This window comes from Trichosurus vulpecula, chromosome 4 (genome assembly GCF_011100635.1).
Source record: "Trichosurus vulpecula isolate mTriVul1 chromosome 4, mTriVul1.pri, whole genome shotgun sequence".
Taxonomy (NCBI): Eukaryota; Metazoa; Chordata; class Mammalia; order Diprotodontia; family Phalangeridae; genus Trichosurus; species Trichosurus vulpecula.
Window position 1 is genome coordinate 364,088,543 of NC_050576.1, and position 72,089 is coordinate 364,160,631.

The window sequence follows — 72,089 nt, forward strand, 5'->3', positions numbered from 1 at the left end:
TTTATTTCTTTGGTCGGGACATATTCATTTAAGAGCCCTCTGTGTGGTGCTAAGTACACTACTAAGCACCCAGTAATATAGTTGTTTCACATCATCATTACACATTATGAACCATAATGCTTAATCATTGGTATAATAAATTGATAGATATTAATACTTAATCAGAATTCTATCACAGAAAATAGATCTTGTAAAAGAAAAACACACCAGACTTTTTTTTTTCTAAAAGATTTCTTTTTTTCCTATTGGATACCTATGAAACTAGAGCATCCAATATCTCCCAGATGGAGAACTTTTCCAATTGGTCACTGCCAATGCAAAGGACACCTCTAATAAATCATAAACAATGTTTCCACAAAAGTAGTACTTCAAAATCATGGGCCCCACAATGTAATGCATTGTATGTGGTATGTGCTACGTACTCCCTCTCTGGTCTTGCTCTCTCACCCCAAATTGACCTCTGCTGGCAGGTTTGTATTCCCAGAAGGACCATCAACCCACACTGGTCTGCTTTCATTTATACAAAACCTGCCACTCACAATGATTGCACCATTAGATCTTAAACATAACCATTTACAATGAGGTAAAATCAATAACAATGAATCAGAGATATTCAATATAAGTAAATGAAGGAATAGTCGATATATCATAGTTGAAATATACACCTAGAACATACTTTCCCATCAATACACTCAATATCTGAGAAAGAGAATAGACCCACATAAAGGTGGCAAAGAGGAATATGAGTGAAGAAATCTCATGAATTTGGCATAACTTACAAATCTGGACTACAGGCTTCTATATCATTGGTACTTTCGGTACCAATCAAAAAGTTACTACATCAATCAAAAAGTTACTTTTCAATAAGCTGCTTCCCTTTTGGTCCTCAATGTTCTCCTGCCAGGCAAATCAGCTTCTCTTATATTCTAAAAATGATGGAGCATTTACAAGCTCTTTAAACTAACAATCACCCTTAGAAAGGAGTATTGAATAGTTGCCTTTAAGGCTGAGAACCACAAAGCTCATCTGGCTGGCTTTCTAGGCAATGGAGACAAGCCCCAGATAGCAATTCACTAACCAAGGTTTTTGCATCACCCAATCAGCTGTCAGCCAGCCAATTCAGTGCAAATCTGCTGCAAAGTCTCTCTTTCCCCTTAGTTTTCCTCTCACACCAGACAGGCCAACAGAGAGCAAAGAATGCTCTGATAGGATGTACCATTTTCATTCTGAAGACTGCTCTAAAGGTCAATTCATGATATTTTCCGAAAAGAATTAGCCTTTCTCTAGCCAATAAGGCACTAAAAGGGGGCCATTGTCAGTCCTGACCAGTTTTGCCACTGGACCCCAGTGACTGTGGAAGACAGAGGCTGATGATTTTGCAGAGCTCTGCCTCACTTAAATCGAATTCACTTGCAAGTCAAGACAACTCCCTCTTATCATTGATCCTCCTAGAGAGATCGAAGGACCACCACCACTAACAACAACAACATGGCACTAGAAGCTAAGGCCTTCATATCAGCTGACTCTCCTGCTGCTGGTTTCTTCACAGAACTCCAATAGATTTGGTTTTCCACATCTACTAAATAATTCAAAGAAAAGCTTCACTCACGTCTCCTAAAAATCAGAAAGGAGGAGAGCATTTTTGGCTGATTAGAGATTGAATTGGAGGCAAGAAGGTGGCACAGTGGATAAAACCGTAACCCTGGAGTCAAGGAGACCTGAGTTCAAGTCTGACCTTAGATATTTATTGGCTGTTTAACCATGGGCAAGTCATTTAACCTATGTCTTCCTTAGTTTCCTCAGGGGTAAAGTAAGGATCAGAGAGGCACCTACCATAGGGCTGTGCTAAAGATAAAATGAGATAATATTTTTAAAGCACTTTACACAGTACTTGGCACATAGTAAGTATACTTAATAAATGTCTGTTCCCTTTCTTCACCTGTTTTTGGATGGTTCCAGCCAGTTTCCTCACCAGTATGCTAATCCGTACTGGTTGAAAAAAATGTTTATATTGCAAACTTCAAAGAAGGAGAGGTTGATGATTGCAAAGTGAGAGTCTAGAAGAGGATGTGACAAGCAAATAATATTCTTACTCTCATTCCAAAGAAAGGGTGAAATATGAGATCAGGAACAATTATTCCTGGAAAGGGGAGATAGTGTCATCTGGGAGAAATCAGGTCTCTATAAGAGCAAGCAGATGGAAAGTATATGAAGGAAGAGGTCCACAATAAAGGAAAGTTCATAATGAGATGGAAATTCTTAAGGACACAGTAGCAAGAGTTGGAAGGTGGCAAAGAAAAGTTTAAAGAGAATGGAGATAAAAGAATAGCAAATAGGGATTGGGAAGCATTTCCTTCTAGGCTAGAAATTAGCTAAAACAGGGACAGCACATAAAAGGTGGTAGGTCTTTCTTAGGCATAGGGATGACATACAGTGGAAATGAAGCCTAGTAGAATGGTTAGTTTTAGGGGTCTACACTGCATAGTCAATTATGTGATGATCCAAGTAAAGATGTGGTGCAATATGCAAGATCAGTAAAGAAATTCTGTTTTTCCCCCTTTTATTGCTGTCATCAGAGATGTATTCAGTACCTAAGAATGATCTTCTCACAAAACTTTTATGTAGATGGAAAAGCAGACACATAGGCAAGTAGATAGTACTGCTTCCTAGGTTGTTTTGGGGGGGTAGCAATAAGTAGATACATTTTTAAATCCATATTGTTGATATATTTTGTCTTTTTATATACCTTGATCATTGATCTTATGATTCCTTCCCAATTGTGTAATCTGAATAGTGGTAAACAAGAAATTAGCCAAAATGTAGTAGGAGGAAGCAGTGAAGCTCTGCTCTCTCATAGCTACTTCAACAAAGATCTTATGAGTGCCAGATTAAATAGCGATCAGAAACCTAAAGAGAAACCACAGTGGGTGAGCTATTTAGAACAGATCACAGATTTGATTCACAAGCAATGACCAGAAATGAGCCAGGATGATGGAGTCAGATGCCTGAAGCATTGAATAGAATATAGACATGGTGTTATCATCCTAAATCAGGAAACGGGAGCTCACAATGAGATCCTAGGGGCAACCTAGATATAGCATAGAATATGAAGCTATAGGTCAGAAATACAAGACCACTACAGACCCTCCAAAAATGAAAAGAGCTTAGCCCTAAGACAAAGTCCCAATATGGGAGGTAAGACTGGAAAAAATAATGAAACAAATACACATAAACATGCACGCACACATATGTATGTGTGTGTGTATGTACACAAAGAGAGAGAAGAGCTACTATTATGCTAAAAATGCCCCAGACACAAATACAGAGAACTAAAGAGGTTATTTAAGATAAAACAAAGTTAATGACCATAGAAAACAACAAGAAACAAAAACCAAAACCTAAAAGATTGAAAAAATAAAAGAAAATGTTAAGTAATTCATATAAAAAATAACTGAACAGATGAAGGAGAAATAGCTAAGAATCACTGGACTACCTAAAATTCATGAACAGAAAAAGAACCTAGATATCAAATTTCAAGAAATCATAAGCAAAAAAACTGGCCAGAATATTTGTACAAGAGGGCAAAGTGAAAATAAAAACAATTTACCAATCATCTTCTGAAAAAAGCAACTTCCAAAATGAAAACTCTCAGAAATATCATGGCCAAAATCTAAAGGTTTTACATCAAATAAAGAATATTGCAAGAAGACAGAAAAAGAGTTCAAGTATCAAGGAACCATAATCAGAATCAAACCAGCTTCTACTACCCTGAAGGACTGGAAAGTACAATTCCAAATTACCTGTATTCCAAAAGGTAAATAGATATAAGCCTACATACAACCAAGAATGATTTGCCTAGAAAAACTAAGAATAATCTTATAGAGGAAAATGGGTCTTCAACAAAATAGAAGAATAATTCCTTATGAAAATATTAGTTAGAAACTATGAAATACAAACGCTGGGAAGTCAAGAGGAAAAAATTTAAAAGGTAAATTCAATTGAACAGAGGGAAGAGGTTTTATAAGGATGAACTCTTCATGTTCTAATGAGGGGAGAAATGATGCTAGTGTGTCTTTGGAACCCTAATGTCATGAGAGATCACAGAAGGAGTCAAATAAAACAGAGGGCTCGTGAGGAGTTTCATTAAGTTCCAGTGATCTTAAAGGACGAAAAGAAATAGAAGAGGAAATGATAAATTGAGGAGAGAGAGAAACATGATGGGGAACTTATTATATTATATAACTAATATGTGAAAGTGGAAGTTCAGACAAAGGAGACAGGGATAGAGTAAGGGAGTATCACTTGAACCTTGCTTTCATTTAAATTGGTCAAAATAGGGAAGAACATAAACAGGTACCTTCAATAACCAGTTTGGTGCATTAATGCTTTCAATTCAACAGGGAAACAGGAAGGAATAGGAAGGAGAAGTGGAGAATAAAAGGAATTTTAGTAATGCATTAATAATAAGCAAAAGAAAACTAAGTTTGGAGAGGTCAAAGTGAAGAATATCTTAAAAAATGAAAGATAAGATAAGAACTTGTGATAAAGAATGATCAAAAAGCAAGGAAAAAAGTATAAGAAGACAGTATGGAGAGAAATATATAATTAGTGATAATAACAATGAAAATAAATGTAATGCTCATTCCCATGAAATGGAAGAACTATAGCAGAATATAAAAGAACATTTAATAATATATTATAGAATATATGTAAATAGAATAAAATAGCAGAATGTGTTAGAAATCAGAATCCAACAATATCTTGGAATTTATTGAAACATAAATATTCACAAAGAGTTAAAATAGGATCTTTGAGAAAACTATATCATCCCCAAGCTGAACCCAGAAAAGCAAGGAAAGCACATATAATACCAAACAAAGCAACAACAAACTTAGAGATAAATAGGGAAACCATATTTTCCTGAAAAGTGCCATAGACAATGAATTTATTTAATACTTAACACATATGCAAAAAGCTATTGTTTCTAAACACTTAAGGGAAAACTTAAGTGAATTACTGGGAGAAATGGACACTAAAATTATAATAGTAGTGAGCTTTAATGTACCCCTTTCAGAGTTAGACAAACAACTAAAAATAAGCAAAAAAGAAGTTATGGATTTAAATGGAATTAGTAGAAAGTAATATACATATTTCTTAGCTGTAGATGAAACACTTACCAGAACCAACTATTATTATGGTATAAAGCCTCAAAGACAAATGCATGAAAGTAGAAATGAAAACACAATTCCCACTTAATTTCTTATGCCAACCTGCAAGATGTGTGTGTGTGTGTGTGTGTGTGTCTGTGTGTGTGTATGTGTAATTTGGGGGAGTTTTGTGTAAGCCACAGGCGACATGCGAAAGCCAACAGATGACACAGAGGTTATGACAAAATACTTAACCCAAATTTTACAATAAGATACTGTAAACACTCCACAAAAGAAAAAGAAAATAATTCAGACTTCTCTGGAACAAAACAGGGTAAAAAAATTTACGGGGATTTTTTAGCTCACCCCACACTCACACCAACACCCCAATCTTCTGTGATGTGGAAGGGATAACAGTATATTTTTAACATTTCTATATATTTATAATAAAACCCAACAGAAAATACTGTATAATATATAAAATATATTGATCCAATATAATAAAAATTATAATACTATATAAATTAATTTACTATTCTCAGCCATATAAATCAAACTACCAAAATATCACTTCATGGAATTAAAAAATATAATAACAAAATTCATCTGAAGGACCAAAAGATCAAGAATGTCATGGGAAATACTGGAAAAAAATGTGAAGGAAGGTGGCCTAGCTGTTCCAGATATCAAACTATTACAACAAAAGCATTCTCATGAATAGAAAAAAAAATAGTACTAATTTTTTAAAAATAGGCTGATTAGCAAATCCATAAATTTCCTTTTCTTAAGGGCATTTCTTCTGTGAAGTTTGGATTCAGTCAAATGGCTGTACTTGAGCGCCTAGAGAATCACATGTGGCCTCGAGGCCACAGGTTCCTCACACCTAGAACAGACGAATGAATGAATTAAAAAATATATATTGAGCATTCAATATGTGCAAAAAACTGTACTAAGTGTTGGGAATACAATAAGAAAAGTCAATCAGTCTCTCAAGGAGCTTACGTTCTAATGGCAGAACAACATAGATACTTATAATACTTTATATTTTATATCATAAATAGGATATATTTGTGTATTATCAGATTTATAACAGTAAGAGCTAGTCACCAATTGATTAATGGTCAAGGGATATGAATGGGAAATTATCCAATGAAAAAAGCTCAATCTATCTATAGCCATATAAAAAAATTATCCCAATCACTAATAACTAGAGGAAGGAAAATTAAAGCAACTCTGAGGTTCTAGTTCACATTCATCACATGGGAAAAGTTGACATGCAAAAAAAGGAAAACAGCAAATATTGAAGGGGTTATGGGAATACAGAAATATAGATGCAATGTTGTGAAACTGTAAATTTGTACAACCTAAAGCACACCGTGAATACTCTTTGATTCAGTAAGACTACTTCTAGTCTTGTACCATCAAAGAAACCAAAGAGGGTAAAATCTTGTTTGTACAAACATCCTAATAGTAACTCTTTTTTTGTTATGGCAAAGAACTTTAGCCTAAGGTACCCATTAATTGGGGAATAGCTGAAGAAACTGTGGCATGTGAATGGAATATTATCTATTGTGTTGTAAGAAATGGTGAAAAGGATGATTAAGGAGAAATCTGGGAAAAACTTGTATGAACTGATGTAGTAAAATAAGCAAAATCAGGAGAACAGCTGATATTATGACAAGAGCATCATGCAAACATTTGCGATCTGTACAGTGATGATTGAGATGATCAGTCATGATCTCAGAAGACCAATGAGGAAGAATGCTTCTGACAGCTCATAGACTAATATGCATAATGAGATATGCCTATTCGAACATGACCAATCTGAGAATTAGTTTTGCTTGACAATGCTTATTTTGGACAAGGGTTTTGTTTTTCTCCCCGTCCCATCCCTGCTCCTGAATGGTGTGTGAGAGGTGAGAAGGAAGGAGAAAATCATCACCACCACCATCATCATCATCAATTTTTAAATTTTTTCATGCAAAATTAAAAAAAAACAAATTTTGTCATTGCAAGAATGTACCTCCTCTATGCATACTTCTTCAAATGCAGCTGCTTTTCTGACCATTGTTTTCTTCATTGGATATAAATGAAAGAAAAGAAATTGAATCATAGTGTTGGCAGAAAGGTCAAGGAAAGTTTTTATTTTTAAGATAGGGAAAACCCAACACACAGTAAATGCTTAACAATTGCTTGTTACTTGCCTGTTTGCTTGCTTGTGTGATGGTTTCTACTTCCTCGAACAGCAACTCAAGGAGCCTGATGATAGAGTTCAAATATGGTGGTGCCACTATAGTTGATAATGGAAAGAATTTGTTATCAAAAACAACTTTGTGCATATTTTTTCATATTTCATCTCTTTCTTTGTCCTCCTTCCAGTTTCACTCTCAAATGCCCTTCATATCTCTTTGTTTAAGTTGACTGTCTCCTCAAGCTTTATTTAAAAGTTTTTCTTCCACTGCCTCTCGTTGCTTTATGAGATCATTCTGCCAATAGTCTTCTACCATCATTATCCATAAGATTCTTTAAATGAGTTTATATCCTAAACCACTTTTGCCCCTTGTTGCCATGTCACTCTGATGGGGTATAGGGTGTAATCAAAGAAGATTAATCCCTCTGGTGCGAGGGCCACCAAGTCCTTTTCAGAGATGCTTTCCACCTTTGGTGTCCACCTGATTCTGACTTGTGGCTCCAAGAAGCTGTAGCACTAGCAGCAGCCACACCTGGGCAAACTGTTTTGACAGAGGGGCTAAGCCGGGTTGAGGGTAACTGAGGGGTCTCAAACCCTTCAGTGAGTTAGGGTGGTATCTACCCCAAGCATGTGAAGACTTCTCCAGCAGAATGGGAGGATGAGAACAATTTCTTCCAAATGCCCTAAAGGTGGCTGAAGCAAGCACTGCAGAGTGTTTGGTGCTTGGTTAGACATTGAAGAAACCAAGTCATCTGCTGTATCACAAGCCATCACCAGCTGTGTTGACTTTGTCTTGCTTTTCCTGGACTCCAATGACTCTGGAAGAGAGATTGAGGCTAACAACTTCACCTAACAACTTACTTAAATCCAATTTATGCATGAATCAGAAGATATTATCCATACCATTCTACCTTTTATTTTTTTACCTACTTCAAAGTCCTGTGGTGACAAGGAAGTGACAAAGCAGTAGATGTGGATACGGTGGGAGCTGTAGTCACAACCCTGCACAAAGGTGGCCCAGGCCATAGAGTCTCACTAGAAGCAGCAGTGGGATTCAGCCACCCCACTGAGTGTCTGAGCAGCCTTTTCAGGACTGCACTGCTCACTACCTGGTATGAGGAAGAGGCTAGAAAAGGTGCCCCCCAAAATTGTCTGCTTCACCCAACCCTGGCCTGCTTACCACAGCAGGCAGGGATCCCACTCTGTGGTTGAGCAAGGCAAAAAAAAATGCCCAAAACTATTGTGAAGATGATTCCATTAGCCATTGGTACATGGAATGTGTGCGCATTTATAGACAACACAAAATGCAGTAGACCTGAAAGATGAATAGCTGTCATTGTGAGAGAACTTCACAGGTATCATATCAACATAGCAGACCTGAGTGAAACAAGGCTGGCAAATGAAGACCAAGTCACCAACGTCAGAGTTGGATACATGTTTTTCTGAAGTGGCCACAGTGAACGAGGCTGGTTTAGGATTTGTGATCAAAATTAATCTAATTGACTTGATTGTATGCCTACCTGAAGAAGAGGCTTTTTAATGCAATTAGACTCCTCTCATGTGGCAAACTGTTTGATGTCCATTCTATTCCAGCTGAGATTTACTAGGCAGGAAGACGACTGCTCATACCAAAGCTGACTGAAATTTTCCAGGATATATGTCAAGAAGAGGTTGTCCCTGAGAAGTTAAGGGTGCCTTCATTGTCCATCTCTAAATAAAGGTAAAGGAAATAGATTGTCCTGTGTCAATTAGAGAGGGCTCAATCTCTCTCTCTCTCTCTCTCTGTCATTACTGAAAAGATTATTTCTAGAGTCCTCTTTAATAGCCTGATCCTTCACCTAAAAGATGGTTATCTACCTGAGAGATGGTGTGGCTTCAAAATGGGCCCAAGATGGTGTTTGCTGCCCAACAACTCCAGGAGAAATTCCAAGAACAGAACAGAAGTCTGTACACAATATTCATTGATCTGAGCAAGGTTTTTGATAATATCAGTCATGAGAGCTTGTGGAAAATCATGTCAAAATTTGGTTGCCCAGAGAAGTTCATCAGTATTGTACGACAACTTCATGACAGCATGCTTGCCCAGGTTCTGGATAATGAACAACACTCTCACACTTTCCCCATCACCAACGGAATGAAGAAGGGCTGTGTGCTTACTTCCATGCTTTTTTCAGCAATGTTGTCAGAAGCCTTCGTTGAGGATGAACACAGCATCAAGGTCAGCTACTGAACTGAGGTAAACTATTTAATTTGAAAGGACTATAAGCCAAGACTAGAGAGGAGGGAGAGTCGTTGCATGATTTTTGTGTTCACAGGTGACTGGGCACTCAGTGCAGACTCTGAAGCCGAGATGCAACAAAATATAGATCAGCTCTCTGCTGCTTATGCTCATTTTGACCTAACAATTAGCACCAAGGTAAAAACAGGTTCTCCATCTGCCAGCCGCACCATATCATCCATACATGGAATCATCTGTTACAACAAAGGGTGAAATTTTGAATACTATTGATGAATTCACTTGGCAGTATACTTTCTGGGAATATACACATAGATGAAAAGAGTGATGCACACATTGCCAGAGCTAACTCAGTGTTTGGGAGGCTCTAAAAGAAAGTGTGGGAGAGAAGAGGTATTAGAATGACTACCAAACTGAAGGCCCACAGAGCCATTGTGCTGACCTCATTGATATATGGCTGTGAAACCTGAATGGTCCAACAGTGCCATGCCAGGAAACTGAATCACTTCCATTTGAATTCCCTTGTGAAGATCACCTGGCAAGACAAGGTACTGGACCCTGAGGTCCTTTCCTGAGCCTAACTGCCAAGCATTCAAACTGTACTTCAGAGAGTACAACTCTAATAGGCTGGCCAAATTGTCCTATTCATTATTTTATGAAGAATTTATACAAAACAAGCACTCACATGGAGGTCAGAAGAAGCAATACAAGGATATTCTCAAGGTTTCTCTGAAGAACTTTCGGATTGATTGTGAGACACAGAAGACACTGGCAAATGACCACCTGACATGGCATGCCCTCATCAAAGAAGGTGCCATGTTCTATGAGCAAATTAGAATTGCAGTAACTCACAACAAATGTGAGATACAAAAATTTAGAGACATCTCCACTCCAAATATTCACATGGACTATTTGTACCCTACCTATGGTAAAGTCTTCTGAGCTCATATTGATCTCATCAGCCACAGCTGGACACACTGTACTTTGACTCCAACAAAGTGATATCATTTTGGTCCTCTTTGAGAATGAAGGAAAACAACCAACCAATCAACCAACTAATTCTGCTTGGAAAGAGACAAAATATCTCATAAGGCAGTTTCTAAGCTCTTTTGCTCTCTTTGTTATAAGAAAATTATTTTATATTAATTAAACTTCTTCAATGTCTTTTCCTCCCATTTATTCCCCATTTACAATATATTCTTTGCATAGGTTATATTGGAGTTGCTTTAATCGCATACCACATATTTTTTTCTTTTTTCAAATTTTGCCTTATTTTTTTATCTTTGCTCTCTCTATTAAAAGGATATGATTGTATGCCAAATTGTCAAACACATGGCCTGCTGAGTTGTGGTCCACAATATTTCCAAGTGTGATCCAAATGAGATTAAAATTTAACTGAGAAATGTCTAACACAATAAGTAAAAATATAATGGAAGATGGGTAATAGTATGGGGTTGTTTAAGTCAACATGCTGCCCATAGGGATCTTTTGGTATGGCTTAATGGCCCACATTTTTATTTGAATTTGATACCACTGTTATTCACATTCAACTGATTCAGGAATGATTCATACCTCAGGGAAATGTAATTTTCTGTCCAGTAAAATATAAGCATTTTAATTTCGGAGGCTTATATTCAGTGCTTATCCAAAATTAATTGCCTCAGGAGGTAGTGAGTGCCCCTCACTTGAAGTCTTCAAACAAAGGCTGGATGACCATTTGATCAGGTATGTTGTAGAAGGGATCCTTGTTCAAGTCTGCTACAGATTTGATTAATTCATCTCTGAGGCCTCTTTCTACTCTGAGATTCTGTAATTCTGCTAGTGACTACCCCATGTGAGGATGCTATAAAAAAGAGGCCAGAGATGGGAATACCCTTTCATTCAGCAAGTTGTCTCCATGGCTCTGGCTTCTCAGTTTCCACTTTCTTTCCTCACTTGTCTTCTTTATATTAGGTTTCCCAAATTCTTATCACCTGAGTTCATTCTGCTGTCTATTTTTGCCTTAATACTTGCATCTCACATTTTGAGCCTTTCCCTGGCTAACCAATTATCTGCCTTATTTCTCCAGTCCTACAGGGATTCCTGAGTAGGTCTTAATTAAAGATACCAATAATCCTGCCTTCCACCATGTTTTAGCTATATTTCAGTAATATGCAAAAATAAAGATCTGAAAGAGAAAAAAGGAACTACCCACAGACACAGAAATGGATTGGTCACAGAGGTCAGAGAAAAACCAATAGAGTTCAGTATACTAGAAGCCAAGAGAAACAAAGGGAATCCTTTATTAAAAAAAAGGGATCTAGCCAACTCTGTCATTTGAAGCAGAGCAGTTAAACAAGAATAGCATTGAGAAGAGGCCTTTGGATTCCACCAGACAGGTGTAACAACAATGCTACTTGCAGCTACTATGGTTGTGTAAGGCCAATAACACCAGCACACAGAAGGGCTGCTAGCACAGGTCATTTGATATGCTTTTCTAAGGAAAGCAACTTTAAGGGCTTGACAATCTCACTTTAATTAAACATACACATGCCATTCACTTCATTCAGGAGGAAAACCCAGCACCCTGAACTTCAGAGTGAGTACAAACAGAAATTACAAGCATACATTTAAAACAGATCAAGAGACAGATTTCTGTCTGACAAAATCACTATATATGTAGTTACCAGAGAAGCACCAACATCTGGGTTTTTCAATGCCAGGGGGCTCCTTCAATTGGCTATCCAGAGTCTTGTCACCAATACTCTTTCAATGAGTGTGCCCCCCAAAGGCAAAATGCTAACCTCGATCTTATATACAAGTCTCAGGGTCAAAAGGCAACAGTCCTGTGAACTAGGCCTTCCCTTGACATAAGCAGGTCATTAAAGACTCCCAATTCAATCAAAGATTCCTTAGTGCTGAGAAACACTCTAAAACAAAGACAACAAAAAGTTCACTTTGCTTGCCATTACATTTGAAAGGCAAGACTTATCAAAAGTACTTGATTACCTCAGTATTGCCAAGGAGAAAACAGTAAAAAAAAAAAAAAAACAAGTTCTACCTTAATTGCCATAACAATAGGGGAGAGGTCATGGTTACTTTATGGAATTATTTCAATTATCTGTTTGAATAAATGGTGAGAGAGAGGTTAAGAAGGGAAGGTGTTTTGAAAAATTGGAGGGAACAAGAGTAAACCACTCATTCAATGATTTTGATTGTGAAAGAAATAGAAGAAATAGAATAATAGCTTCAAGGGGCAGAAATGTCAAGTAAAGTTGTTAATTCTTTTTAAATGGGGAAAACCTCGGCATGCATTGAAACAAAATGAAAGAAGACAGTTTAAAAGTTGAAGAAGATAGAGAAGTAGAGAAACAGTGGTGGGATCAAACTCCCTTAAAATACAGAAAGAGATGGGATTCAAGGGACAGTGAAAGTTACTAACTTTACAAAACCAAAGGAGTATGTCTTTCTTCCTCAGACTGCAGAACATGTGAATTTAGGTGTAGAGAGAGAGATGTGTTGAGGCAAATATGTGAGATCTCTTCCAGTTAGTTTCAAATTTTTCTATAAGAATATTAGGTAAAAAATGAATTATTGATCTAGAGTAGAGCACATTGCAAGTTCCTCACATAGATGGTATTGTAGGTACAGACTTCCCATTCCCCCACACCACCAAAAATCCTACTAATACATTCATTGACAGGACAATAAAGTATAATGTAAGTAGAACTGGGGAAAGAGTCAAAAAACATGTGATTTGGTACCACCTTTAGTAAATTACTTCCTCTCTCTAAGTTTCCTATTCTTAAAATAATGTGATTGGCTCAGGTCACTTTGAGCTTCTATAATTCTAATATTATTTATCATATTTAAGACCAATAATGATGGTGATAATAAAGCATATTATCATATTATTTCTGATCTCATGCAATCAAAACGCAGGCCATTATAACTTCTCTCTTCAGAGTCAGCTTCAAGCTTAAGGACGGAAGGGAACTTTGAATGTCTTAACTGGTATCTTGTATAGAGATGAGTTTGGTAAGGAATCTATGATTCTTTAAAGAAGAGGATAAGTCCTTAGTAGCATTTCCTATGGGAACCAGGTCTGTTCTCTAGGATTAACTTTAAAGCAAATAATGTTTACCAAGATACTGTGAGGAATGAATAAAAACTGAAAGGAACGACAAAAACCATAGGAACTCAGCCTATTTATTAGGCCCATAAGGAATGTCATGGGTTGAGGGATAATTGAAAAAGAGGGGTCCCACTGGCATTTTTTAGAGAAGTCTTACCTCATGGCATCAAGAAACTTATTTCTGGCAAATATGAAAGCTATATTAAATTTGCTTGGGATAATTACATTATGAAACAATATCCCATCATGCTTATGATTTATATATCATTTCCATTTATTTACTTAAATGTCAGGCCAAATCTATTCCCATGAGAAATCTTAAGAAAAAAAATTAATTTCATTAGGAAGTAGAAACAGTAATATTTATTGCTTTTTTTGCACTGTGCTTATAGGAATTCTTTAAATATCCCCACTACCAGGAGTAGAAGTCTTACTCCAAGTGACTAAATGGGATAGGTCCAGAAGCCGACATATTAAGATGCACAAATTGAATAATGGGGAAATATAAAGATGTTCACAGATTGTCCAAAGTAAATTTATTTAATTTTAACTGAATTCCATTTTCTTAGTCTATTTAAGAGGTTTTAATTTGTTGAAAACAAGCACACTGCCAATAAAGTCACTTAGCACCTGTCTGCTAATATGACATCGCTTTTAAAGAGTAAATTTTAGACTTTGATTGCAAAGGCAAGATATCTTCTAAACATAGCACTTTAAAATGAAGGGGCTCAGTTTAGAATTGAACATAATGGAGAAAAAAGATTATAGTTTGTTCCTGAACATGCCTTTGTTTTCACAGAATATAATTTGTCAGCCAGGAAGTATTCTCCCTGCATCATTGCAAAGTAGATCAATGTGTCTTCCATGTTATTATTCTCTTATTTCTCAGCAGTCACTTTTTAATGACACTATGGATCAAATTAATTAATTACCATGTTGCCGATAGAAGGGCCTTGACTTTCTTTATGGTAAACTGGCAATGTGATATTATTATATGCCTAAAAATGCTAAGGCACATAAAGTTGTCATATATTAGTGCCTGGGGGTACCTGTTGTTTAGTAGAAATAGTAGATGTCCATACCATTTGCTTCATTCATTTACATTTCTGTAATACAGCCAGGGGTGTGCTGGTAAATATTTAACAACCAGCTTTTCAGGGGGTAAAGGATGTAGGGAATACTTTTAAATTTTATCTACATTATTAATATTTTCTTCATCATTTTTTAAGTCTAGGCAATCAACAGAACAGTAAATCAAGCCCTGCCTTGTAGTGTTTGCTGATTTCTGAGATGTAAATGCTCACACTGGAAATTTTTAAATCTGGTCTCTTCGGCCAGTATACACCTTTATAAAGGAAACAGAGGCTTTGAGGAAAAGTATTTTATCTGCACACTCTTTAACCCAATTCATCTCATCCTACAGATAAACAAGAAGAGACTGAGAGATATTAAGCCACCTATCCAAGGTCAAACAGGTAATAAGTAGGAAAACTGGGATTTGAATCAGGGGTTTGTTTTTTTGGTTATTTGTTTGTTTGTTTTGCAGCATACCACACCATTCTGCCTTGCCAATCAAAGAAGAAAATAAATAAATAAACAAATGTGTTTCTGCATGACAAACATATATATGAAGCCCTTAGAGATCTTCATATTTTAAAAACTAAATGACAGTGTTATTTTTTGTCATGCCCCTGGCATGTAATTTCATGCTGAATGGGGTAGAAATTTCTTCCTGGGTTTATTGATTTTATTTTTAAACGGTTGGTATAAAAAGAAAAAAAAATCTAAAAAGCATAAAAAAGATGTCAGTTGAAAAAAGGAAGCAATAGGAAGATATAAAAATATAATGTCATGAAAATGTCACATTCTTATAGGATGACAGAACATGGCATTTTATGAAGTCTAGAGTGTAGAATGTAACAGTTCTTTTTGATACTTTCTAAGCTTAAGCCTTCAGAATATGACTATTTCTTGAGTCTCTGGATGAGAATTATTTATTTTAAGTGACTGTCTATAAAAAAGTGAACATAAACTAAATGCATGAGCTGTTTGAATGTTATAATTTCTCAATTTTCTCAAGAGGTTAGTTAGGCATGCTAAAAAAAATCTTCATTAGGAAGAAGTTTCTTTAAATTATGAGTGATCCTAATTCTCTCATATCCAAGGCTGAAAACTGTTTTAAATAATTCTCCAGAGGTCCATCATCCATGAGTTCATGTGGGGGGCCAGGGAATGTCAATTTCCAGTGCAATGATGCAAGCGTGATATGAGATGTGTACTCCACATGTACACTCCTTAGAACCCCTTGTTCGGTTTCATGCCATTGTCCAAGGTGATATGAAGAGACAGTTTTCATACCATAGAACAGCAATATCTTTACCCCCAATCTAATATTTTTGCACCATTTTAAAGTAATATAAAAAGTCAGTGTGGCATGGTGGATGGTGAGCTTACATTAGAGACAGGAAAACCTGGATTCAAATCTAGTCTCTGATACATATTGCTTGAGTCCTTCTCCCTCCCAACTAGAGGAGTAGAAGGACACAGTACACATGCAGGAATGTAGGCAATACCATTTTCATTACCTTTGAAATGGGACTCACATTTACGGGGTAGATGTATGCCCGAATTCACGGTGATTCTGCACTTATGAGAATGATTATGAAATGACTTGTGCTTATGACCTCAGGTAAAGAGCAAAATTCAGGAACAACCAGTTAGGGTTGGATCTCCCAAGCCTGCACCAGGAAAGGTTGGCTTGTCTGTCTGTCTGTCTCTCTCTCGTTTGGTTCCTATTGCACCCTAATGCCACAAGCAAAGGGACACCTGTCAATATAAGGAGAGGGCTGTTCACAGGTGTTAATGAAAAATGATATAAAATCTTACAAATGTATTATTTTACAGAATAAATCTGAGAACAATACAAACGTAAGTAAGGCTGGGGTAGAGCAGGGCCTGCCCATAATTCCTCTCTCCTCACGCACATTTGTCTCAGTGCTTCTGCTGTAGGGAGAATAAGTGCTCACAATAAAACAAAACATGGTCAGTCATAAGCACCTCCCAGCTTGCCCATTCAGGAGGAGGATATCTCTCTTGGAGAGGTGGCAGGCACCAGCTGCTGCTCTGATCTCATGCTGCTGCCTTGGGATGGCTATCACCTTTCCTTTCTTCAGAACCTTGGGTAGGAAAAATAAAAGGGAAGGCCTTTGGGTTATACTTTCGCAGGGTGTCTTACCTTCTCTGTTGGGGTTTTTTGAGCTTCTCTGGAATTCCTTTGTTTATTGAGTCTGGAAGCCCAGGATATTCCTGCAAGGTATGGGGACACTGTTACATATGCTAACTAGTGTAACAGAAGCACGAATTAGACAACTTCTCAATGCATATGATCAGACTTTATTAATCAAAGTGTGCAAATGATTCCCTCTAAAAAGAGACCCCCACCACTTTGAGATGTTAGAGGTTCCAACATGTTTCTTCCTTATCTAATTCTACATGTTTCCCTCTCCGTCAGCCACAGGCCATGTGTCTCCCTGGGATGATCCCCTGGCCAGTCTCCATTAACCAATCAGGACTACCCTGGAGCCACAAGGACTTGTTTGAGTGTCAAGTGTGAGGGAACACTCTATTCACAATTTAGAAACAGGCATATGTGTATTTGGGGTCTCCAGCAGGGTTTTGTGCTTTTAGCTATTCACCACATAATTTCATTGGTAGTTTGCTTCAAAATTACTGATGAAGCTGTTTATAACATTTTTTTCATTGTTGCTCTGTCTTATCCAAGGGTCTACATATGTTTATCAGGTGTTTTTTTAAATAATACATACATGTTCCTTACTGTATGATGTGGTACATCATACCACACAGGTGCTTAACAGTTTATAGAAAACTTACTTAAAACAGCTTAATCACAAAATGGAGGCTTAAAACAAAACAGAATCAGCTGGTTTACTTTGACAAATTAGATTGTAAGGTAATATAACTTATTCTATCTATTTTAACATTGTGTAAGATACTAAATTTTGAAACTTATTGCAACTATCTTAATGAGTACTAAAATTTTTTCTCCTTACAATTCCTTAAAGCTCATGAACAGGAAATCATACTTCCCTTCCTGATCTATTAATAACTATATAAACCTCGGTAAAACATTTAAATTTTCTAGGTCTTAGTTTTTTCATTTCTAAAATGGGAAGATTAGATACTCTGATCATGGGCTTCAAAGATTTTTAAGACATATTCCTTTGAGCTCTAAAATATTATGATTTATTCAGGGAGCTCCAAGTGAAGAAAATGCCTCCCCTAGTCCTTACTGAAACAGGAAATTCACCTAGGGGACTAAGAAGTTAATAATTTGTCCATGGTCACACAATAAGCATGTGCCAGAGAGGGACCTTCTATTCACTATACCAAACTTACTCTCCAGACACTAGTTTCTTATGAGAGAAAACAATTAGCCAGACTTTTATCCCTGTTAGTCCCGGAATGGCTATATGTCTGCATTTTCTCCTAACTATCCAAGTTGTGTGACATCTGTCTACACATCACTGAATATCTGAAAAATGTCATCAGTACCTCCCATAAAATTATTTTTGGAATCAAGAGATATTCAAATTCCATGAAAACAATTTATCTAAAGTTCCTATTAGCTTCTACTAGACAGAAATTGAGCAAGTAAAGTAATTATTCAATCAGCAATAATCCATCTTCAGTTGAATTTCACAGGTTAAGAATTTCATAAAACAACAACAAAAAATTCCTCTTGAAAATATTTTATTCAGGAGAAAAATAAGGATTAAGGACTGCCTGACTTTTAGCTGATATCACACCAGTTTGCATTACATATCACAATTAGCACTCAGCAGAAAGTATTTCAGTCTCTATATTACTGTGGGTTTTTTTTCCAGTGTCTTTATTGGGAACTAGAAGAATCTGCAGAATTTGTGCTGTAATCTAGTCCATTATAAGACTTCTAGAGTAATTAGACTTAGTACCAAAACTGGACCTAGTCCAGGAGCCTGGGAAACAGACACTAGTCCCTTACTTATCTAAGTTTCCCAGAAACTCACTCTGGTGTTATTTGCAATATGAATTGCATTAGAAGAGCTTTCCAACACAGTTTTCCAGCGAACCCAGAAACTTGGAAACTACCAATTATTACAAGAACAGGGCAAGATTAGTTCAAACCTGTGAAATGTTTGCCTCACTTAAAACAAAAAGCTCTTGGCATAAGTTGTACTGCTTACAAATATGGTCTGGTCTTGATTCATCTGAAAGCAGTACTCTGTAGCTATAAAACGGGAGCACCTGCACATTCCTTTCTTATCTCTTTCCAATACAAGATCCTCATGATTTCTCAAACCATAAAGTTTTATCATCTTTGTTCTAAAAGGGTTTCTTTGAATTTTCATTTCAGAGCTCTCCTGCTGATTCTTAGTGGATCTTCTGAGCAGGATAGATGCACTTCTCATTAAGGGGGAATGTGGTTGTATTTGGAGTCCTTCAATTTCTCCAACTCTGGTTGTCAAACAGTTAGACAGAGAATTGTTTTGAAGGGGTTTTCCTTCCTTTTATCTAAGCTTGCTGCTTTCACATGCTCAAGATAAGGCAACACAATGAAATAGTTGGGGGAGGGGGAGCAATGGCTTTGGCATCTGAGTATCTGGATTTTAATCCTGGTTCTATCACTACTGTCAATGTGATTTTGGTCTATTCAGCAAAGTTTTGTGGACCTCAGTTTCTTTTATCTCTAAAGTGACGTGGTTGGACAAGATGATTTATGATGTCCCTACCACCTCTCCAAACTCTGAAACTCACTAACTCTTGAACCCTTGTTAGACCCCTAACTTCTCTAAGCCTCAGTTTTCTCCTTCTTTGTAAAAGTAGGAGATAATGAAGTCAGTATTCCAAACTGTTGTGATGATCAAATAAAAGAAGGTGTAAAAAGCAGTTTGCCAACCTAAGGTATTATATAAGTATGTGTTATTATTATTATTAATTATTATTATACAAACATACACGTCCTAAGCATGTCTTTTCCTTCCCCGTTTGCCTTCTGTCTCTGCTAGATTACAAGAAATCAAACCAGAAAGTGAAGGCAGGTAATGGATACAGCACTGGGCCTGGAGCCAGGAAGGCCTGAGTTCAAACTTATTAGCTGTGTGACCCTTGACAAGTCACTTAAGCTTTGTTTTCCTTAATCCACTGGGTAAGGAAATGGCAAGCCACTCCAGTATCTGACGGACAGTATGGTGCACAGGCTCATGAAAAATTGGACACAACTAAATGACTGAACAACAAAAACAAACCTAGAAAGCAGGAGATTTGCTTTATCCATTTTTCTATCACTCACAGTTCCCTACACAAAGGCATACATGAAATAGGTGCAAAGTCACTATTTCTAAAATAAGTGAGGGAACTTGTAAGAAAACAAAGATAACTAATCAAAGTCTCAGGACAAGTGAAAGTTGAATGAGGCAGGGTGCCATTGTAGGAATAAAAAAAAGAAAAAAAAATACCTATTGAATACTCTGTGTAAATATGAAGAGGTTGTTAATGATACCCAAATCAACAAAGACAATGTTCGTTTGGCTTTACCTCAATGAATCCTCTGGAGTATTTGATCTACTGCAATGGAATGTTAGCTCCTTGAGGTAATGTTCCATTTTGTCCTGTATACTAAGTACCTAGAACACAGTAGACAATAACTAGTAGGCTTAATAAAGACTTGTTGTATTGAATTAAAATCACGTCTGGTACCTATGATGACTCACTGCTTTGACTATGCTCCCCCTGCCGGGATCCTCTGATAATATACTTTTCAGTTTTTTCTCCTTCTCTGATTATTCTTCTACTTATCTTTTTGTTGACTTCTTTTTTCTTCAGCCCCTTAAATATGTCTGGTGCAAAATATTCCATTTTAGCTAGCGCTCTCTCTCTCTCTCTCTCTCTCTCTCTCTCTCTCTCTCCCTCTCTTGCTCCCTCTCCTCATATCTTGTATCCTATATAGATATGACTGAGAAAAAGAAACTTCAAGAATATATGTATATATACATATATAATAAAGAGAAAACTCAAGAATATATATAATAGAATAGAGAATGTTCAAGAACTATATATAATAGAAAGTTCAAGGATATACACACATGTGTGTGTGTGTATATATATTATGTATACATGTATGTATGTGTTCTCTCTTGGCACCATACAAGACTATAATCATACTCAAGTCTTTGTAAGCATTTGCCCATTTAGGGAGATTTAGGCCAAATGGAAGCCCTGAATGCAGTTACTTGTTATTGTTTGCCCTTTGTTTTCAAAGAAGAGTAATGACATCACAGGTTAATGTCTTGACTTGATGGTGAATTGGATTAAGTGAGGCACAGTCATCAGGCTCACTCTCTCTTCCAGAGTCATCAAAGTTCAGTGCAAAGACAAAAGTCAAGATGACTGACAATGGCTCAGGATGCAGGGGATGACTTGGCATCTTCGATGTATGACCAAGCTCTCAGTGCTCCATAGTGCCTGCTTCAGCTGCCTTCATGGGCATTAGAACGCTCTTCTCATCTCCCCACTCCTCTGGGGGAAGTCTTCACATGCTTGGGGTAAACATCCCCCCTAACTCACCAATGGGTTGGAGACCTATTGGTTACCCTAAACCTAGTTTAGCCTGTCTGCAGAGAAGGTTTTACCAGGGTATGGCCACTGTGCATATTACAGCCTCCTGGGCACACAGGTGAGAGTTGGGTGGCAGGTAGACACCAAAGATGGATGAACAGCCCTGCACGGGGCTTGGTAAACCCAGGAAAGGAGAAACTAAGAAATAATCTGAGCCTTTGGCTGCATCAGCTGTTGATCTAGCATTTCTAGGGCAGCAGGATTCATTCAGGCTACTGCCAGGGAAATTCTTGTTTCGTTTAATTACTAGAAAATTGAGGTAGAGAAAGAAAATGTGGAGAGATCTTCTGCTATCATCCAATATCCCTGCTTCATCTGTCAACAGATGGCCGAGTCCTTAACTGACTATTGTCCAATCAGCAACAATGTAATAATGCCTTAAGCCATCACTTTGCCCTCAGCAAATTGGCAAAGATGATGAAAGCAGGAAAGAGTCACTATTAAAAAGGCTATAAGAAGAAGGCTCAATTCTAGTGAAGCTGTAAATTAGTCCGACCATTCTCCAAAACCATTTGGAATTGTGCATGAAAAGTCATGAATCTATTCATACTCTAGGCATATAACCCAAGGATACAAAATAAATATAGAAGCAAAGGTTGTTTGTATTCCAAGGTATTCATAGCAATGCATTTTGTGGTAGCAGAAGGAAAAAGTAGAAACAAAATAGATGCCTATAAATTGGAGAACAGCTAAATAAATTTTTATGGTAGCTGAATGCAATGAAATACTATGGGGCCATAAGAAACGAAGAATATCAGGAATTCATAGAAACAAGGAAAGACTTATATGAACTGATGCAGAGTGAAGTAAGCAGAACCCAGAAACTATACACAATGACAGCAATAATATAATTGAAAGGAGCACTAACATGAAATTAACACCGTGTAACTATAATGAACAATACAGATCCTAGAGAGGAGATAAGCAAATGTACTTTCTTCTTTCCCATATAGTGTGACATTATGGATAAATAATGTCACCATGTGAAGTGCCTTTAATATTTTTTTCCTTTTTATATGGAAAGCTTAATTGAGTGGTGGTAGGATAAAGTATAATGGGGAATGTCTGTTCTGAAAAAAAAATAAACAAAGGGCATAAAAAAAATTCAGAACAATGGCAGGACCACATATGGGAGCTAACCAGAGACAGAATTTTGTTTTTTCTTTTACTTTAAAGAAAGACTTAGGAATTAGGGGGGGAAAATATGATAGTATAGAAATTCAGATGCTCAAGCATATGAGCATCTGTGATCTAATTAATTTGGAAATTTGCTTCAATGAAGCAGCTCATAATCCATCCATGACTGTCCATTCTGTATGACTCCTGTCCAGATCCTCACAAAGGTTGCCACAGAGTGATGACCCAATGTTACTGTGGTCTTAATTACTTTCTCCTGACAACACAAAGTACCAGCAAAACATTATGTCTGAGGAGCATTGTAATGATTGTCATCATAGGGTAATGCAATCTTAGGTTGCAGCTGATATTTATATTTTGGATCATGCATACACACACATATATACCATAAATACTTGTATGTAAGTATATGTGTGTGTGCACACTCATGCATGTGTGTATAAACTTCTCGAGAGTAGGGGCTCTTTTGCTTTTGTCAAGAGTAAGCCCAGTGATTATTATATGGAGCTAGAAAAAATAATAACAAAATTCATCTGGAAGAACAAAAGGTATAGAATGTCAAGGGAATTAATGGAAAGAAATGCTAGGGAAGGTGGTGTCACCATACCAGAACTCAAATTGTATTACAAAGCAGCAATCATCGAAAATACTTGGTACTAGCCAAGAAATAGAGGGGTAGATCAGTGGAATTGGTTTGGTACACAAGACACAGTAGTCAATGACTATAGTAAGCTACTTTTGATAAACCCAAAGACCCCATCTTCTGGGATGAGAACTCACTATTTCATAAAAACTGCTGGGAAAACTGGAAAACAATATGGCAGAAACTGGGCATAGACCAACTTCTAACACCTTATACCAAAACAAAGTCCAAATGGGTACACAATTTAGACATAAAGGTGGATACTATAAGCAAATTAGGGGAGCAAGGAATAGTTTATCTGTCAGATTTATGGAGAATGGAAGAATTTATGACCAAATGGATCATTTTGATTACATTAAATTGAAAAGTTTTTGTACAAAGAAAGACAATGCAACCAAGATTAGGAGGGAAGCAGAAAACTGGGAAAGAATTTTTACAAACTATATCTCTGATAAAGGCCTTATTTCTTAAATATATAGAAAACTGAGTCAAATATATAAGAATACAAGTCATTCCCCAATTGATAAATGGTCAAAGGACAGGAACAGGCAGTTTTCAGAGGAAGAAATTAATGCTGTCTACAGTCATATGAAAAAAATGATCAAAATGACTGTTGATTAGAGAAATGCAAATCAAAACAACTCTAAGGTACTATATAGCTTGGTTCACAGGACAAAAGAGGAAAATGATAAATGTTGCAGAAGATATGGAAATATTGGAACACTAATGCATTGCTGGTGGAGTTGCAAACTCATCCAACCATTCTGGAGAGCAATTTGGAACTATGCCCAGAGGACTATAAAATGTGCATACCCTTTGACCCAGTAATACCACTTCTTTGGCTGTATCCAAAAGAGATTATAAAAATGGGAAAAGGACCCACATGTACAAAAATATTAATAGCAGCTCTTTTTGTGGTGGCCAAGAACTAGAAATTGAGGGGATGCTCATCAATGTGGGAATGGCTGAACAAGTTGCAGCATATGAATGTAATGGAATACTATTGTACTATAAGAAATGAAGAACAGGCCGACTTCAGAAAAACCTGGAAGGACGTAAATGAACTGATGCTGAGTGAGGTGAGCAGAACCAGAAGAACATTGTACACAGTAACAGCCAAAGTGTGTAATGACTGATTTTGACAGACTTAGCCCTTCTCAGCAACGCAAGAACCTAAAACAATTCCAAAAGACTTATGATGGAAAATGCCATCTGCATCCAAAGAAAGAACTATGGAGTCTGAATGCATAGTGAAGTAGACTATTTTGTTGTTTTGTTTGTTGTGTTTTGTTTTTTTCTTTCCCATGGTTTCTCCCATTTATTCTAATTCTTCTATACAACATGACTAATGTGAAAATATGCTTAATAGGAATATACATGCAAAGCCTATATCAGATTGCATGCTGTCTTGGGGAGGAGAAAGGGGCAGGAGGGGGAGAAAATTTAAAACTTATGGAAGTGAATGTTGAAACCCAAAAATAAATAAACTTAAAAAAAGAGTAAGCCCAGTGATGGGCCACTGAACGAATGAATAAGCATTTATTAAGCACTTATTATAAACTATGCTACTAATAAGTATTACTTATGAGTACTGTTCTAAGCAGTGGAGATACAAATATAAACACACAAATTGAAAGAGTATTGGCCTTCTTGGAGTTTATATTCGAATAGAGGGAGACAACACATTTAGAGGAGTGAGAAGCAGGAAGAGGCATTTTTGGTTTGGAAAGTCACAGAAATGGTGAATGGAGTCATAGGGAAGAACACTGACACGTCCTTTTCCGAACAATGACAGTATTGATTTAATTATGCTTTCAGAATTGTAAAGCAAAGGGTGTAGTATAGTAGAGCATATGTGCTGACAGCAAAGTAGCCAGTGAGAAAATAACTGAGTTGAAGCAGGGCAGAAGGGCACAAAGGCGAGAGTTCCATAGCTGAACAGGATAAGACCTTCTGTACAAGGTCTTTGGTCATATGATGCAACAACAGGCCAGCTGGTGAGAAGGTGCAGACAGTGAGAGTATAAAATTAAACCAGACTGGGGCCAAATGAGGCATTTAACAAATGCTTAATGGTGGATTGTTATACAGAATAGGTGAATAGGATGGCGTCTGGCCTTGGGACTCTGCCACCATATAGTTGACCTTGCAATTCTAAAGCTATTAAGTGAAAGGTATTGGGGATGTTTAGCCTGGAGAAGAGACTTTCTGGGAAGATAATAGCTGTCTTTAAGTATTTACAAGGCTATTGCAAAAAGAAGGGTATTAGACTTGTTGTGCTTGGTCTCTGAGGGCCAGATGGTTTAGCAGCTTCTAAGAGGAAGGTTTTAGCTCCAGGTAAGGAAAAACTTCCTTATAATTAGAGCTATCCAAGACCAAAATGGACAGCCTTCTGCAGGTTAAGGGTGGCTCCTTAATTAGGGATTTTCAAGTAGAGACTAAAAGATCACTTAGGGATGCTGTAGAGAAGATCCCTGAATAATTTTGGACAATTTGGACTAGATTAGCCCTTCCAACAGAGATCTGTGATTCCATTTTAGTTCTTTCACTAGCTTCATGACTAGGTGACTTCCCCTCTCTGGACCTCAGTTTTCTAATATTTAAAAAAAATAAGGGAGTTGTATTTTAAAACCTCCAAGATCAATTCTATTTTGACATTTTCTGAAGGAAGCAAGCATGTTTAAGCTCTTACTATATGTAAGACACTTTGCTAAGAGTTTTATAAATGATATATCATTGGATCCTCACCACAACCCTTTTAGGTGGGAGCTATTATTACCTCTAATTTACAAATTAAGATATGGAGGAGACAGTAGTTAGGTGACTTACCCAGAGTTAAAAGCTAGTGGGAGTCTGAGGTAGGGTTTTAACTCCTTTCTTCCTTACTCCAGGTGTCACCTTCTATTCACCACCTAGCTGCCTTTATATAGCTATGATTTCTCTGCTCTACTACTGATATTGTATGCAATTTAGTTGTGTCCCTGTTTGTTATATGTCATTAATAAAGAGAAAAAGGAGAAACAAAATAAGACATTTCCTAAAATGAAAAAAACACAGAGCCACTACAATGTGAAGTTATTTTTCTGCTAAAAACTAAACTGCACATAATTATATTCAAGATTTCCCATGTAACACATTAAACTCTACCCGCTCCATCATTGGCAAGTGGGTCAAAGAACAAATCTTAGGAACAATCAGTGATTTTGTTAAAGAGAATGACAGTACTCAGGGAAAATTCACATCTCTATATGCATATATCAATAAAAGAGAGAAAGAGCAGATCAATGAATTGGGTATGCAACTAAAAAGAAACTAGAAAAAGAACAAATTAAAAATCCCCAATTAAACACCAAAATGGAAATCCTAAAAATCAAAGGAGAGATCAATAAAATTGAAAGTAAGAAAACAGTTGAACTAACAAACAAAACTAGGAGTTGCTTTTATTTTAAAAATCAAATAAACCATTGGTTAATTCAATTTAAAATAGGAATAAGACCAAATTCCAAGTGTCATAAATGAGGAGGGTGAATACACCACCAATGAAGATGAAATTTAAGTAATTACTAGGAGTTATTTTACCCAATTATATGCCAATATAGCTGGCAATCTAAGAGAGATGAATATTTATAAAAATATAAATGATTAGATTAACAGAAGAGGAAATATAATACTTAAAAAACCTTATCTTAGAAAAAAAAAAATTGTACAATCCCTCAATACGCTCCCTAAGAAAAAATCCCCAGGACCAGATGGATTTACAAGTCAATGCTACCAAAATTTTAAGGAACAATTAATCTCAATACTATATTAACTATTTCAAAAAATAGGTAATTTTACTTATGACACAAATATGGCTTTGATGCCTAAACCAAGGAGAGCAAAAACAGAGGAAAAAATAAGTCAATTTTCTCAAAAAATATCAAGGCAAATTTTTCACATTTATTTATTTTGAATTTATGGAATAAAACAAGCATTTCTATAACATAGCATAATAAGATAGGATGATTGCACATGAAACTGCAAATCTATTATGTACAACTTGCTATTCCTTTTAAATACATAATAAAGTTATTATGTAAATTTCTTTTTTTCTTTCTTCTTCCTTTTTTTTCTTCCCTCTCCCCCATCCTACCCTAGAGGTGGCTACCATTAGACACAAATAGGTATACATGTAAAATTATTCCATATTCTTTCTCTGGATGCAGGGAGCATCTTTTTCATATGTCCTTTATAGCTAATTTGAATATTTGTAATAGTCAAAATGACTTATATTCTCAAAGTTGTTCTTAAAATGCAAAAAATTAAATAAAATACTAGCAAGGAGATTACATCAAAGTATCTCAAAGATCATCTAGTATAAACAGATTTATACCAGGAATTAGAAGTTGGTTGAATATTTAGAAAACTATCAGCATGACTGACTACATCATGTAACCTTTCTTAAAATAAGTAGTATCCATCTAAAAACAAGAGCCAGCATTATCTTTAACACGAATAAATTGAAGCCTTGCCAATGAGATCAAGAATGAAGCAAGGGTATCTATTATCACCACTGTTATTAGTGTTGTGCAAGAAAAGCTAGCTATAGCAAGAAGAGAAGAAAAGTAAATTGTAGGAATGAAAATGGTCAATAAGGAAACAAAACTGTCATTCTTCACAGTTGATATGATGGTATACTTGAAAAATCCTAGAGAATCAACATAAAAAAATTGAAGCAATTAACGACTTTAGCTAAACTGTAGGTTATGCAATACACCCACGTAAATCATCAGCAATTCTATATACCACCAAAAAAAACAGCAGGAAGAGATGGAGAAATTCCATTTAAAATAACTTTAAGCAATATAAAATATTTGGCAGTCCACCTGCCAACAAAAACTCGGGGATTACATGAACACGATTGTAAAAGTCTCTTCACCCAAATAAAGACAGATCAAAACAATTGGAGAAATATTAATTGCTCATGCGTGGGGTAAGCCAATATAATAAAAATGACAATTTTAACTAAGGAAATTTACTTATTCAGTCCTATACCAAATTACTGAAAATTATTTTATAGAACTAGAAAAAATAGTAACAAAACTCCTCTGGAAGAACAAAAAGATTGAATGAAAAAAAATGTTAAGGAAGACAGTCTAGTAGTTCCAGATTCCCCCTCCCCCCAAAAAATATTACAAACCAGTAATCATCAAAAAAAATCTGACACTGGCTAAGAAATACAGTGGTAGACCAATGTAATAGATTAAGTATACTATACACAGTAGTAAATGACCAAAATAATCTAGTGCTTGATAAATCCAAAGATCCATGCCTTAGGGGTAAGAACTCACCATTTGACAAAAATTGCTGGGAAAAGTGGAAAGCAGTCTGGTAGAAAGCATGCACAGACAAACACTTCATACCACATAACAAGATAAGGTCAAAATGGGTAAATAATTTAGACACAAAGGGTGATATAGTAACTAAACTAGGAAAGCATGGAAAAATATAAATGTCGGATCTATGGATAAGGGACATTTATGACCAAACAAGAGATAGAGGAAATTATGATAAGTAAAACAGGTAATTTTGATTATGTGAAATTTAAAACCTTTTACACATAAAATACCAATGCGGCTAAAATTGGAAGGAAAACAGGAAACTGAGAAAAATTTTTACAACAAGTCTCTCTAACAAAGCCCTTATTTCTGAAATATATATGTATAGGAAGCTGACCCATTTTCATAAAAATAAAAGGGATTCCCAGGTTGATAAATGGTCGAAGGACATGAACAGACAGTTTCCAGAAGAAATCAAGTTATCGATAAAAAGCTAAATCACTGCTGATTAGAGAAATGCAAATTAAAAGAACTCTAGGAGACCATCTCACATCTATCAGTCTGGATAACTTGACAAAAATGACAAATACTGGAGGCATGTGAAAATTTGGGACATTAATGAGTGTTGGTGGAGTTGTAAAGTAGTCCAACCATTCTGGAGAAAAATTTAGAACTGTGCCCAAAGGGCTATAAAACGTGGCATACTCTTTGACCCAACAAAATCATTACTAGGTCTGTATCCCAAAGGGACAAAAGGAAAAGGAAAAGGAGCCATTTGTACTACATTATTTGTAGCAACTCTTTTTTGTGTTAGCAAAGAATTGGAAATTGAGGGGATGCCCATTAATTGGAGGGTGATTGAACAAGTTGTGGTATATAATAGTGATGGAATACTATTGTGCTTTAAGAAATGATGAATAGGATGGTTTCAGTCAAACCTGGGAAGATTTGTATGAGCTCATGAAAATTGAAATGAGCAGAACCAGGAGAACATTGTACGTAACAACTATCAATGAAGAACTGTGGAAGACTTAGCTACCCTGATCAAGACAATGATCTAAGACGATTCCAAAGGACCTATGATGAAAAATACTGTCCACTCCAGAGAAAGAATTAATGAACTTTGAATACAGATTGAAGCATACTTTTCCCATTTATCTGTTTTTTATCGCTTTCTTTTGTAATGAGGCTAATATGGAAATATGACTGGCATGACTTCACTTGCATAAGCAAAATCAAAATGCTTGCCTTCTTAAGAAGTGCCGTGCGACAGGAAGGGGACAGAGACAATTTGGAATTCAAAATTATTAAAAATGATTGTTAAAGATTTTTACATGTAATTGGGAAATATTTAATGAAATATATAAAAATATTTTTAAAAGGAAATCTATTTAGTCGTTTGGTGGAAGAGAATGTGCCAGAAAGGGAATGGCTCTCTTTATGCAGGTTCTATAAGATTTACATTACACAGGATTTTGACAAAATTATCCATATCTAAGTCACATACATTTCATCATCATCTAACAAAGAGTACACCACACATGAAATACACAGGAATTACATGAAGAGAACCCAAAACTTAAGCTTGGGCAGACTCTAAACAAGGCCTAGGGGTGGTAACCCAAAACAAGAATCCTGGCATTCTTATAGAGTTACTCAAGTCAGGTCACATTCTGGGTGCAGACAACCTCTAATCACATAAAGGTTGGACCTAAACAGTATAATAATTTTTCCTAACTATATGATAAATCATTTTCCCCACACCTTCATCTTTGCCTTAAAACATAGTTGCTGCCAATGAACATAGGAGACCCTTTCTTTATATGTGTTTATTTAAATGAATTCAATTACCAACTGGAAGAGACTTCAAGGACACAGCACTCCCAACCCTACTTATATGCCTTTAAATGCAAAAGAAAATCACTACTTTCAAACTTTCACCTAATGAAATGGAAATGACATATTGAAAGTATTATAATGAAGCCAGTTTGTAATATAAATTGTATTTTAAGTAAACCTCAGTATCACTGTCTCCCTTACTCTAAAAAGATAATTTTAGAAAATAAATAACATCATCCCTGATCCTTCAGTTCCAGAGAGTTTCCAACACCTAACAGATATTGCCAATGGGTTTGGAAGTAGACATCGGTATTTATTATAGAAAATCTCAACTTCCACATCCACAGTACTAAACCTAATAAAACAGCTATCTGACACTCAGTGTCAAATCTACTACACTACTTGCAAGGACATAGTGGGAAAATATGGAAAAAGTACAAAACCTAATAACATGCCAGAAATTCTGCATGAAAAATAAACATTCTAGTGTCAATCTGACTCTTAAAATTCAAGGTTGAAGGTACATCCTTACAATAATGTCATGTCATTCTTCTATAAAGTGTTTGGAACAGAGCAAAGTTAGCTTTAGTTTCCAAATGAAACAGAAATGAAAATGAACAGTTACCAAAGTTTAATAATATAGAATATGATGAGTTTTTTTTAAAAGCTGGAAGCCAATATTCCATTCAAAAAATATTTGGGAAGAAAAGTTTAAAAAATGTACCTGAAATTAACATAAAACTCAACTTTGGTCTTTAGATTTGATAAATGGGCACGTTCAAAGACAGTAAAATTACTCTAGGTATGAAGTACCATGTAGTGGAAAAGACTAGTTCTGTCACTTGCTAGCTGTATAGCTTTGGCCCGGTCAGTCTTTAGGTCTCAGTTTACTCAGCTATAAGATGGAATGCTGAGTATCTCTAGGGTCCTTTCTAGTTCCGATATTCTGCATGTACAGAATGTATAAGGGTATTGTTGAACTATTAAATAATTCAGAGAATTATGTATGTAGTTTCAGATTACACAATCCAAATTACTTGAATTATACCAGCAATGGCAAAATCAAATAAAAACAGGGGACACTAAATCATACATAAAGGTCTTTCCCGGCCATGTATTGACTTAGAAAACCATGTATCAATATCATCTATGTTTTATTGTATTTTTATTTTCTTAAATATATTTCCCAATTGCATTTTAATCTATTTTAGGCTGCACTTTGGAGTGTTGTGGGCTACATGTAGCCCACAGGTCATGAGCTTGACACCTCTGGTCAATATCATAGGTGTTTCTGTCCTTCAATAATTTATTGTCTCTCGAGCACTGAATTTGGAATTAAAAGGTCTGGGGTAAATTCCTGTGTCTGACTCTTAATATCTATTTGATCTTGGCCAAATGTTTTGTTTGTTGGCCTATCCTGAGTTGATATTTCATCCATGGAGAGAACTCCTGGTGTCAAACATTCACCTACTGATGAAACTCATCTGTGAAAAATTCCTGTGTACTCAGAAAGTTAGATAATTTGTCCCTGGTCTCACAGAAGGTATGTGTCAGAGGTAGAACTTAAACCCTGTGTATTCTGACTCCAAGGCTAGCCATCTCTCCATTCCACCACAATTATTTGTTTCAATCTTACAAATGATTTCTTTATGGTAATTCCATTATGTAGGTGATGCAGGCATTATATTTGCTTTCAGTTAATAGATTTAGAAATGCAAGGTCAACTCTATAGAGGCTATTCATTTTCTCCTAAGTGCTATGCCTGTCAACTTGGTAGCAGCCAACAAGTAGAACCTTATGGTCAGTAACAAAAGTACAATGGTGACGTTATTGGCTAGCTAATCTCAGATCCTTCAGAAGATGATACAGATAATTTTCATGTAGGATTTCTCAAAATTGCCATTTAAATATTACAGTAATCTTTAGTCACTGTTTGACTTATAAACTTAAATTAAGATAAAATAAAAGAGCACTTAAAATACTAAAATCTGTGTTCAAATGAAAATCTCTCCCATCATAAATGCTTTTAACTATTATCTTCAGTAAATCTTTATTAAATCACTACTATGTGCAATGCAACACACTAAGTGCAGGACATACAAAAATGTATTAAGGCACCATTTGGCCTTCAAGGACCTTAAAATACAGGAAGAGAGATTAGACATATACAATAGGGAATTTAAATGCATACAAAATTCCAAACAGGGTGGTAAGATGCCAAGAGAGAAAGATTACCTTTAGTTGGAGGGCCTGAAGTAGGTTTCATGGAGGAAGTAGCACCTAAGGATCTTGAAGTAAAGGCCAGATGTTTAACTTAATGGCCAGAGATGAACGATGGAAGGGTTTTTGTTAAGAAAAGATCTAAACTGCATTGCAGAAGGACAGAGCAAGATGACAACTACTGAGAACTAGAGATGAATTGAAAAACAATGAGAATACAGGGAATGGGACCTGGCTTCTTCCTTTCTACCTCTAAATACCTACTCGATATTCCTGATCCTCCAAAGAATAAAGGCTTTCTCTGAACTGCTTAAACCCTAAATCAGAGGTAGAGAACCTGCAGCCTCAAGGCCACCTGTGGTTCTCAAGTGCAGCCCTTCGACTGAATCCAAACTTCACAGAACAAATCCCTGAAGTTTGGATTCAGTCAATGGGCCACACTTGAGGACCTAGATGTTTAGATTCAGTCCAAGGGCCACACTTGAGGACCTACAGGGCCACATGTGGCCTTGAGGCCACAGGTTCCCCATCCCTGCACCTAAACTACCATGCTACTTCTTTTTCTCCCCTTTACCACCAAACTTCTAAGAAGCCTATTAAGAAAAGAGTTGGGAGGAGTTTTACTTTGCGCTATCTCTTCCTTTAAAATTTCTCAGGTGCTGCTTCCTTTGAGAAATCTTCAAACTGAGCAAGTGGTTGTTCTCAATGATAGTTATTATTCTCCTCTTTTTCAATTGACTCTGGGATCCCCTGCCCCCAATGAAATTTTCTCTCGCCTTGACTTTCATAATAATGATGGCTCCTCTTCTCACTTTTCCCTTAACTGTATGTATCATCCAAATTTTACCTCTTGTTCTCTGTTCTACAAATCCTGTAGTTTATCCGTTTCTGATACATTACTTTCAATAGACTTTCAGATTCGTAGAAAGATAGAATTGGAAGGGACCTTGTGTATCATCTAATCTAATTCAATCAGAACCCACACTTTGTGATTCTGGGATTTGAATCACCACAGTCTAGGTCCTCGTTACTTTAATTCATACATTGACCCCTGCAAGAATCTTCAGGCCTTCACCCTCTTTGTGTTCCATTCCATAGGTAGTTGCAAGAGAAGTTTAGATCAAACACTGTTTTCCTCAGGAAATGATGAAATCACCTGCAATAGTTTACTCATGCATTGACTGCCTACCATTAAAAGCTATCCATCAGCTGCTGCTCCTCACTTTATGGCTTAATCTCTTACTACTCCCTACCACAGCTGCCTTTACATCAATCTGATTATCGTTCCATCTCACTACCTTTGTTCATTCTATTCACCTCGACTGGAATTCTTTCCCTCCCTCTCCCCAATTATTTCCTGTGAGACCTAGCTAAAAATTAATCCCCACTAAAAAGCCTTTTTTCATTAACTTTTCTCCATTCTCCAAGCAGTTATTATTATACTTTCTTGCACTTATCAAGGGGTTGTTTTGCACTTGTTCCCTAGCGATTCATGAATTTGTATGTTATTTTGTCTCCCACACTTGATATTAAGATCGCTAGGGAAGGATTGTGTTTTGCAGTTCCAGTGTGTTCTCACCAAATTTAGTACACCAGAGACACTCTGCTAATCCCCAAAGCTGAATGAATAAATGAGGGAAAGAACAAAAAAGATGCTTTCTTAACCTATTTCATGATGTGTCCAATTGGCTTGGCATTCTTCAGCAATGTGATTTTAAAAGTTTGTGATGGCAGCTCCTTCCAAAATGAAATATCCCATCCCGTGCCCATCAAGAAGGGATCACAGTGGGAGGCTATTTTACAGGCAAAAGTATATTTTGAGAAGGTTAACCAATGAATGCAACAAGGCCTGAAAAAAAAACACACCAAGTCGTTGGGAACAAATCTCCCATCAAATTGCCTATCACCCACCTGGCCGGAAAAGAATAAGGCATAGAGAAAATTACTGGTGCCTATTTGCATGTGGCATAGTATTAGAGAAAATTTGAAAGATATCTGTGCCCTCTTGGATCTTGCTATCTAACAGAGCAATGATGCAGATAAATATGTAAGCTACATTTAAAGAAAATTGAAAATGTTTAATCTATGCACAAGCAGAAAGCATAAGTATTTATCTTATACACACATCTTGGGGCAAGTGGTTTAGAAATTTAGGCTCTGTTACAGATCAAATATAGCACAAAAAGATCTTCTGTGGTACTCCCTAAGCATTTCCATCATAAGTTTTTTTCATGACTATGCTAGACTTTGTGCCTTATGGTGTGATGTTTGTATTACAATGCAAAAAAAGTAATTTTCAAAATATTTCTACTTCAAAGGCTTGTGTAGCAATTATCCATAAAGTCATCAAAATATGCATATATAATGAAATACCTTGTCTAATATTGCTTCAAAAGATGTAGTATAGTTATATACTACAGGGAGATAATAGCAGAGACAGATAATTCTGACATGTAGCTCTCAGAAACAGAATGGTTTATTTGTAGTAAAGGTATTTGACAGAAAGCACTAGGGAAACTATGAGCCTAAAAAGGCCAATATAAAAGTGACCTAGCTGTTTTTAAAGTTAGTTGAGTCAATGGTATTTGAGTATTGTAGGTATAGCCAAGCAACACAGGGAGTTATTCCTTAGAGAATTGTCAAGCATCTTACAATCTAATAAAGGGATTAAACCAACAAAATCAAAAATGGGCAACAATATGGACAGATATTCGATTTATTTTATCATTTAAGATAAAGCCAAAGTCACAAATATGATCCCTAGATGAGCCAGTCATTTTATTTTACATTTGTGATTCTAGATAATCACCTCACAGATGTGTTCCTTTGATCATGAGGTAGAATGGACAATACCACGTGGACAGTCTGTCAGCACTACTGGATAAACAAACACTTTAAAGTAGATGCACAAGTGGAATCAAGTTTAGCATCTTCATGTCAGTGATCTGACTTATTGGCGCAATCAGTACCACCACCTGTGCCAATGAAGGTAAGTTAAGGATGTTTAGCGCGGTGCCTGACACACAGTAAGCACTTGACAAATGCTTTTTGCTTTGACTCAACTTAATGACATTATATAGATTAAGCTATATGAGGACTTTTGAGAGTGATGTATGATGTCTATTTGATGCTGGCCATGAAATAAATGTATGAAATAAGATCTCTGTTCTACTCATACTTCAATATTTTGATGGGATATGAAGCAGTATACTATTTATACAGACAGACTATCAAATGGAATACACTTTAACATATCCACATGACTGAGATTTGATTGTTTTCCCAAACCCTGGAATTAGCCAACAATTTCAAGCTCCTTTGTAACAAATCTTTTACCAGACTCACTAACAAATAATTATACATTTACAAGTTCAAACTTAATTTCTTGTTTTATCTACTACAGTGCTCTGCACATATCTTAAATGAATAACTGTCTCTACATTCCCACACCAACTGGAATTCAGGAAACAGATCACATGCCTGGCAAGCACAATGTTAGTTCACCCATCTGAGTATCTGCTAGAGTTTCTCTCTGTGTATCTCTCTGTGTCTGTCTCTCTGTCTCTCTAATCCTCCACTGTCCCACAATTTTTGTGTCATGTACTCCTTTAGTGGTATGGTCAAACTTATGCATCCCTTCTCAGAATAATGTTTTAAAATATAAAATATAAGATTACAGAAGAAATCAGTTATGTTGAAGTACAGGTATCAAAATATTTTAAAACAAGTTTGTGATTCCCTGGTTAAGAACCCTTGCAGTTAATAATTCTTAGCTTGTCTTAAAGATAATGTCATCTTTGCAAAGGTAGTAAAAGCAATAAAGGGAAGTGTCCTTATGGACCTAGTTCAAGCTGACACAATGATAGAATTTTTGGAGAGAAGTGACCACTGCATCAAAAATTTTGTTTTAAAAGGTTATTTAAATATTATAGCATTGGCTCAGTTGTGAGTCATTTCTTCTCATTTGTACTTTTTTCTTCTTGTGTTACATTGATTTTAGTTTTTAAATATTGCTCTAAGTCAAATGGTCTGAATGTACATTAATAGCTGATTTAAGAGTGACTTCCTCCTTGATAACAAGCCATTTTTCAGCATAACATAGTTTGTTTCATTTTTGTGATGTTCTTCCTGCCTTGCCATGTTATTCACTCAATCAACTAACATATACGAAAGTGATGGATACACCAATACAAAAGTAAAAAAGCCTAAACTCAAGTACTTTAAATCCAACTGGCAGGATACAATATGATCAAAGGTAAGAATATAGGAACCTTACAAAGTGTTTTGAGTGGGAAAGCACCTAAAATTAGAGAAATCAGATAAAACTTCTTCAAGGAGTTGATGCTGGAGTGAAGCCTGGAAAGGAACTAGGGTTTCAAATAGGTCTGGGGGATAGCCTGGGCAAAGCTATGTGATAGGGAATATAAAAAACAAGCAAGTAGGCCAGTTTGGTTGAAACATATAGTACATGAAAGAGAACAATATGTAATCATCCCAAGAAGAGAATCTGGAGCTAGATTATGATAGTTTTAAATACCAAACAGAAGAATTTATATATTTTTTCCCTAAAGGCAATAGAGAACCACTGAAACTTCTTCAGAGAAAGAGTTACAAGGTCAAATCTACATTTTAGGAACACAAATTTGTTAACTACATAGAGTATTTATAGAAGAGGGGATAACGTGGATATGGGAAGACCAGATTATTAAATAGTTTAAGTGAGAAGTCATATGCGTTTCACCAAGGGTGGTGGCCATATGATGGGATAATAGAGGATAGATGTGAAAGATATTGAAGAGGTAGAATCAACAGTATTTAAATTGAATATTAGTAGTATGAACAAGAAATCAGCAATGACTCCCAGGTTTGAAATCTGAAAGACTAGAAGAATTTTTGTATCCTTAACAGGAATGGAAAATTTAGGAGGAAAAGTAGGTTTGGGGCAAAAGACAATGGGTTCAGCCTTAGACATGTTGAGTTTGAGATGTCTATTGGCTGTCTATGTGGTGAGATTAATCAGGTAATTGGAGATGTAGGAATGTACCATGGGAGATAAGTGAATATTTTATATATAAATATGAAGTAAAAAAAAATAGAATCCATGGGAGCTTAACCAAGAGAGAAAGAGTAGAGAGAGAAAGAAGTAGAAAGGGCTCAAAGAAATAAAATATATAGGAGAGATAAGACACGGATGGTGATCCTGCCAGAGAAACTGAGAAGAATATATATGATAGGTACGAAAAGAACCATGACAGAGTATGTGGAAGGATGACATACTGCAAAGAAGACAAGAATGATAAGGAATGACATAATATTGTTGGATTTAGCAATAAAGAAATAATCATTGGTGAATTCGAGAGGATATTTTCAGTCAGTGGAGTGGAGGGGCATTTAAGGGAGATTGCAAGTGGTCAAGATATGATTTGGGAGGTGAGAATTGTGAGGCAACGAATGTAAAAAGCTTTTTCAAGAAATTTGTCCATGAAAGGAAGAAATATAGGATAATAGCTTGAGAGGATAACAGGGTTAATTGAAGGTTGATTAAGAAGATATAGATGTGGTTTTAGGCAGCAAGGAAGAAGCCAGTAGATAAGGAGAATTTAAAAATTAGAGAGAAGAAGATAATTGTAGGGGTGCAATTCTTGAGGAGATAAGAAGAGATATGATTAAGGGCACAAGTAGTGGAGGTCTTTACAAGAATCCTCCAAAATTGAAGCAAAGGACAGAATCTATAGGGATATAGAGATAATTTGAAGTATGGAATTGGGGATGAAATGGGGCTCAGAAAGAAGGACTTTTTTCCACTAAATTAGGATGTGGAGGTCCTCTAGTAAAAGAAAGTATGGAGATGGTGTAGATAGCTGATAGAAAGGATCTGTAACATTTACTGTAGAAAATGAAGTAGAAAGTTGATCAGAGAAAAAAAAAAGAAAGATTGGCACAAAGAACTAAGAAATCATTTGAGACTGGATAACATAAATTTGCCATGGACCCAATGACACACTTGTGTGACTTCTATAGTCTTAAAGCAGAAGATTGGTTGGTGGAGATAATCCTAGTCTAGGGTTTAAAAGACATAAGCGGAGATAATATAATAGGGTAAAAAAATTGAAGTGTCAAGTTTAGCACTTCATCTTTCTTCTTAAGAAAGTAGTTTTCAAAACGTGTGAAGGTACATGTACATACACATGTCATATATGTATATATACATATATATATGATATATAAAATGTGTATGTAGAGAGTGTTTTGCATAAGTCTACAAACCTTTTTACTTTTTACTCCTGAAAAAATTTTCCAAAATATCTTTACTGACCTGTCCTGGGCCCACTTTTACATTCTAGTCATTGAGTGTACTCAAATAATTTTCTCAGACATTGATTTTATCAATAGCAGAAACTCTTGATGAGTACTTCCCTCTACCATTATATATTAGTATCTTCTCTGCAACATCTAATCTTAGAGAGTTGCTGAGAGAAATGAAGTGACCTGCCTGAGGTCACGTAGCCAGTCGTGTCAGTAGCAAGATCTGAACCCAAGTCTTTCTGGCTCTGAAACCCAATCAAAACCCTTTATTCTATACTACTGCTCGACCTTATCTATAAAATCAATAAAGAAAACAATCAACAAACATCTATTTATTCAGTGTCTTCTCTTTGCCAGGCACTCTTCTATGTGCTTTGGTTACAAAGACAAAACAGCAGAAAGAGGCCACAGAGCACTAAGCACTATTTTGTTTTATGTTTTATTTTATTTACTTTCATGGGTTGCCATGGCAAAATAATTAACCACTTAGTGGTCAGTCTGCTGGTGATGAATCTCTTTGAATTTAACTAAGCTGGTCTTTGGAAACTTGACACAGTCTATTGCTATGGTTTGGAGGCTTTTCAGGATAGCACATCCTACCAGAGTTCAACCTTTGCTCTTTAGCACTGGAGAAATGATGGTCGACTCCATGCCATGATGAGTCTTTGGAGAAGAAGGCTTTATGGAAGTCTTTATCCCAAGAAGAAAATTCTCTCCATATAAATTGCACTCATTTTTTCTATTTTTACCCTCTGGAATTCCTTAAAAGAAATTGAATCAATTTTCTACTTAGCCTTTCAAATATTTGAAGATTTCTAACATGTTTTCTTCTCTAAACCAAACCGTTTTAGTTCTTTTAAATAGTTTTAATAGGAGATGATTTTCAGAGTTCCCACCATCCTATTTACCTTTCTCTGGTTGTATCGCATTTTGTTTATGGTCCTCATACATGCAGGTACCCATGTCTGAACCCAACATTCTAGATATGGTAGTCTGACCAATGCAGAGTACAGTAAAATTATCCTAGACTCACAACAGTTGATTTTTTTCTTAACTTGGTACAATTATTCCTATTAAATTTCATTCTGTTGCACTCCTCCTATTATTCCAATCTGTTAAAGATTCTTTTTGCATTCCAATGTTGTCACCCAGTCTTTTATTCCCAGTTTGATGTCATCTATATATAAATCTCACAGGTATGACATTGTGTCTTTACCTAAGTCGCTGTTAAAACATATTAAACAGAATAGAGCCCAAAAGTAAATATTAAAGTATGTCACTCACAACCTCTAGTCAGGTTAATTTGATCATTAATCAACTCTTTGGTTCTTAATAATAATGATAGCTAGCATTAATGTTGTGCCAACTATGTGACAGGCACTGTTCTAAGACCTTTACATTTATTGTCTCGTTTAAACTTGATAACAACCCAGGGAGTTGATATTGTTATTAACCCCATCTTACAATCCAGGAAAGTGAAGGAAACAGATTAAGCGACTTGCCCATGCTCACCCAACTAGTAAGTATCTGAGGTCAGATTTGGAATCAAGTCTTCCTGACCCCAGGTCCCATCTTCTATACATTGTGCCACCTAGATGCCTACAATATTGTAATTACAAATCTACCAACTTTCTTATCTGATTCAGACTACATTCTTTGTTTTGGCCACAATCATATCATGAAAGATGTGTCAATTTCCCCTATGAAATCCAAACTTATAATATCTTTATTATTCTGCAAACTCTCAATCTAGTAACTCTATGGAAACCTAATATGTAAAGGAGATTAGAAACACATAAAGCATTCTACAACTTTAAGGCGTTCCTACTATTCAAGGGAACCTACGTTATATTTCTTCACTTCTTTGACAGCATGGTTTTCATGTTCCTGGATAATTGGGCAGAATTTCATTGGGAGATGTTTTACAGTAAACTTTGTAACTTAACATGCTCTCATCCAAATTGAGAACATGGAATCAAAAGACAGATGCTATTACAATTTTAAATTACATTCTCATTATTCATCATTGTTTGTGAGCCAGAGGATTCACTGAAATGCCATTATTTTTATATTGTATATGCTTACAAATACTAGAAGCTGTGATATATATGTGTATATATATGCGTATATACACATATGTGTATATACATACATATGTTTGTGTATAATTTTGGAAACCCAAATTATAGATGGGGGGAAGGAGAAGGTAAGGTCATTGTCAAGCCAATGGTTATTTCTATACACTATGTTAAAAATTTTGGGGGAAAGAATATATTTGTTTTTTAAAAAAGTATTATAAGTCAATAAAAAAGTTGATTTTGGCCCACATACTCATCCTTCTGGGATTGCTCTAGCATGACAACATACATATTAGTAAAGGTAAATAGAGACTCTGTCTTCTGGAAAAATGTCTGTGTTTGTTTAAGATATGTCAACTTCATGCATTAATTGGCTTACCTATTATTCTAAAGGCAAAAGCTGAAATGATTATTTAGTTGAACTTTCATTTGCAAACTGTTGTGTCCTTTTGCATATTTTGATACAATTTGCATAAACAGTATAATTACAATTATCAGCTTTCCCCAAAAGATTAAGAGGGAAAACTACTAATTAATCTCATTTACATGTGGATAAGGTTAATTGCCAAGGCCTATTTTTATTTTTTCCCTTGCTTAGCTATAATAAATGCTGTCATGCTTATTAAGATACAACATGGATTTTATACTATGCATTAAATTAAATAATAATGATACTATTATGGAATGTCTTTCATTCATGGATTTTTCCTGATTAATTTCCTGCAGAAGAAAGTTTTGTGAAATATATTACCCAAAGACAGGGAAGTTTTCTCCTACCCACAAGGTCAAGTTCTGCCCTTTTTCCAGTTCCATGGTTTCCATGGTTTTCTAACTTAATGTTTAGTTTTTCCTGTTCATGTTCAGTTTTTCCTATCCTTTCTTACCTTACCACCAAATAAATAATCAAGCTACTGAAAATAATGCAAGCACTACGAAATGTTTTATAAAAGAAATGGAATATTCTTGCTGGCCTTCATAGAGTGCACCTTTTCACTCATTGATTCACTGAACAAGCATGTATTAAGGGATTGTTAAATCCACAATGTTAAACCCAGGTGTTGAGGCAGGATTTAAAAAAAAAGTATGCAATACAGTTCTTTTCTTCCAAGAGTATATATCCCTGGTTAAGAGATGAGATTTGTTTATGACTCTTAAGTAATAATGCAAGATAACATATGCATAAATGCCAAAAATAAGTAACAGGGACAATTTGTTACACAGCTTCAGAGAAATAGGGAGATCATTGCAGAAAAGTCTTTAGGGAAGATCTGAAGGAGAGTTAAAATTTGAACTAAGCCTTGAAGTGTGGGTAGGTCTTAAAGAGATGAAATATTTTAAAAAAGACACCTCACATGTGGAGAACAGTTTGGCATGTTCTTGGCACAGTGAATACATAGGGAGAGGAGCAAAGGGTGGAGTGGAGAAGGAAAAAGTGGCAAGGGAAGAAACTGGAAAAAACAAAGCAATTATTCATAAGTCTTCCATGGAGCTTGGGAACACAGACTTTGTTACGATATTAAAGAAGGAGTGGATATTAGAAGTTGAGGGTGTATATAATAGGGATGTGTGTGTGCTTGTATGTGTGTATACAGAGCTGAGTGGAACTTCCTCATTTCCTGTGGTGTCAAATTATCCTGTGTGAAACAAGTTTCTAGCTTCCTAATAAGGTACTAGATTTGAAAAAGCTATGAAGTACCAAATGATTAATTGATATAAGTAGTAGACAGGATACTAGATGCAGAGTCAATTAAGATGGGTTGAAATCCTTCCTCTGACATGTAATAACTGTGTGGCCATTGGCAGCCATTTAACTAGTATAAGCACGTAAGATGGAGATACTGAATTTTTATTTATCTGGAGGGGGGAAAAGTTGTGAGTAGTGAGCAAAATAATATCAGCAAAGTGCTTTGTAAACCTTAAAGATCCTTGGAGTGCTAGCTATTATTTATAATAGTCACTCTATAGCAAATGGGAAAAAAAAAGAAAAGAATTTACCATACATCATGAAGAATGGAAATACAATAAAAATGAGAATTTCCAAACATGGAGGGGGGGGGGTCACCACTGGACAATATTATCAGAATGGCCTAATGTATTACTTCCTGGAATAAATTTATGTCTATTTGAGGAGAATTAATATCACCAATCATGCACGTTATGATCAATATGCAAAATATAACAAATAGTGTCTAAGACTTTTCCTTAGGGATAGAGCTAGTAGTGTTTGTATCATCGGTATTCAAAGTAACTCCCTGAAGCACTTTTAGGGAAATTAAATTATTTATTTTTCAGAACCAAGCAACTCTATTGCCTAAATTTTTCAGAAGATTAAAAAATAGCTGCAGAGGAGTGTGCATTCTAAAATTTAATATATTGAGGTTTTTAACTTTGCAATTTTAAAAGTTCGCTACCAGAGAAAATTTATTCTGTTCAGTTTCCCTATCAATGAGAAATACTTCATAGAATTGAGAAAAGTCATCTGGCATTAGATAGAATTAAATCTTAGATTTTAAACTTCCTAGTCATCATCACTCAATGTCTTCATCACTCAGTGAAGGGTTTCACATATAATGAAAATAAAAACATCGAGCCCATAGAGCATCAATCTTATGGTACGAAAAAGAAAAACTGTGTGTGTGTGTGTGTGTGTGTGTGTGTGTGTGTGTGTGTGTGTGTGTGTGTTAAGCTCCTCCTACATATATGCCAGTCACTTCAGATACAAAAGGGGAATGGAGGGGGGTCAATAGACAGTCTCTGCTTTCAAGGAGCTTACAATCTAATGGGGAAGACAACATGCAAATGAATATATTCAAAACAAGCTATATATAGGATAAATAGAAAATAATTAACAAGGGCTAAATACTGCAATTAAGAGTATTTGAGAAAGACTTCCTGTAGTGGTGTGTGTGTACATATGTGTATGTGTATGTATATACACATGCATGTTGTATGTAAGTATATACATACCCCTATCTACCATATCTCTACCATATTTCTATACATATGTATTGTATATTTATATACACGTACATATATGTATGTATATGTATGTATGTGTATATCTAAGTATACACACATATATGTATATATATATATATGAAATAGGAGTCCTTGGCAGACCTGTTGTGTTCATAATATGAAAACATTAAAAGAAACACATTATTGTCCCCATTTATAATAAAAATGTTTTGAGCTTTAGATTATGTGAAATCAGAAAAAAAATACCTCCTGTTTGCCTCATAAGTAAAACTTTTTGATATTATTATATCTCTCTGACTGTCTCTCGTGTATATGTCTGTTATGTATCTGTAGCATTCACAAAAGTAAGAGTATAAGTAACCCCTCAGGGACAGTGTGTTAAGTCTACATCTATGAAAAGATGCTGATGCATAAGTTTTGGTCAAAATCCTTAACAGCAGCAATAACATTTGCAGAGATATCTTGAGGGCTCTTAAGCCCAACTACTTGTACTAAGTAATACGTTTGTATTGCCATCAATTTCCTTTATAAAGATCTAACTACCCTGGTGGAGTTTCCTGGGGTTTGCATTTACATTGGCATGTCCATCATTCAGTTCCTGCCACTGTGATAGCAGACTGGTTCAGCTGTCAATAGCACTGAATTCTCAGGTTTTATTAAAATATTTTCAGCCTCTAAACCACCAATGAGCTAAATTAGCATTTTTTTTACTTCTATAATGTTTGGGAGTTTTTTCAGAGAAAATATATTTGTGTCTAGTGAACCACTGGGCACCACTATTAAGTATAGGCCGTTAAGAAAGTTCTGAAATCATTTGTTTTCAGTAAAAACTTTCTTTGTAGTTCACTCACGATTTTTATCAATATGAAAAACTCTCGATATGTTCTTTCAGAATATACATTGAATACAAATAAACAGCTTCACTGCAAATTATAATGTTAGAGTTGCCTGGGGGATTACGCTGAGGTATTATGACTTGCCCAGGATATCACAATATTATATGTCAGGGGTGGTATTTGAACAGGCATCTCCCTGACTGTGAAGCCAAGTTTCTATCTCCTATGCAGGGGCTAGCTCTTACAATGTGTAATCCCTATCCCAAGGCTATTGGCATAGGACTCTCTCCTTACCTTCAGAGATGAATGCCCTGAAGGGCCAAAGATACTCTAAACTACTTTGTGGGCAATTTAGGATATTTCCAAGGGTGATTTTGAATACTTATATTTTCACCTTGTTCTTTGTTGTTGTTTATCTTTCCTTCTTGAAGAGGACCATGACATCAGGGAGGGGATGCTGTGACATGCTGGGTGAATTGGATTTAAGTGAGGAAGCACTGCGCAAAGTCACCAGCCTTACTAACTTCCCCAGAGCCATCTGGATCCAGTGTGATACAGATTAAGATGACTGGAGATGGCCCTGGATGCAGTAGGAGATCTTGGCCTTTTAAGATAAGGCCTTTAACAGGTCTCAGACTGAGGCCACACTCATTCAGTGATTAAGGCTAGGTAAGAAATGAGGCAGAGAATGGCCTCTTTACTTAGTTTACAAAAAATCAATCTAGGATGAAAAGCCCCTCAGGGTTTCTGGGCAAAAGAGAAACAATTGCTATTTATATTCACTCTGAGCACATTGATTGGCCAGACAGCCATTTTTTGGTCCCAGGCTAAGCCCCATTTTTACCTTATGTGTTGATATAAGATCCTAAAACACTCCCAACTCCCCACACTTAAAAGTAAAGTATCTCTCCACTATACAAAACAAAAGACAAATCTTACCCTAAATTCCCAGCCTTTAACAAAGCCAAACCATGTGAGTTAAAGAGGAGTTGATCAATTTGGCTATCCTCTCCAATAATGAATATAGCAACCCATCTATTTCTGCTCACCCTGCAAGGCTCATATTCATATGTTCCATAGACTCACCACAACTTGCCGGGGTCCTTCATCAGTTTCTCTTGGTTGGTTGGTTGTTTGTTTTTCTTCATTCTTGAAGAGGACCAAAATGACATCACTATGCTAGAGTCAAGTTTCAATGTGTCTGACTGTGGCAGATCAGACCAATACAAACTCAGAATGCTCTAGCACAGGTTGGGCACAAATAGTCCACGTAAACATTTGGGGTAGATTCTCTAAACTTGCACATCCTGCATTCCCTTTGAGCTGTTTCAATTCTGCTTTGCTCATTGAGCACAGCACCTTCTCTTATGTGGGCACACCATGCTGAGTGGTCCTGTGCCAGTGTCTCCCATGTCACACAATCAATTAGAAAGTTCTTCAAAGAGACCTTGAGAGTGTCCTTGTATCACTCGTGACCACCACTGAATGCTTGCCCTGTGTGAGTTCTCCATAAAACAGTCTTTCTGGCAAGTATATGTTTTGCATTCAAACAACACAGCCAGCGAATCAGAGTTGCACTCTCTGAAGTTTGAATGCTTGGCAGTTTATTCTGAGGATACCTATAGAGCAAATGGGATGTCAATAATATGTTTTTTTCTGATAATACAAATCTCTGATGTAACCCTTTACACTCAATATTTGAAGTTTTTGTCAGCTATGCTTTGCTTCCTGCTCACACTCACCATGTGCCTCTCCGTTAGCTTCAATTAAGGGATTCTCAATTTTAAAACTTCAGAGACTAGTGTTCCATAGCTAATAAGTACAATATTGATATTAAACAGATGATTTTTCAGAAAGAAATATTATAGTAAAAAATATTGGTAGAAAAGATACTTTAGAAAATACTCCTTTTCATTGCTCAAACAGATCTATGATGTCATTGATCTTAATGTTTCCTCTAGCTATGCAGACTTCAACTCACACATATCTGCGCATCCTTTTCAAATATTATCCATGTCCTCCCAAATATTTGTAAAAGAGAATGCACCTTATATGCTGGAGGCTTTGTTTGATTTCTCCTGACTTGATGAGGACACCAGTAGAGTACTAGGACTGTCTACCTGTCATACCTTGACCTTGACACATGACCAATCAATATTCTCTTCCTGTCCTACATGTCTTTTCTGACATCCTTTAGATATTGAAAAGTGTTTTAGAGATAGAACTAACAACTTAGCAATTAATGAGAAATCTAAGATAGCCAAATATGAGTTAAAGATCACTTCAAGTTTCCTTCTGAGTATCAAGAAGGGTAGTAGTATCCTCAATAGGTACAAGGAAGTTTAGAAGAATGGTGGATTTAGAGGGAAATTGACATGTATTATTAATCTCACATATATGTGTCAGTTCTTCAGAAATATTTTAAAAGAACTTTTGGGGTAATTTGGAGTAATTTTTATACTGTGGCTAGTGGCTTATCATTTTTCAAAACATTAGTTCAGGAACCATGACTGAGATACACAGAAAATGCATGGGGATTTTCAGTTCTTATCTACCTGAAAAATATGTTGTAGACAGCTGTTCCAATTGGTCATGCTTGCTACCAAGGACCAACACCAAATTTTTCCAAAACCCTAATCCTCTCCTCTCTGCCTCAGGTACTAGCTCAAAAATCTTAGAAAGTCCATTTTTAAAATTGTAAGTGTCCTTTTTCTACTATGTTGCCCACGCAACCCTTTCTTCAATGAAGGAACTCTTAAGATGTCTCAGAGTCAAAGCTCTGATCTGACTTCTCTCCCTAAACCAAATGTTAAGCTCTCTTTGGTTCTCACAGATGATACATAGTCCTCTTCCCACCTGCTGATATATGTCCTTTATTTCCTTCAGTGTAAAGAGCATAACTGAACTGTCTAGAAGCAAGGACAGCTTGGGGAAGTGAAGTGGTGTGACAGATAGACTGCCAGGCCTGAAGGCAGGAAGACTCATCTTTCTGAGTTCAAATCTGGCCTATGTGGCGGTGACAATGGGAAAGTCACTTAACCCTGTTTGCCTGAACTGAGGTTCCTTATTTGAACTGAGTTTCCTCATCTATAAAATAAAGGAAGGAGAAGGAAATGGCAAACCATGCTAGTATCTTTGCCAAGAAAATCCCAAATGGGACCACGAAAAGTAGGACATTACTGAAATTATTGAGCAACAAAGAGTCAAGGACCCTTCAAATATCTCAACTGAATTTCTCTGGGGATTGATGATTATGTAGGTCAGGAGACCTTAGATATATAAGGTGAGCAAATACGAGTTGAAGATCACTCCAAGCTTGCAAACCCAAGTAACTAGAATGATGGTAGTGTCCTCAACAGACATACAGAAGTTAGGTGTAGAACAGTGTATTCAGTAAAAGTAAGAGGAGCTTCTTGCTCACAGTTGCTTGTTTGTCTAATGATCTACTAATCCTATCAAAAAAGAAAAAAAAAAGATTCCCAGTGGAATTCTATTAAGGATTCAAATTAGATTTATTGGACAATAATATTAAGGTCAGTCTCTTGCCTTTTCCCTGCCCCCTTTCTCAGCAGGTCTGATCCTAAGGAAAGTTGTCAACTAGCTAAAATTTTCTTTAATGTTCCTCTTGAGCCTAGGAATTTTCTGCATTTGAAGCAAAATAAGCCATCCCCCAAACACTCAACTCCCTCATTCAAGGTTCTACTGTCCCTTCTTTTGGGTCCAAACATTTCATCCTAAATTTTAGTCCCTAGGACTGCCAGTCCTTCCCCTTTTCTTCTGTCTGGCAGTATCCATCATCTCTATGACTCTAATAATGTATATCTGTACAGTTTGACAGAAGCAATTAGCTCTGAAGCCAGAAAAGCTCAGTTCAGATCTCATCTCTGATACTACCTATGTAATCTTAGGTAAGTCACTTAACCTTTAGGGCCTTCAGTTTCCTCCAATGTAAACGAGGTGGGTTGGACTAGATGGTCCCTGATTTTTTTTCTGTCTCGAAATCTACGAACTCTATGCAATATAGAGCTTCCTACTACTCAGTTATCCTGGTCTATGTTAACAGTATTAGTCCATTGCTTAGATAATATTTGTAAAGCACTTAGCACTGTGCTTGGCATATAATAGGTGCTTAATAAATGTTAGTTATTATTATAATCATCATCTCTTCCAGGATGTTTCTGTGTTCCTTTCCTTCCATCAGCCCCTCCCCCACACTTAGCTTTAGAGACATTTGATATAATTTAGTGAAAAATGCAGCAATCTTTGATTCAGAAGCTTGAGTTCAAGTTTTCCCTGCTACAATTTACCAGCTGTGTGACTGTGAATAAGTCACTTAACCTCTCTACTCCATTCCCTCAGTTGTAAAATGAGGAAAATAATAACCACAGTAACAACTTTGCAAAGTTTTTGTGAGTAGCAAATCAGAACATGTAGACATTTTGTAAGCAATAAAGCATGAAATATTAGCTATTAGTAGAAGCTCTTATTATGTTATTATAAGTTACAGTCATATTAATTTATATTGTTATAACCCTGCTCCAATCCTTACTGCCTGAGGCCACTACCTCTTCTTGCTAACTTTCCTCTCTCCCTTTCAAGGCTAGTCTATCTCCTGAGTCTCAATACTGCTGCGTTTTGCCAGTGTTAATCTGAAAAGCTTTGTAGATACAGTACTGACTGATAACAAACCAACAAGATTACCAGGTGCCAGGCACTATGCTAAGCACAGGGAATTCAAAAACCAGCAGAAATACAGGCAATTCCTAACTTCAAGAAGCTTAGGTACTAATGTGGGAAGACAGCACACAAAAGGAAGCTTGAAAGAGAAGAAAAGAAATCTAGAGCACAACACGAGAGAAATAAAACTGATAAAATAGTACCTTAATTCACCACCTGTGATAGATCACATTTGCATTTTAGCAGCTAACTTGCCTTAACTCAGAGAAGCAGGCAATAGGTCAGGAATGTAAGAGGGCAATTGAAGGAAGCATTTTGGAAACAGGGTGAAATTTCTTATATTGCCTCAAATCACACCTTGAGGGAAGTGATTTATTCTAGTAACCAATGGAAATGTAAAAATGCATTTCTATCAAGTTTCAAGGATATATACACACATACATACATATATACATATATACATACACACACACACAAACACACATATATATGTATGTATGTGTGTGTGTATATATATATATATATATACACACACATACATACACAATCATACATCTTATCTATACTGAGCTCTGAGAGAAATGCATTATTTAATTTAGCGAAAAGTTGAGGGAAAGAGTTGAACTAGATATTTAGAAATATTTCTTCTCTTGACGCTTTTCAAAAGATTGTCCTTTTAGACAATGGACGTGTTTGGACATCTGTGTGTCTTCCTTCTCAGCATCACTTCTGAGTGATGTCTGAGTATCTTGACAGAAACAAGTCTTCAGCTTTTCACCTATTGGATATCTCATTGGGTGAGTAACACAAAATAGTAAACAGTGGCTTGTTTGTTTGTTTTTTCCAACATAAATTTAGTTTAAAATGCCTGTTTGTGCTTGAAAACTGCACTCTGTGGGAAGTGATTTGTCTTTAAAGAGTGCCCCATGAGTACACAGTAATTAGCAAGAAAAGAATCTAAACCAAGAAAACACGTCTAATGGTAGGGGAAAAATAATCCTTGGCTATATTTTCAAGCTACACTCTAAATCTGAACATCCGGGTTTGGTATTTTCAAGTTTTGTATAACTGTTTTGAAAATTGGCTTTGCTCCTTAAGCGACTGGGTGAAAAAAGTAGATTCCTAATATTAGTACCTTTAGCTTACTGTAGTTGATAGCAGAGTAACCAGTTATTTCAGAAAACAAGGAAACTGATTATTCCCTAAATGATAGGCTGATGGACTGAAATGTTCACTCTTCAACCATTTGTTCTGATATTGTGGCACAAACTGAATCTGTCCTTGAATTCTAAAAAAAAAAAATCAAAATGAGTATCTCCAAGGATATAATTGAAGAAAAAAAATTAGGCTTGGCAATAGAGCTGACTGGATTTGGGGGCGGGGAATATACATATGGGGGAAAATTTTTTTTTATCCCACATTCACTCACAACTCTCTTTTGGCAACTTAACCTTTTGGAGTCAGAACATTTTTGTTGTTGTTCAGTCATGTCAAACTCTTTGTGATCCCACTTGGGTTTTCTTGGCAAACATATTGGAGTGATTTGCCGTTTCCTTCTCCAGCTCATTTTACAGATGAGCGAACTGGGGCAAACAGAGTTAAGTGATTTGCCCAGGGTCACTCAGCTAGTAAGTGTCTGAGGCCAGATTTGAACTAAGGAAGATGGGTCTTCTTGACTCTAGGTTGGGTGCTCTATCTACTACACCTTGGAGTAAGGAAGGCCTGAGTTCAAATCCTATATCAGGCACTTACTGTCTATTTAACCCTGGCTAAGTCACTTAACCTTTCTTAACCTCAGTTTCTTCATTGTAAAATGCAGATATTAATAGCATCGATTTCACTGGGTTAGTGTGAGGACTAAATGACATGATATATGTAAAGTGGTTTACAAACCTTAAAATTCTAGATAAATAATGGCTTTGTTATTAATCTCTATCCTATTAGCCTTCCTGGATCTTATTTCCTCAGGGCTCTAATTTTTAGGGTAAAAATAAATAAAATTAGAAATATTAAACATTAATCTGATACATTAATCCCCACTGATATGCTAAATAAACAAATCCTCCCTCAAGAATCCTTAAGTACTAAGCCCCCTGTGTGGTGAAGAGTAGTAACAAATAGTTTTCCATGAATGTTAGTCAAAGAAGTACCAACATCAGTGACAAAGGACTAAGGGTATTGCTTCTAGCAATATGAAAGGAATTGTAAATTTTGCAGAGACTGCTGCATCTGTGTTTCTGCCAGGGGCAATAGAAAATGCATAGAAAGTACAGGCTGACCTTCCTGTCCGAGGGAAATTATTTTTCAGATCTTTAGGGAGAATGAAATGTTCCTCAAATAAATAGAAGTGAGACCAAAAAAAACAAAAAAGAAAAAAAGGAGGCTGAAGAGAATTCTCATTCTTGTCAGGAGGTTGGAGTTTGAAAGAATGTGCTAGAGAGAGTAAAATGGCTTGAAGTGCCACTGAATATTTGGAGAAATGTAATAAGTATGAAGATCTTGGAATATGAAAGAGCCTGCTTTTGTCCCATGCAGGCTGTGTGACCACAAACAAGTCAATTAACCTCTCAGTGCCTCAGGCAGCTCTCTAGGAACACTCTGTAAAGTGATGTGTTGGTGATCTACATTGCAAAGGTATTTCTACTTCAGGAGTTGCCTGTTTCTGGGTTTTTAGATTTAGATCAAAATAAGAAAATGTATGAGGGTGGATCTGGACCCTCTAAGGAGAAATCAGTCTTATGTGCTCCATGGAATAACTATGTAGGTCTGCAGCCACTGTCAGATCACAGGCAAAAAATGTAAGTCATGGTGGCTGGTGGCTCCTTTCTGGGAGATACTGAAGGAGACATATGAACCCTAACCAGACAGGGAAAGAATCACCTAATGACATTCAGTAAATATATATTTTCTTGAACTCCTGTGAATGTTATCAAGGATGGTTTAAAGTAAAAAGGGAGAGGAAGAATGTTTTCCACGTATATCTGACCAGCCAGATATCATAGAAAAAAGCTTTTGCAGCATAAGAAAACAAATATTGGTAGAGAGACTGCTAAACCATAGCACACACGATAGGTGAAAGCCAGTAAGAAAAGGCATGAAGAAAAAAAAATATACACATATATGCGAAATTTGGGTAATACACAAAGTGAAGCAGAGATATTAACACAATGGGGCAAACTTGACCCCAGGGAATCAGAGACTTTTGGTGGAATAAAGTACTAAATGGATAAAATAGATGAAAGGTTGAGGAGGTTAGATACACTTGGTGAGAAAATTCAGGTGCCAGATGTGGAGGGCATCTGAATGTAGATCAATGGAGAGAATATATCAGACTATTCAGACAGAAGGAAATATTAGATAAAGAGTATAATCACAAACTGGAACAGAGGCATACTAGAATAATAATGGATATGGGAGGAAAAGGGTTCTCAAAGTATCCAGACATCTATCTCCTGCATTTCTGTTTCTGCCATGAACAGAGATGCTAATAAATTATTGACTTACCTGAATGATAATTTTACAAATAATAAGAAGAGAATTGCTACCCTCTAACAAATTCTGAAAAGCTTTTTTTTTTGGTCTGATTGGCACTGGCACTCTCAGTGAGGAAATTCCCTCTGTCGTGCAGGTAGGGAAACGTTTTGAAACTTGGAGTTTTACAGAGTTGTATGGAAGCCCTTTAAGACTAAATGACCTGTCCAAACTCAGAAAGTCTATACAGGCATGAGTCTGAACTGGAGCCTAGATAATCCAGATTCCAAGGTTAAGGCTACTTCTCCATTTTTTTATGTCACACAGTCTTCCTACCAAATTCATATTGAAACAGAAAGAATGGAAGCTTGGAAGCTAGCCATGGTTCCATCTTAGAATTCATGAGATGAAGCAATTTGGATATCCTAAAGCATACATTCAAGATTTTTAGAGAATTTTTTTCAAAAGACCTAAAGAAAGTGGTAGAATTACAGGTCTTAAAATTCCACAGGAGAAATAGACTCTTGGGTATCAGAAGCTTTAAAGACTGATTAAACAATTCTGATGAGGAAAAAAAGAGCTGTCCAAAAAGGCTGATACAAATAAAAAAGGGAACTCATTGGACAAATTAGATTTTAAGCAGAAAGTGGAAGCAAGATGATAGATGACTATAAATGAGAGGTACAATTTTACAGAAATAGTGTCAGGAACATTAAAGCTCAGAATAACCTGAAGTTGATAATAAATGGGGTTTCATATATAATCTGGTCTATACATTTTCATATTTAAACTTAAATATGTTTCATATATAAGAATCTTAAAATGGGAAGAGAGCACTGTTAAAGATGAATTGTGCAATGAAAATAGAAAGAAAAAGTAGCAAATCTTATTATGTTTCTTTTTTCTCTAACAAGGAAAATGATCTCTGAGAAGGATTAAAAAATAGTTAATAGCAATTTAAAAGCTAAAATAAGCGAAAATATGGTAAAAGGCCACCTAGTTGTCCTCAACTAATCCAATCTTCCTCTTATTTTAAGATGAAGAAATTGAGGCCCAGAGGTGCAGTGTTTCCCTAGTACTTGTACAACATAGCACCTTAGCATCATATCCAACACTGTCTTCACCAAATAATTTTTAAAAGAATGAACAAGGCAGAGGTTTTATAGGGTTAGAAATGGATAAATGGTGTCTTATTTTTCAAAATGAAAAGAAGATAAAGCCTACTAGATATATCTGGGTCAGGGTGTTTAACGTCAATTCCAGTCAAAATGCTAGAGCATATTATTAAAGGGATGGTTTGTGTATAATTAAATATGGAAGCAGTAATCACTGAGTCATCATGTCTTCATTAAGAAGGTTCATATTGCACTCACCTCATTTCTTTTTTTTTTCAATTGTACTACCAAATTGATATAGAGGTTAACGTAGAATACTGGATAAAATGCTGGTTTTAGATTTGTGCGTCCCAGTTTCATATTCTACCTTTGACCTCACTGTGTCATTCTGGGAAAGTCCTTTAACTTCTGTGTATCTCAGGTAACTCTTTTGGACTTATACAATAAGTCAAAGATGACTTGTGATCTATATTGGTGGAGGGCGTTCCAACAATGGGAATTTCTAGGCTAAGAAAATCTAGTCTAAGATCTTTCACACGTTTGTATTTAGGACTAATGGATAAGGAAAATGCCATACACATAGTGTGCTTGGATTTCAGCAGCAAGGGAAGAATCAGAATAAGAGCAAGAGTAGCCTTTGGAAGAGAAAATCATACTGAGACCATATTTGGCATTTTATCACACTATGCTCATTAGAAGTGGTTTAAACTAGTTCATCAGCAGTCTTGCATAAACAGCTAATATAACAATGAGATTTAATTATTTACCTTCCAAATGACTGTATTAGTAGTGACAAGTTCCTGCATTCTGTAATGAAAATTATATGATTCTTTATTAATTAGCATCTCCCTTTCTATAGAGAAATAAACTACCTGTTCCATAAGTGATATATATTTGTACACTGGGTACATTATTTTAAATCCTTCTTGGATGGAGGGAGTACTTACTTCCCACATCCCCTAGGTATTGTTGTATTGTACAAACAGCTTGGGTTTAAGCTCATAAATATTTTTAATAAGTAGCAACTTTCTTCCAGTGCACCCAGGGTGTAGGTGAAGAGCCAATGAATGTGAGAATTGTAAAACCTAATGAGAAGTCAAGTGGCACCACAGCAACGAATCAGATTTTGATGATAGGTAAAGGACAGAAGAGACCAGTGAAGGTCACCAGCCCTCAGCCAAAAAGTGCCACTATGTATCTGGGTAAATTACTGTCCTAGCTTAGGGAGATACAAACAAACGAAAACAATCAAAGTCATCCTGATTGAGTTTAAATTCTTCTAGAGTCAGGTATGGAACAGATACAGAGAAAAGAAAATGTGAGATCATTTGAACAAAGAGAAAGTCCTAACACCTGGCAAAGGCCTCACCTAAGAAGATAAATTGACTGAGGAAGAGTGATAGAAGGAATCAGAATGTTTAGGTGGAAGAAGAGATGTTATTGATATTAGCTATCTTCAAATATCTTAAGTGCCATTTTAGAGGAGGAATAAATGTTGTTCTGCTTGGTACCAGAAGACAGAATGAAGAAGAAAAAATATAGTTAGCAGACAAGCAGATTTTCACTCACTATCAAAAAAAACTCCCTTATGGATAAAGCTGTCCCAATATGGGGTGGGACACTTTTGGTGCCCCTTCTGGAAGTCTTCCAGCAGAAAGTAGTTAAAGACATTTTAGGGCCACTGTAGAAGAGATTTTTGTTCAGGGACAGGTCATCGACTAAATGTCCTCTGAATTTTACCAATTGTCTTCCAACATCCTTGATTATGAGTTTCTTAGATTGTGATAGGTCAAAGTTACTCCAATCAAAAACCATTTTAGGTATTTCTTAGAAGTCTGCTGGTGGTTTTTATTATCATGTTGGAGGATGTTTATCAATACTCCTCAAATTGTCATCAAACCACTGCGCAACCCACCTGTTGGGTTTTTCTTTGTTGTTGTTCTTTTGCACTTTTTCCATGTATTATACAAAAAAAATTAGTCTTGCATCCAACTTAGCCAGGGATTTAAAGATAAAACAAAACAAATAATGTTATTAATTGAGTCAATTTTTCATTGTCAATAGTCATAGAATCATGGAATTTAGAACTGGTAGTGGCTTTATACGTCTATTTCTATTTGTTATCAGTCATTCAACAAGGATTTATTAAGCATTAAATATATTCCAGGTACTGTGTTAAGTATTAGAGTTGCAAAAACAAAACTGAAACCCAAGAAGTTTCTGTACTATGAAGGGAGACATCATGTCATATAAGTTCATAACTATGTATAATCATACATATATAACAAATATTTACATATACTTATATATATATACATATATATATATATATAATCATATTACGTATTAAGAATATATATGCGCTGCTCTTCTGCTGTGGCTCTGAGGTCAAAACAAAGTTCAATCCCTTTGTGATCTCTGACCAAAGCAAGAACCGCTAGAGGCATTTCAATGCCCCTTCCCACATATGGAGGAAAATCATGTCTTCTCCTCTTTCTAAGGAGCTGAGACAGAAGTACAATGTTCACTCCATGCCAAAAGATGTTGAAGTCCAGGTTGTTTGAGGACACTACAAAGGACAGCAAATTGGCAAGGTGGTCCAGGTTTACAGAAATAAATATGTGATCTACATTGGGTGTGTACAGCAGGAGGAGGCTAATGGTACAACTGACCATGTGGGCATTCATCCCAGCAAGGTGGTAATCACAAGGCTAAAACTGGACAAAGGTCGCAAAAAGATCCTTGAGTGAAAAACTAAATCTCACCAAGTAGGAAAGGAAAAGAGCAAATATAAGGAAGAGAAAATGCAAGAGTAAAAATTACGTGGCTGTAATTAAATTTCTAGAATAAAAAAAGAATATGCATACATAATATGCATGCTATATATGCATATAATTACATATTTATGCATAGAGACCATATATAAGTATATACACAATATATAACAAAATATAATGTAAATGGTGGGGATTGGGAGAAGCACTTATTTCTGACATGAAAAACTAAGGCTCAGAAAAATTGTAGCTTACAAAGGTCACAAAGCTAGTGAAGTTTGAGATCATAAACTAAATACGCATCTCCTCACTCAAGGATAGCAGTCTTTCAACTCTACTAGAATCTATAAAATAGCATTTCTTGAGGTCCTGCTATGTTCAGAATACTGTATTTACTTTACTAGGTTTTGATCTTATTTGATCTAGAAAGCTTTGCAAATATCTAAAAAAATCAGATATGTATCAAGATACTAAGGCTTAATATTTTTTGCAGATTCTGTATTATGCAAATAGCCCATTGATAACCTCAGTTTTTGAGTTATTGAATGTTGTTGTGAGGATGTAAATGAAATTCCATTTTAAGATATGCAATTTGCCAAGGGGTTTTAAGGGAAATTATTGAATTATATTACTGCACTGTTGTCCTACATATTTTGTTATCTTCTCTTTCCATTAGTGAAATCGACTTGAATGGCCAATGAATTATTTCAATAAGATAGCAGAATTTTAATATCAGCTAATTAAACTAATTTCTAAATTCACCTACTTGCTTTTACCAAGGTCATTTAACCAAACAGCATTTCTAAAAAATTAATATTCTGTCTCCTTTCTATTAAATCAACTTTGAGGGATTAGCAAGAGGAACCGTAGAGGAGCAATCTGGTTATATCTTTTAAATCCTCCTAGTCTACTTAACTGAATACACAGTATGCTGGTCTTATCAAAAAACTGACAAGCTGTGTAACCTATACAATTCAGTAAAGGAAAAGAGACTTATAAAATTGTTAGAGCAACTCTGTTGATATGGTGTTTATCTTTTCAGCAGCAATTTGCTTGAAATGACATTTTTTTTACCCCTGGTTTGCTCACATTTTATTTTGCATGAGAAGTTATTAATATTCAATCTGTATCACTTTCTGCATACTGCTATTTCTTTATCACCTACTACTTTGTTAATTACAGCTATGAAATACAATCTTGTATTAAAACTCTATCCTCTCCTCTGGGAACCACTATCCAAAGGTCCCAAAACACTTGAATCAAGATAGTTGACAAGATAACTGACTAGCTTATCTTTTTCTTTGTACTTTTTCAGATATTATTACTTAGTTTGGGATTTACAGCTGGGAAGACTTCCTTCTTAGCTCTTGTCTATATAGTCAGAAAATTAAACTATCATTTGTTAAGGCCTCCAGAGCCTTCTTTTACCTTTCCATTTAAAATACTGAATTTGCCTGGATAGTAAAAGATAAAACTAAGTCATTTTGAATCATGAGTTGTACGTATATTAATGTTGTTTTGAATTACATTTTGACTCTATTGAGCAAATTAACTTGTATTTGCATAAACAAAATTTCCTCACAGCCTCCTTGATTTCAACTAAGATGTTTCCTTAAGGAATTTTTATGAATTGTCTTAAAACTCAAAATAAAATGTAACCAACAATTCAATTAACCCCAACACACATTTATTGAGCTCCTACCATATGCAAGGTACTATGCTGTGGGCATAAGAAAAAATTAAATAGTTTCTTCCCTGAAGAACTTTACATTCTACTAAGACCATTAAGTATGTAAAAAGATAAGTAAATTTAGCTACAAAGAGAAATTTCAAGAGGGAGAAAGAGAAAAACCCCAAACCTGAGGATCAGGAAAGTTGCCTAGACTGTGCTTTGAAGGAAACTGATTGCTAAGAGATGGTGAAGAGGGCAGGCAGGCCAGATACCACTGTTACCAAAACTGAAAAGTGTGAAATGGTTGTGCAAATGGAGGCCATTTAATACAACTAATTGCTAAAAACAGAAGTGAATTTAGAGTCCAAGTATGGCTCACCTGGAATAGTAGATGGGAGCCAGATTGCGAAAGACTATAAATTCCAGCCTGAGGATTTTTGTTCTGAAGAACTTCTATGCAGAATACATGATTTCAACTCTGTGCATCCTCCCTTTACCAATTCAGACATCAACTATTCTATCAAACTATTGGTTTGCATGAAACACTGTAGCTGAAAAAATATATAAAAATTAATAGACAACTTCTTGAAATGAGGGTCTCCAAACTTTGCTAGTCTGAGCCTCAGATGACAGCTGACATTCTAAGTCGTCTACCACGTGAGGACCTGCTGGAACTTTCCTTTAACTGGATAATCTTCAATAACCCAGTGACATCTCGTGATACAATGGGATACGACAGATGGGATTTATAATATCAGAAGAATTTTCCACAAAGCAATATAAAAGAAAACCATTCATTGTGGTAGCCCTGATATACCTCTAAATGCTTATTCCTCATTACAATGAACTTGTTTTACTCTCAAAAGAGTATATAATGCCATTACTGAAGAGCTTAAATTCTATAGGAATGAAGCTGATATCAGTTTTATGATGTTTCTATGTATAATGTAATTATATATGTATATGCATACCTGTATATACAAATATATGTACATGTATGCATATGTAAATTTATTGATTAGGACTTGTAATTTAACTGACAAAGGGAACTTCTACTGTAGAAAACCCTCCTTTCTTCCTCACTCTCCATAAATTCAGATTGTCATTTTCCCTAAAACATGTAGCCTTTTGTAATGGTAATCAAGGAAGTAATCAAGGTAATCAAGTAAAGGTAATCTTCTCTTTTCAGGATGCTAAGGCTATCAAGTGCCTTTAATGAGTCTGGCCTTTGAACAGGGCAGGTAAAGTGAGATCTTTTTGTTTTGGAGTGTTTCTCAGCACTAAGGCAATCAGGAGTCACAGATTTGAAACAATATATATGATATGGTGCTAGGGACTGAAGAACTTTCCCACACCCTAAATACCAAGTTGGCCCCAGCCCTCAGGGTCCTGAACAGGGTATAAGAGCTCTGAGGTTGGCGGTTTGCCTTTGGGGGCACACTCATTGAAAGAGTTTTGGTGACAAGACTCTAGGCAAGCCATTGAAACAGCACCCCCGCCAGCTTTGAAAACCCAGATGTTGGTGCGTCTCTGGTCACTATGTATTGCTGTGGATAGATTGATTTGTTTAATTTGCTCTGTTTATATAATATATGCTTGTAATTTCTGTTTGTGTTTGCTGAAATTTGGGGGGCTAATCTTTTCCTCCTGCACTAAGCAAATGATATATGTATGTTTAATTAAACTGAGATTGTTAACCCCTTAAAGTTGCTTTCCTTAGAAAAGCAGATCAAAGAACTTGTGCTGGCAGCCCTTCTGTGTGCTCTTGTTGTTGGTCTGACATAGCCACAGTAGCTGCTAGCAACATTGTTGTTACACTTTTAAGAGGAGCCTGGGGCACTAGGAAGTCAAATGTCTTGTCGAGAGTCACACAGGAAATAGTTGTCAGAGGTGAGACTAGAATCCATGTATTCTTGGCTCTAAGGCCAATTCTCTTTCTACAATCTGTCCTGCCTCTCTTATATACATGTGTAGTTGGAAACATTTCCCAACAAACACCCAAAATAGATTTCCTGAAAACAATTAAGCAAAATCAACTAATAGCATAATTATGACTGATAGTATATATCCTTTTACATTTTTGTAGTTTACCCATTGGCAATGAAAAAGGAAGGATGTTTACTTTAGCTAATATATTTAACCTCAATTCTATTGACTTGTTGTTGTTCAGGAGTTTCTGTCATTTCTGAAACTCTGTGACCCCATTTGGGTTTTTCTGGGCAAAGATACTAGAGTGGTTTGTCATTTCCTTCTCCAGCTCATCTTATGTAAGAAATGGGAGGAGGAGTTTTGTTTCCACAGAGCTAAAGATGTACTTCCCCCCACTCCCGCACCCCAGCTTTAGCAGAAACCAGGCCTCAAGGTTGGTCAGGTGAGAGGTCAGAGGCTCGTCCACATTCGCATGCTTTTTAAGAAGGCAGTCAGGGGAATTAGAGAGGCCAAACCGCCTGAACCAGTTCAAGCTTATCTAGGGTCTGGTCTTGGTCAAGAATCCAGGCCGACTGATTTGCATAATTTGCATATGTTAAAGAGGGAAAGTAGGGGAAGTAAAAGAATGTAGTTTAATCCTAAACTAAGACAAGGAAAATCTAATTAACTTTACTTTTGTCTCTGTATCCTTATTATCCTACCTATACAAACTGTATAACCTAGGAAAACTATGTAAAAAAATAAAGATTGTAAACTAACCATAACTCTAGCAGGAGTAGAGGGAATGGTTATCCCTGCTCCTGCAGCTGTATCAGTGTGAGTGTTCCAGTGAACACTACACCCGCTGTCTCGAAGAGTGTAATAAAATGCCTTCCTCTGGTCCTGAGTTCTTTGGACGACAATGGGCAAATCACATGGATTTTTCTAAGGAAGAAAGGAAAGCATTGAGCAACGGAAGCTCATCTTGGGCTTACTTCCTGTTCCTGCCTTGGGGAGTCCTGTGATCCCCACTGCAGATTTCCATGGGGAACCCTGTGGTCTGCACAACCTTCTTAAGGGGACATCACTTGGGACTTCTGGCCCTGTCTCGGGAGCCTTGTGATCTTAGGGCCATTCTAAGGGGCCGTCACTTGGGTCCTCCTTAGGTTCTGACCCCTAGGAGGCCCTGTGATCCCCACAGATAAGGGGGGCTACCACTTGGTCTTCCTCTGGGAGTCCTGTGGTCTGCATAGCCTTCCTTAAGGGTCATCATGTGGCTCTTTCCCAGGATCCAACCCTAGGAGGTGCTATGATTCCCCACAACCGTTCTAAGGGGCCATCACTTGGGTCCTCCTTAAGGTCTGACCCCTAGGAGTACTGTGATCCCCACTGATTAAGGGGGCTACCACTTGGCCTTCCTCTGGGAGTCCTGTGGTCTGCACAACCTTCCTTAGGGATCATCACAGGGTTCTTCCTCAAGACTTTGGCCCTGCCTAGGAAGTCCAGTGATCCCCAAAACCGCTTTTTCTCACAATTTGGGGAAGTCCAGTGATCCCCAAAACCACCTTTCTCACATTTTGCAATTGAAGAAACCCAGGCAAATAGGGTTAAGTGACTTGCCCAGGGTGACACAGCTAATATCTAAGGTTGGATTTGAACTCTGGTCTTCTTGACTCCAGACCCAAGGCTATATCCACTGACTAAAAGAATGTAAATAAACATAATGACCAGAGTCAATAAGGTGTGGCTAGGACACAGGGATGGTGCAGTGATTAGAACCACAGGCCTGGGGTCAAGAAGAACTGAGTTCAAAAGCAGCCTCGGACAGTTGCTAGCTGTGTCACCCTAGACAAGTCACTTAACCTTTGTTTGTCTTAATGTACTGGAGAAAGAATTGGCATACCACTCAAATATCTTTGTCAAGAAAACCTAATGGACGGAATTGATGTGCTATGGAAGAAGAGGGTTGCAAAGAGTTTGATACGACTAAGTAACTGAACAACAGCAGCGAGTCATTATGTAAATTATTCTTCTGGCTCTGCTTTCCTCAGCGTATCATTTAGTACAAATCTTTCCATGTTTGTATATTCTGTATATTCTGTTCTGTATATTCATCATAACCTATGATGCAATAATATTCTATTATGTTCATACACAGTAGTTTATTCAGTTAGTCCCCCAATCATTTAACCCATACTTTGTTCTTGGCTCTTTATTAACATAAATAATTCTGTGATGAGTACTTTTCTAAGTAGGGGTATTTCCTTGCTGTTATTAGCCATCTTGGAGTGTAATAACAATCATGGGATTATTGCTCAAATTAGAAATATGTCTTAGATAATTCCAAAGTTTTTTTTTTGGCAGAATGGCTAAATCACATTTCAAACAGTAATGTATTAGCATGCCAATCTTCGCACAGCCTCCCAACATCAATGTTTTCCAGCTTTAATTATCTTTGCTAATTTAATAGCTGTGAAATTATGGTTTTTGTTTCTTTGTAAATTCAATATCTTTTGACTATTTGTGTATGGAGAAAGCATTCAAAATCTTATAGATTTGGATTAATCCCCTATACATTTTGCCTCAAATGTTTAAGATGCTTAATGCAATGATTTTCCAAGTCCATACCATTTCTTCTCATTTTAGATGCATTAATTTAATTTCCATAAAAAATGTTTAACATTTTATGTAATGGAGACAACTTATTTTATCAAATCGATATTCCTAAAACACAAAGCAGGCCAAGTTTTTCTATTGTTTAGAAATATCATTTGATCCTATTGTAAACAAGAAAAAATAATAAACATCTTAGCTTTACATATAATAGCCTCAAAAACCTGGCTCTAACCTGCTTTCCCAGTCTTTTTTCATATTACTCTTCTTCCTAGATGCTCTGTTCCAGCTAAGCTGACTTACTTTGCAGTTCCCTACACTCAGCATTTCATATTTCCCTCACCATGCGTCTGAAAAAATTATACCCCATACCTAAAATGCTCTGGCTTTTAAAATCCCTGTCTTCTTTTAAGTTTCAGATCACATACCACCTCACAAGAAAACCTGTCATGATCTTCTACTCCTGCTGAAATTGTTGGCAATCTCTCTTTCATCAAGTTATGTATACATGTGCATATACTATATCCCACTAGTAGACTATAGTCTAGCTTTTTAACTGCCTCTTTTCATAATCAAATCCTTAGCCCAATTGGAATTCACTGCTATGTATGGTATAAAGTTTAATTTGCCATACTACTCTCCAATTTTGTAAATGATATTTTTAAAAGAATGGTTCTTTCTGTCCTTCCCCCACCCAATGTTTCCTATCCTTAGGTATATCTCTATTCAGATCCATAGAGCTATTTTTCATACTTTTTGTCCAATACCAGCTACTTAAATTGATCTATGATTTAATATTTTGATCTCTAACAATGTATGAGACAACATCCATGCCCACTTGTCCTGTAAAACTCTTTCCTATGCCTTCTGAAAAATTTGCTATGAGGAATCCACTAAATGTCTTGAGGGCCTTTCTTCCAGAGTTGGAAGGTACCTCTGAGGTAATTTCATCTAATCCATACTTGAACAATAATTGCTTCTACAAGATATCCAACAAGTGGTCATCCAGCCTGTATTTGAAGACCTCTAGTGATAGGTCCCCATTACCTTGAGGGGCAGTCCATTGTACTTTTGTACAACTTTAACATTTAGGAAGGCTGACTTTATGTCAAGAAAGAATTTGGCCCTATGCAACTTGTACCCATTGTTTCCAATTCTTCCCTCTGAGACCACGGAAAGCAAACCTAATCCCTCTTCTACTCTATAGCCTTTCAAATATTTGAAGATAATTATCATACCTCTCCCACTAAATCTTCTTTCCTTAGGGCTGAACATCCTCAATTCCTCAAAAGCATCCTTAAATAATATAGCCTCATGTCCTCACCATCCTCAGTACTCTCCTCCCTTCCTTTGGATGTTCTCTATTTTGTGAATATCATTCACATAATATGATGCACAAAGAATAACATGATACTTCAGATATGTAGATGTGCTATAACTATGGCTAAATACAGAAGGATATCATCTTCCTCTTTCTGGATACTATGCCTCTAATAAGGTAGTCTAAGATTATTTTAGCATTTTAAAAATTACTTTGTTGGGGCAGTTAGGTGGCGCAGTGAATAGAGTACCAGCCCTGGAGTCAGGAGGACCTGAGTTCAAATCCGGCCTGAGACACTTAATACTTACTAGCTGTGTGACCTTGGGCAAGTCACTTAACCCTTGTCCTCCCCCTCTCCAAAAAATTAAACAAACAATAAAAATTACTTTGTTACCCTCTTGATTCATATTAAGCTTGCAGTCCATTAAAAACTTTAAATCTTTTCTACATGAAGTGTTCTTCTATATCCTATACTTGTATAGTTAATTTTTAAGTTCATATGGGGATTTAAAATTATACCTATTCAGTTAATCTTACTATATGTGGCACATTATTCTTGCTTATTAATATCCTTGCGTTTCCTGTCACTCAACATGGTAGCTACTCTCCTTAGCCCTGTATTATCTGAAATTGACGAAGATGCTTCGACCTCCTGATTCTTCCTATTAATATATCCTATAATGTATCCTTATATAGAATCCTAAAATTGAAGGAATGCTAAGGGAACACAAGAGCTGTCCATCTGGTACCTCTCATTCTTGCTACATAATTGTCTCATCTTTTTTGTTGTTGTTTTGGTTGAAATGAGATACAGGAGAAAGTTATTGTAGTTGAGGTTGATGAATTTTGTAGTCAGTTTTTTGGGTCATTAAGATGAATGTCCCTGCAGGTGTTAGTAAGGAATAGAATGGATAAAAATGCTAAATTCGTTGCAAAAAGTTAGAAGAATTACCTGGGGGTTGAATGAACCTCAATTCAACTCAACAAACATTTATTAAAAACTTACTATGCAACAGACTAGGCTAGTAAATGGACAAAAAAATTAACCAAAATAGTCCCTGCCTTCAAGCAGCTTTCTTTTAAAAAAAGTAACTAAGGGATAGGAGAGATAGGATAGTGAAGTGAATTGAGAGCTAGCCATAGAGGCAGGAAAAGTCCCACTTCTGACACCTAATGGATACATGACCCTAGACAAGTCAATATTTCAGGTAACTCTCGCATATGGACTGAAAAGTTTGAGGATATAAGAGAGTTGATCATGGAACAGGAATTCCAAATTACTTGGTAGAATTGGGCAGTTGATGAATGATTTTGGCTACAGTGGACTGGGGAAACAGAGGTCATTAGAAGAGAATTTAGAATACAGAAGAAAGTAGCATGGAAGAATAAAAAGTTCAGGCCAACTTATAGGAAACTTCAGTGCTTAAAGGAAACTATATTAAGGCAAGCAGTTAACTTAAATTCTAGGGCATCTCTGTCATATAGGGGACCAAATACAGCTAAGAATTTGTAATTTCTATATAAATTGTCATTCAAAAACATTGGCAAACTTAACCATAGGGTTCATCTCTGGCAATGTACTTAAGGTAGCAATTCAATTGTTTTAGGAAGATTCTGAAGATCACTTGGCAAGAGAAAGTACTGGATACTGAGATCCTTTGTTGAGCTGAACTGTCAAGCATTCAAAGCATTCAAACTCTACCTCACAGAGCACAACTCTAACAGGCTGGCCACATTGCTCTAATGTCACTATTGTACCGAGAACTCACACAAGGTGAGTACTCACACAGAGGTCAGAAGAAGTGATATAAGGACTTTTTTTTAATTTACATGATAACTTTATTATATATTTAAAAGAAATGGCAAGTTGTACATATAGATTTCCAGTTTCATGTGCAGTTTTTAAATTATGTTAGAGAAATGCTTGTTTTAATCTATAAATTAAAATAAATAAATAGATGTTAAAAGGAAAGGCAGAATAGATTGGAGATCGAGAGTAGACATAAAAAAAAAAACTTGCTAGCTGTTTGTTACAACAGGTTCCAAGAGGGAATGGATTGAAGAGATCCTGTAGGTTATATCAACAAACTCAGTGACTGATTGGATAGGAGATAATAGCTATTTACTACCTGTATGATCTGGACAATTTGTTTCATTCTTCTGGACCTCAGTTGTCTTGTCTATAAAGTGAGGATGTTGGACTAACTAACTTTTAAATTCTCTTCCAACTCTGAATCAACGCTCCAATGGTAGATAAAAACAAAGACAGTGGCACATAAAATAAGGTTTTCCTAATGCTCATTGTCTATGATCTCTCTTTGACAATTGACAGTGCTACTTCCTCAAAATTCTCTTTTCTTGATTTCCATGGAACTATACTAACCTGTTTATTCTGGCCATCCTTTATATTTCATGATGCTTTTCTTTTCCTCAGTGTTCAATTCTTACCCCTCTGCTCTTTTTTCTCTATAAACTCATGACTTCAGCTACCAACTCTTTATTTCCAAATCTATTCCTCTCACCATGCCCCCTCATCTGAAATCTAGTACTCTATGTCCAATTGCATTCTAAATATTTCTACTTGGGTGTTGCGCTACTACCCTGAATTAAAAAAAAATTGAACTAATCTTCTCAAATGAAAATAACAACACCAAAAAACACTGGCTCTGCTTACTTCTGCTTAACAAGAATTACAACTTTTCAGTGAGTCTGGTCTGCTTTACCTCTAATATCCAGTTGAAGATGAAACCCTATCAAGTCTGACTTCAAAATGGCACTCAAATTTGTCCCTTCCTTCCAATTCCAATTGCCCTAGATCAAACTTTAATCCCCTTAAACTTAGGTAATTACAGTAGTTCCTACCTCATTTTCCTGGCTCTAGTCTAGCCTAGAGTTATAATCTAGAACCCAGAATCCAATAAAGACTGAAGAACCATTTGACATACCTCTTTAATCTTTTGGAGATTGTAGTGATAACTTCAGAGAAGCATCATTCATGATCCCTCTATATATCTGACCTACATAGAAGTTTAAATTTCCTGTAAGATATCAAATAACCTTCCCCCTCAAAAAATATATGCCAGTAGTAAATAGGTTAGGTGCAGGCAAATGCTCCCTAATTAAGCACTAAGCAAACAGCTGTAAACATTGTTACATGAACTGGCATCGATGAATCACAACAGCATCCACCCACACAACAGTCTGCAAAACATTTGAAATAAAAGAATAATAGTAAGAGAATTGATCTCCATCAAGAAAGATGAAAGAATAATAACTTATAAAAAAATAAGAATGACCTTCTCGATGTCAAATCTATTATATATTATCATAATTGGGTAAAGGGGAACAAAAGGAAAGCAATGAAATGCTGACCAGAGGAATGTATAACAGGGACTCTTGTGTACCCAGAGACTGCTAAAGTAGCTTCTGAAGCTGATAACTAGTAGAAACCTGGAGACACTGGGCTCTGGTGATACTGCTGACTGGTTTGGAACCCTAATCAGTGTGATAAAATTGCTTCTATGAATCTAAGAATTGGACATGGCAACATACAATTGCAAAATGACTCCATTAAAAACTTCATGATGATCAGAATGATACGTGTAGGTCAGCGGAGCTAGTGGTAATCCTTTATGCTCCAGTAATACAAGAAGACAAGGTACTTTGGAGGGAAAAAAGTCAGAATTGCTAATGTCCAACCTGTAAGAAATACTTAAATTCATATTTTATTGATTACTAAAGCAGGAATACCATGAGTGCCTGTGAAATTAACTGAATGCATGAATACTTTCAGGGTTCAGGATTCCCATTTCACCTTTAAAGGTATTCTAGCAATCTCAGGGCTCACCAACACACTGACCTACAAAGATGCTTTCAAAGTCTCTCTGAAGACCATTGGAAATGATTGTGAGAAAGGGAGTCACTGGCACAGGACCACCATACATGGTGAGCCCAGATGAAAGAAGGTGCTATGCTCTATGAGTAATACAGAATTGCAGTAACTCAAATGAAATGTGAGATATGAAAATTTAGAGACGTCTTCCCTCCAAATGTTCATGTGGACTATTTATGCACAAATGAACCTTCTGAGCTCATATTGGTATGACCAGCCACAGTCAGACACACTGTACCTTGAACCCAACATAATGATGCTATTTTGGTCCCGTTTGAGTGCAAAGAACAGCAGCCAACTTATGGTAGCTCGCAGCTACCATAATTATTCATCTATTATTTCATGAGTATGTGTTTAGCCGCATATACGTGGATTCAGATCTGAATCTTTTCCTGCTCCTAGTGTTAATGGCAGGGGGTGGGTTCAGGAAGACTCATGAGCCAGACACTTCTCATTTCCAAAATGTGCTGGGGTCATATAGTAAAATAGGAAGGATATAAGCTGGCAGAAAGAACCTAGGGGTTGATCTCACTTTAACAACTCCAAATTACTTCAGAGTGAGCATCTTCTCTATAAGCTTTTGTTCTAGGGACTGAACCTTTTGGCAAGAATGATGATGCAAAGTTAACATTCGTGCTATTGGAATAGAATATAAATTCTTATTTCACCATATAATTATTTTTCTAATTTTATAAAACCAAATATAGTTTTTCCCTAAAAAATAAAACAAAGGCAAATCTCTGCAACTATTACTCTCAGAGAACATGACAATTTGCATTTGTTTGGAAGTTCCTCATTAAGATCCCTCTGTACCATTAAAATCCCATGTCCAGAGATAGGTAGATATATAGAGAGTTCAAGTTCATCTATTCTCTATGCTATTATAGCAGTGAGTTTCCCTAAGGTTTCACCATCTTTGACAAGTCAATGAATTGACAGGCATTTATTATCCTTCCCTCCTTGCCTTTCCTCTTCACCTACTCTCTTGGCTGCCAGCCTACCCAAAACACATCCAGGTTGCTTAACTGCTCAGACAGCTTGAATGAGATGGGATTCACCAATTTCTATTCCTTCTCTATCCCTCCAGGCCTTCCCATCTTTTCTGCCTTTATGTCCCAGAAACCCTGTGACATTGTCATCTGATCTCATACATACTAAAGCTTCACCTTGCACCCCTGCTCTGTACCATAAGAACTTTGGGGTCTTTCCATCTTCCCTTTTAGCTAAACTTTCTTTTATGTGTTGTATCCCTCTGTAAGAATGTGAATATCTTGAAAGCGGGGACAGCTTGTTTTTCCTATTTTATCCATCGAGCTGGGTAAATAGTAAGTATTTAGCAAGTGCCTTTTCATTCATTCATTCATTCATTCATGTTACATGCTAGTTACTAACTCTATAAAAAGGAAGACAGTCTTTGCCCTGTAGTAGAATTTATATTCTACTCATAAATATAAAACTTATGTATTAAAGTATTTTGGTATGCAAATAACAAGGGAATCAGGGAAGACTATTTAAAGAAAGAAGCACTTGAGCTGAGACTTGAAGGGAGGTATGAGTTCTAAGAGGTGGCGATAAAATGGGACCATCCTATGGAATATCTCATGGAATATCTAGGTGGGACTGTCCATCAGGAAGCTGAAGGTGGGTGACTCCAGTTTTTGAGGGAAATGAGTGCTAGATATACAGATTTGAGAGTCATCAGCATGGAGATAATATCTTAACCCATTAGAATTGGTGAGACCATCGAGAGAGAAGAGGACAGATACATGTGTTATAACCATGTATAAGGGTCAGAATATGGTTTATACACTAACAAAAGAAAATGAGGACCAGTAATATAGGTGGAATGAAAACTATTATGGAGACATGTCACAAAAACCCAGGGAGGAGAAAATACCTAGGCCAGTACTTCTTAAACTGTGGGTCGTTACCCCATATGGGGTCATGTAATTAAATGTGGGAATCCTGAAAAGTTTAGGGACAGTAAAACATTTCTGAACATGCAATGACCAAAAATTAATGCAAAATCAAATGCACAATGAATTTAAAGTGTTCCTGGTAGCACTTGCCCTTATTGCATCATGTAACTTCCCTGTGTCCTTGGTTCTAAACATACAACATGCACACTTTGCACTGTTCATGCCATCATGCCATGCAACACCAATGAACACTGCCAGAAACACTTTGGATCAGATTCAAAACTATTGTATTTTATGAATTGCAGTGTTTTTACTGTACATACAAAGTTTTCCACTCTTACAGAAACATACGTTTAATTACAGAAAATACTCTTAATATTTTCCTACTATCTTTTCTCAGCATGTAAGTATCAAATTAGTATATCCTTGGATTATATTGTGTTAGAATGTTTGATTTTTTAAAATTGCTGTTATCTCCTTCTTTTACAGAAACATAAGTGTTTAATTGCAGCAAGTAAAAACAAAAGCTCTTTAATAATATTTCTCAACTATTACTGCTGTATGTGTATGTGTGTACATCCATTTTTCAAAACAAATTAAGCACTAATAGATGTAATTTCATAAACTAAAGCTAGTATTTATTTGAGATATCATGTTTTAGGACAAAAATGTTTTTTGGTTATAGATAAATGGATAAATTTAGACAGAAAAGGTAAAAATAAGGATGACAATATGGCAGAATCTTTGCTACCAGGTTGTAGTACACCTAAATTGACAAGAAAAAGAAAATATATCAAATCATTTTCACAATATATGGATTTACATATAATGATGAGGGTTTGAAAAAACCTCTTTGCTTAATTTGAAATGCAGTTTTAGCTTCAGAGAAGATGAAACCAGACAAACTAAAACATCTTAATATCGAGCATGCAGCATACTGCAATATACCAAAGGAATATTTTGAATGACTTTTGAAATCCTCAAATAAAGAAAAACAATGTTTTCAGAAATTTGTTACTGCCAATGAAAAGTATTTACTTGCATCTTAAAAAACTACTTATTTAATTGCAAAAACTAAAAAGCGTTATGTGATAGGAGAAGATCTCATGTTACATGCTGCTATTAAAATGTCAGAAATAGTTCATCAGAAAAAGCATGGGGATGAGATTTGTAAAATTCCTTTATCAAATGATATGGTTTCCAAAAGAATTTCTGAAATTAGTAAAGACCAATTCCAGCAGCTTATTACCAGGCTTAAAGGCAGCCCAAAATTTGAGATTCAGTTAGATGAAACAATTGATATTTCTAATGCTGCATAGTTGTTACTTTATGTTTGTGTATGTATGTATGTCATATGTATATATGTATGTCATAAACATGTATATGTTTATGAAGGAAGCATGCATAAGAAATTATTGTTTTGTTGCCCTTTGGAAGGGCACACAAGAGGGGAAGATATATATATATCTTAAAGTCAATGTATTTTTCACAAATGAAGGCTTACTATGGAAAAAATGAATTGGAGCCTGTATAGATGGTGCTGGAGCAGTGATGGGTGAGAATGTTGGACTTGTAGAAAAAGTTAAAGCTGGTAACAATGAAGATATCATTTTTACTCACTGCATGATCCATTGGGAGGCACTTGTAGCCAAAAAAAATATCACCAGAATTAGATGTTGTGTTTGTGATACTATCAAAATCATTAACTTCATTAAAAGCCATGCCCTTAATTGCAATTTGTTTTGAAACCTTTGGAAATTCATGGACTGGTTACAAAAACTTATTACTATGTGCAGAGGTAAGGTGGCTCTCAAGAGGACAAAGCTGAAACAGATTATTGAAATTGAAAGACGATGTTGTTATATTTTTGATTGAGCAGAAATCTGACTTTGTTATTTTTTCATAATGATTTATGGCTTTCAAAACAGTGTCATATTTTCAAAAAACTGTAATTTAAATATGTCATTTCAAGGGAAAAATTGTGACATTTCTGTTAAAAGATAAAATTGA